This window comes from Bubalus kerabau, chromosome 13 (genome assembly GCF_029407905.1).
Source record: "Bubalus kerabau isolate K-KA32 ecotype Philippines breed swamp buffalo chromosome 13, PCC_UOA_SB_1v2, whole genome shotgun sequence".
NCBI lineage: Eukaryota > Metazoa > Chordata > Mammalia > Artiodactyla > Bovidae > Bubalus > Bubalus kerabau.
The window spans coordinates 27,402,471-27,474,559 of record NC_073636.1 but is presented as its reverse complement, the minus strand read 5'-3'; the positions used below and the strand labels follow the sequence as shown (position 1 = coordinate 27,474,559).

Sequence of the window (72,089 nt, the reverse complement as noted above, 5' to 3'; positions counted from 1 at the left end):
ATCATGTTTACAGACCAATTCTTAAAAAATAAGATTAAGTATTTGATGTTTTGAAGCTCTTTTCAAAGGGAGCCACATTACTTCCATTTAGAAATCATGAACTTTGGAGGACTTCCTAGTTAATGTTGGCAGTATTCAAGTGTATGTTCTACAACCCGTTCTCTTTGAGGGCTTTATGCCTGTTTGTTTTTCATGGTGCCTAGCCACAGTTCAAATAGCCTGGATTTTGACAAATAATACACGTGTCTGGCATAAGAGTTTTAAGGGAGAGTGCTTTATCACCATTGCTCTATGGAGATTAATCTCCCCCATTGAAGTTTTACATCCAAAAAGTATTTACTTCCATCAAAAATGTAAACAGTATTAATAACTAAGTAATATGAGGATGAGATTTTGGTGGAATAGTCCTAGAAGATGATCACATTCTCCAAGCATAAACTCCTTGAAACTAACAAAGCATGATGGATGTAAATTCTCAAAGTGTCAAAGAATTATCCTCAGATAACATAATACTAGGAAGTAGAAAGAGCGAAACGGTGAACAAATTCAATTTTCCCTGGAAAAATCTTAGGAGGTCATTTTCCACAGGCACTTTTCATGAGAAAGATTTGAAATGGTTTACAAACACACACAAAGGCCAAAAACTACATCAAAGCAAGAGGAAGAAGATAGACAGCAAATATGTAATGCACGGCACTCCCGGGAGGGTACCAGTGGTACTCCAGCCCTCCTGCTCCCCTTAGGGGCCTGTGGAAGATACTCGTCTTGTCTCAGCCCCTCGAGGACAGCAGTCCACCGAAATAAGAGGGAGGTGGTCTAAGCCCTTCCCAGTTGAGACAATGAACATCCCACATGAAATTCTCAGGGTCCTCTCCTTCCTGCCAGGTCATACACCAAATAATGGAGAAGTTAATCAATACATCTAATAATGTCATCCATCTAACAATGGAAGAAATATATCTCTAATAATGGAGAAATATCAAGTAATACAGAAATTATTGTTTATATGTGAAATTTGGATAGAAAGAATCAAGTACTAATATGCTAAGGGACAAAACCTTGAAAATTATTTTTTTCTTGAATTTCTTTGCAACAATTAGTGTTTGATTAAATTCGCATGCTAAGCTAGAGAGAAGTAGAAATTTAAGGGTTCACTAGGAGAAATGACATGGCATTTTCCATGGAAGATCAATAATGATGTAATATAATTACAACATTTAGAGAAAGGCTCCACGCTCTATAAGAACTTGCCTCACATCACGATGATGACCGCAAGCTTCAGTCACACTGACATTTGGCTGACTATAACTGTTTTTGCTGGGGGTACAATACAAATATTAATGTAATTTTTTCACCATGTTAGGGTCAGATATCCCCAGCAGGCACTAGAGCATTTGCCCACTGACCTTCACTTTTCTGAGCAATCTGAAGGAGCCGTGATAACTAGACATCCACTGAGCTTTGATCCTGACCCTTCACACTCCCCACACCCCCACTCCCAGCAGTGCATTTAAGTCCCAGCCATTAAAAAAAAACTGAACCTCTACCAGTGGATTGACATCATGAGATTTGTGCCAGCCTGAAGGAAAACTTAATCAATTCTGATGGAGGAAAGATGTGGTAAAAAGCCATGGGTAAGATGGTCAGCAGAGGAAGAACTGACCAAATCCAAATAAATCTTGGATTTATTTTCTCTCCAGCTTTGACTTATGTTTTCTTGACTTTGACTTGACTTATGTTTCTTTGACTTTTTCTTTCTTTCTTTAAATTTTATTACATCTTGCACTCATGTACACTTTCAGTTTATGAACTGCGTTTACACAGATGACCTTGTTTGATACTCCCAACTACTCTGTGAGTTAAAGAGTCAAGGTCAATTTTAACCTTTTTTAAAATGAAATTACAATTTTTGTCCTTAATTATGAGCAGGGAACATCAGGGGTTGTGGCATGATGCATCAGTCCCAGCCCTGTACATAAATAGGGTGAGCTCCCCAGACCATCTATTGCTCTAGTGCCATTTTGACCATTCCCAACCAGTACTTCCAACCGTGGGCAGGGAGCTGAGTGATGTCCTCTAATTTACAATCTGAGCATGAAATATGGACGTTTCCCTTCACACTGCCTCATCTCACACCACAGACAACTTGCCATAGGTCAGGTCTTCTGCTTTCCTTTACGCATCAGCTTCTTTCTAAAGCTTAACATGTGGGGGATGGGGAAAGACCTGTTTTCAACTGATTCCTATGCACAGACCTCACTGCTGTCATTTCCCACAACTCTGAGAAGACACAAAGGATATAATGCAGAAGCAATTACATGTTTATCTCTCTGGGATTTGGCTTTCTTGTCTTTAAAATAAGGAACTAGGGAGACTTCTCTAGCTGTCCAGTGGTTAAGATTTCACTGTCCAATGCAGAGGGTGTGGGTTCGATCCCTGATCAGAGAGCTAAGATTCCACATGCCTTGCAGCCAAAAAAAAAACCCAAAACATAAAACAGAAGCTATATTTTAACTATTCAATAAAGACTTTAAAAATGGTCCAGATTAAAACAAAAATTCTTGAAAAAAATTACAATGAGGAGCTGGACCAAAGAAATCTCCAAGATCTAGGCCAGTTCAAACATGAAAGGTTTGCAGTTTGGTAAAAATATTGGTAAGTCAATAGTCTTATGAAACCTAAGAGAGAGTCTTTAGAGGTTCCATGAATTTGTACTTTCACGGCCAATGAATATCGCCCTCCAAACTCACATCTCAACAATCCCAGAGCTATTATCTCAGATTCATAAAGGGTAACCGATGTGCTAGGAGAGACACCCCCTACCTATAAAAGACTCAGAAATATCAACAGCGTGTGCAAACGCCCCTTCCTCCCTGGTCTCCTCACCTTTGGACCCCCTGGTGTTATTGCCAAAAAAGCCATCCAGGCAGGCAGAAAGCTTTAGAGAAATTGGAGGTTCAGAAGTAAAGAAAGGAATGAGACTGAAAAAAGGAAATTCAGCATGGAGCTGACCAGGGACAGGTGCACAGAACGAGCTGACCTTCACCAGCCCAAAAATATCTTTCCCCCACTGTGCCTGGAGTTTTGACTTCACTTTGGCTGGCTGGCTGAAATCACCTCACTGAGACATGCTTGTGGGATAATAAGCAATTTTTTTTTAAATGCCACTAACTCTAGGAGAGTTCAGAGACTGTCAAGCCCTTCCTGCATTTGTGTGGGTTGATTCAAACAGATTGTTTTTTGTCCTAACAGCCAGCTGAGAGCAACAAGGCTGAGTTAATCAGAGCTTTGAATAGCTGGAAAGGAAAGGCGGGTAATTTTGGTGAAAGATAATTTGAGGGAATGGGCTCCCTTTGGCTGATGGAGATAGAGATGTGGAGATGTCTGTAAATTAGAGCACTGGAAAACGGAGCAACTGCAGAAAGTTCCTGCTCAAGAAAGAGGACTGGACGACACCAGATGCTGTGTGCTTACAAGACTTAGGAAATATTATCTCTTGCACAGTGAGGAAACTGAGACTCAGAGAGACACGGGAACCTGCACAGGATCAGAGTCAGACCACATTACTGCCACTGTTACATGTTTCTGCATTCTCTTTCTTACCTTTCTTTTTGTTTTCTTACCATTTTCCTCTTCATGCCCACCAGGACTTAAATGTCAAGACCGTTGAAGAGAAACATGTCATTCAGCTGCAATTTCTATGATCGAAGAAAATATATTGAGGGTTTCAAACAGCTAATGTGCAATTGAGCTATTAAGATACAATTGTTCGTAAGCTGAGTAATTCATATACTTTAGTTTTTTACATAAATAAACTGATGTAGACTGTAGAAAGAATTCCTTCTTTGTAATCTTTTCAACCATTACCTTACATTGTGGTTGGTATTGACTTGTGGTACTGCTGGGCTACAAACTCTTCAAGCAGAGACTCTCCTGCACTGGCCATACTAAGAATGCAGTAAATATTTGGACAGAATTAACAAACGTGAATGACTAAAGCCTAATCAAAATGGCCTGCTCAATAACATAGTTGTGTGCACTTATTTGTGAGATCAGACAACACAGGAGCCCATGGACTGTCTTTGACTCTGGCTACCAAAAAAAGGTCAGTCAAAAGCAACTATAGGAAGCCTAATCTTTTTTTTTTTTTTTGGTTTAAAATGAACAGTCAGGACTTGAATCTGTTTAATATCTTATGGGATTTGGGTTTCCCCTCCTTTTTATTGGGTTTATGGTTTTTATTTTTCCAAGGGTTTCTTTTGACCATAGAGTTGACAATAAAGGAATAATTATGGGACCAAAACATGAAGAATTAAACTTGACACCTTTTGATAATTTTGGAATCAGGAAAACACACAGAAGGAACATTAAATCATTCATTATGAATTTTAAAATGTCACAATCAGTCAGGTTACTGAGATGTTAATCAAACAATACAATTTTAGATCTTTGGTGGTGAGGCAGACAAAGCTTAAATCTTCTCTTTCCTTGATCAGCCTTGGGTCTGGTCTTTGAATTCAACAAGAGAAGGCTGAGCACTGGGCAATGGTAGATCTTTTGTCAATTGAACTATCTGAAGCAGCAGCTCAGAAACCACGCTTAGGAATTAGGAAGTGTCTGGAGTAAAATCAATATTTCCAGGGCATGATTTACATGTGGGAGAACAAGACAAAGGTGATTAGAATCATGACACTCATGCCTGAAGGAAGGGACAAAGATGCTCCATCAGAATATAGGAACTGGGTGGAGGTGAAAGAATTCCCCAAAACCTAGGAATAGAACTCTGTGTACTTAGGAGCTAGGCAGAAGAATGGCATGGGTTCAAGCCCCAGGCTTACCCCATTCTACCTGTGCCATCCTGGGGCAAATTATTTAAACTACTTCTAAGTGGTAGCTAATATCCTAAGAGAGAAATCTTGAGGCCTAAATTAGTAAATAAGTGGAAAAGTACATAGAAAAGAGTTTGAATAGAGCCAATACCATATCTCTATATGCCTGAGTCAGTCAAAATCTCTGAACTGCATTTGTCCCATAAAGATGATCCAGTGATCTTAGCATAGCCCAAGGGCAAGCTCTCCAAGCAGAATCAGTGACCCTTCCGAGGAGAAGAGGTGAGAAGTAATAGCCTAGCCCACCAGGCTCTTCTGCCCAGGAATTCTCCAGGCAAGAATATTGGAGTGGGTTGCCATTTTCTCCTCCAGGGGATCTTCCCCACTCAGGGATCAAACCCGTATCTCCTGTGTCTCCTGCATTGGCAGGCGGATTCTTTACCACTGAGCCACCCAGGAAGCCCCCTCAGAAGTACAGCAAAGGATTAAAGTGAGGGAGACTATAAAGCTCACAGCAAATATTTCCCTGTTCACCAGGAAGGTTTCTGAGCTGTTGCCTCAAATAGTTCAATTACAAGACATCTACTCACTGGTGGTCAGACTGTTTCTCCCTTAGTTTGGAAATGTGAAGTCTTGGCCAAAGATTGCCCATGGAACTGGAAATTGAAGCTTTTACTTCTAAAATAGTTCTAAGATGGTATCATTTAAATCAACGCCTCGGCTGCTTCACTGCGATGACTGACGTGTGACTGTATTTTTTTAATTCCTTATTTATGATTCAATGCACCCACTGCTAGTTATTCTGATCCTGAAATTTTCTATGCCCTTAAAATCCCAAATTTAACTCTCTCTCTTTGCCTCAGTAATGTCCTTCCCTGAAAGCATTCCTTTACATACCCGTGAATTTCACCTCCAGTCACAATCCGTTGCCCTTACAGTCACTCCAGAGGCTGAGTCTGTCATAACCTCTCTATGTATAACTCTCCCATCATCATTTCAGCTCAGAAAATTCCAGTCACAATTGCCTTCTGGGCCTCTAAATCAGGTTATGGTAATGTGACAGCTCATTCAACATCCCCAAACTCCCTAGCTTCTTGCTATCAACTCCCATTCACAAATTCATATTTCACAGAAAAACTTTAAATGAAAGTTTAAATTAGGCAAAGATTGTAGTTTGGTCCAGATATCTACTGAGATTCAGATTCTCCTTGGAGGAATCTAAGTTCTGTACAGCCATTAAACACATGCACTATTACTTAGAAGTTGGGGTTTCTCTGGAAGGACAGTTTGACTGAATCTGGGCACAGTCAGTCTGGAACTTCTGTTTAGAACACTCCAACTCACAGATTTCAGCTTTCAGATTTACCTTCCAACAATGTGGCTGCACTTTGAGTCCAGGAAGAAAATGTCCATGTCTAGATACTCAGGTGGGTCACACTTTTGAGAATCTTGGGATAGTTGACCAGAGAAGGAGCATCACATGTGGGCAGACTGCTGGGTGGACATCCTGAAGTTTGAATCAATGGGCTATGCCTCTAAACTACTACATGGCTCTGTGACCTCAGCTAGTCACAATCTCTTAGCATCCTCCTCCTCATCAGTGTGAGAAGGATTAGGACAAGATGGGTTCTGGGTCCCACCCCTATATCCTGCATTGAAGGGCTTTCTGCACATATTCAGCGTCCAAGTCCGGTGGGAAAGTCCTAAAAGGCCAGAATGTAAATTTAATTCTCTTATTGAAACTTGGGTCACCCTGAAGGTTGTCTGTTTCTCCACTCTTCTTTGGATGTGTATTTATGAGACACAATCATTGTCTTCCTTACCTTAATACCAAATTGATATAAATCATTACCATGGTTTTCTCTTTTATAGGAGCAACAAGATGGGTTTTCAGTTTTGAAAGAATATATGAACACAGACTTACTGGTTGTATCCAAAAAGCCCATGTCAATGGAGCTTCCTGAAAGAAAGTGAAAGTTGCTCAGTCATGTCCAACTCTTTGTGACCTCATGGACTATACAGTCCATCGAATTCTCTAGGCCAGAATACTGGAGTGGGCAGCCTTTCCCTTCTCCAGAGGATCTTCCCAACCCAGGGACTGAACCCAGGTCTCCTGCATTGCAGGTGATTTCTTTACCAGCTGAGCCACAAGGGAAGCCCAAGAATACTGGAGTGGGTAGCCTATCCCTTCTCCAGAGGATCTTCCTGATCCAGGGATCAAACCAGGGTCTCCTGCATTCCAGGCGGATTCTTTACCAACAGAGCTATCAAGGAAGCCCATACTCATAATATCGCTATTTCACCAGGAAGCTAACAACTAAGGAAGACACTGGTATGGTAGAAGCGACATAGGCTGAACTATAGAAAATCTAATCCCAGTTCTTCATCCTGGATAAGTGGCTTCATAACTGTGTCACTCAGCTTCCCAGTAGAGATGTCAGGATGATCTTTAATGTACCTTCCTGCTCAAAAATTCTCTTAGTCTGGAAATGAAATTCCACTCACTTCAGTCTTTTTTGTTTGTTCGTTTTAATTTATTTTAGTTGTACTGGGTCTTTGTTGCTGCATGAGGGCTTTCTCTAGAGGCAGTGCATGGGTTTCTTATTGTGGTTGTGTCTCTTGCTGTGGGCTCTAGGTGCTCAGGCTCTGTAGTTGTGAAGCACAGGCTCTAGAGCGGGTGCTCAGCAGTTGTGCACAGGCTTAGGTTGTCTTGAGGCATGTGGGATCTTAACCACTAGATGGATTCTAAACCATTGGACCAGGTATCAAATCTGTACCTTCTGCATTGGCAGGCAGATTCTTAACCACTGGACCACCAGGGAAGCGCCCCACTTCATTTCAGTCTTGAGTCTTCGTAATCTCAAGTGGTAAGAAAGAGTGTCAGATACATAGAAAGCTGCCCATAAATACATGTTTGATATAGAACAAGTGGAGAAGAGTTTTCCACATATTTTCCCCTGGCTCAAACTCTTTATAATCACTGAGGAAGAGGTTTCAGAAGAGAAATAGAAAGGTGTACCATTGCTTTTTCTGGTGACTCATTCACTATGCACCTACAAGTTCCTTTTAGGAGTGTTTCTCTCCCACAGTGAACTTAGATGACTTGTATGTTATGTTTGCAGCTAAACTGAATATTTTCTGGAAAATTATGTTGTGTGTTGTGATTTCTGCATTATCAGAAGACGGTTCCCAGAGCTCTGCCCTTTGAAATCTGCACCTCCTGTCATGCATGGCTGCTGAAAGATTCAAGGAAGCTTGTTGTAGTGTCCAGGGTTGTTCAAGAAAAAAACTGACCAAACCAGAACTGAAGCCAAAGAAATCTTAGCTTTCAGAACGGGTCCTTTTCATGGTCTGGTGAAAAGGTCACCTGTAAAATTGCTTGTGTTTTCTGGAGAGAGACGCAAGCAGGCTGTGTGACCTTGGGCAAGTCACTTACCTTCCTGAGCATAAAATCAGGAACTTAAACCAGATACTGTTCCCAGCTTTAAAATTCTGTATATCTTCTTGGAGATGAAGTTTAATCTTTTCATAGATGGGCTTGTTCTTATAATACTGCTCAGATATAACCCAAACAAAATCAGGTCTCCCACAGCACAAAAACAATGTCAGAGCAAGCTTGATTTACATGGGAATTAGACCGAGACTTAGATTTCAGCATTACAATGATGGGTTCCCACCAGAGTGCCCTGGGTTATCCCCCACCCTGTTCAACTGTGCAGTAAATTTTCAGGATGTGAGATCAGGACTTGCTCAGATAAATAAATGAATCAACCTTAAGCAAAAGCTGTAAATCATCAGCTGCCCTGTCCTCCGTCTCCTTTCCCTGCCAAATTCCTATGGAAACAAACAAACAAAAAAATCCAGAAGAGAAAAGAAAGCAGAAAATCTTTTCGGCCCACTGCACAACGTGCTGGACCGAGACTGCCCTACATTTTATCAGCCTGGCCTCTACCTGCCTCCCACCTAGCAGGACTATTTTCAGCACACAGGCCAGGGCTGATTTCTGTGGATGTATTAAACCACATCTTCTGTCAGGCAAGTTTTTGTGAAGGAAGTTATTCTTTAAGCCCATCCAGCTGTTTTCTCAAGTGTACCTTTAGGAATAACGGGACAGGAAGCCCAAGACATAGCTAGCTCTGCACAGCTCCTCACAACTACAACCCAAGAAAAATATCTCCAAGGAACGTACCTTGAGAATTGCAGAACCGCAGCACCTCCTTGTATGAAGGACGGTCATCGCGTTTCTTTCCTTGGCCATTGTAAGTCCCGGATAATTACTTTTCTCATTCTCATTTAATTTGCATTAAGCCTAGTGTGTTTAGTTTTTGAGACCTAACACTCAAATCTGGCCTGTGGTTAGGAATGCAAGACTCCCGGGAAAACATCTGGTCTTATTCGGAATTTACTTTATTCTCCTCAAAAACCCCCTCTGAATGTCCTTCCTAATGAAGTCTATGCTGCACAATACATTATTTAAAAATAAAAATATATTCACAAATGACCATTGAGAGAATGGCAAGAGGAGAATGTTTGCTACTGTATCACGAATCAAAAATTAAAATGATTCCTAACATGATGCTATTTTTTGAAAGAACCACATGCCAACTCAAGATATTCCCATTTGACAAATGAATTTTGAATGAATTACAGCCCTTTTCAACTCTCTCCTTTATTCTCACATTGTCAGCTTTTAACTTGATTGAGCCACTGTTAACAATCGCAGAGGGGAAGGTGTGGATAAACTTTCTATACAGTGCCTTTGGGTCCTGAGGGGTACAAACCATAATGGAAAAAAGTATAGGAATATTTTAGCTGTAAAGTAACTAATAGTCACTTAATATATACTGTTTGCCTTTTGCTAGCAAACATGTACACATATGTATAAGGTATATACGTGTGTGTGTATATATGTATGCATCTGTGTATACATACAAGTAGGTGTGTACATGTACACATTGAACAATAAATTGGGAGTTTTTCTATCTTGATTTGTGGGCTATGTTTGAGAAAAACCACTTTCTCTAAACACACAATGATGCATCTCTAACTATAGCAAGAACACTGTGTATCTACCCCCTCTATTATATAGAGTTAAAACCTCCAAGAAAACACTCACTTAATTCTAAGTATTTACTTTTGCTTAGTGCTGGAAAGCTGAGAGACTCTACATGCTTAAGTGATAAAATGTTGCTGAACATCATCTGACATAAGTAGGCGCAGAGCTTACGGGAATTTATTGAAAGCAGGAATGGTCTAACCCTTGTACTTCTAGATTTATTCAGTAATTCCCAGGAGTTAACATCAGTACTATTTTAATTTGATGTGGGCTTATATTTTATGGACTGATATTTTATTATTTTATTTATTTATTTTTGCAGTAAGTAAATAGAGTAACATTTTTTTACTCCATTCTGTTTTTTCAGGAAGTTTCCACAGCAGGTACTCATGTGGAATACCACCATGGCATATGTTATATTCTTCTTTTCTAGCCTTCCTGGAAATATTTAAAATATGTAAGAAGTTACACAGAAAGACCTTATTAACAGAAATCCTAGTACCACATCTTCTAATATTTAGTGTGGACTGCAAAGAATGACCAAGAATTCCTGAGTGACTTAGCTCATGAAAGTCATCTTATCTCAGCACATCACATCTCATCTCAGTGTGTGATGCTGGAGACACATGCCTGTTTCCTCATTTTCCCCAGACTTCCCTGAAGTTAGTCCTCTTCACGAGGTACACTGACCATCTTATTGGCATGCATTTCTCAGTCCTTCCTCTCCCTCACCTAAGCCACTGAAATCTAGAGGCTGTCAAAAATATCCTGTCTGTGGAACATGCTTGTACTTTTCTGACCTTGTGTTCCTACTGCAGTCATTTCAATATCAGGTTCTTTGACACTGCCATAGGGTATTTTGATTACAGACATTTTGACCCAACTTAAAAATACTAAAATACTGTAAGATAAGCTTTTATGTTAGTTGCAAATATGCAAGCCATCCTATGCTTGAGCGTTCCTTACCCATTTCAGTCTTACAGCCTGTAAGTGAGCATCAGAGGTCTCTGAGATAGCAAGAACATGGAAGCAACCTAAATGTCCATCGACAGAGGAATGGATAAAGAAGATGTGGCACATATATACTATGGAATATTCAGTTCAGTTCAGTTCAGTTCAGTCGCTCAGTTGTGTCCGACTCTTTGCAACCCCATGAATCGCAGCACGCCAGGCCTCCCTGTCCATCACAAACTCCTGGAGTTCACCCAGACTCACGTCCATCAAGTCAGTGATGCCATCCAGCCATCTCATCCTCTGTCATCCCCTTCTCCTCCTGCCCCCAATCCCTCCCAGCATCAGAGTCTTTTCCAATGAGTCAACTCTGCGCATGAGGTGGCCAAAGTACTGGAGTTTCAGCTTTAGCATCATTCCTTCCAAAAAAATCCCAGGGCTGATCTCCTTCAGAATGGACTGGTTGGATCTCCTTGCAGTCCAAGGGACTCTCAAGAGTCTTCTCCAACACCACAGTTCAAAAGCATCAATTCTTCGGCGCTTAGCCTTCTTCACAGTCCAACTCTCACATCTATACATGACCACAGGAAAAACCATAGCCTTGACTAGATGGACCTTTGTTGGCAAAGTAATGTTTCTGCTTTTGAATATGCTATCTAGGTTGGACATAACTTTCCTTCTGAGGAGTAATCATCTTTTAATTTCATGGCTGCAGTCACCATCTGCAGTGATTTTGGAGCCCAGAAAAATCAAGTCTGACACTGTTTCCACTGTTTCCCCATCTATTTCCCATGAAGTGATAGGACCTGATGTCATGATCTTCGTTTTCTGAATGTTGAGCTTTAAGCCAACTTTTCCACTCTCCACTTTCACTTTCATCAAGAGGCTTTTTAGTTCCTTTTCACTTTCTGCCATAAGGGTGGTGTCATCTGCATATCTGAGGCATACTCTGCCATAAAAAAGAACAAAACTGGGTCATCTGCAGAGATGTGGATGGACCTAGTGACTGTCATACAGAGTGAATTAAGTCAGAAAGAGAAAAAAAAATACATATATTAATGCATATATGTGGAATCTGAAAAAATTGATAAAAATGATCTTATTTACAAGGCAGAAATAGAGACATAGACATAGAGAACAAATGCATGGATACCAGGGGGAAAACTGGGGATATGTGATGAATTGGGAGATTGGGGTTGACATATGTACAACTATTGATACTATGTATAAAATACATAACTAATGAGAACCTACTGTATAGCTCAGGATACTCTACTCAGTGCTCTGTAGTGACCTGAATGGGAAGGAAGTCCAAAAAAGAGGGGATGTACGTATACATATAGCTGATTCACTTTGCTATACAGCAGAAACTAACATGACACTGTAAAGCAACTATACTCCAATAAAAAAAAAAATTTAAGTCACTAAAAAATAAAACAAATAATGTGGGTATCAGCCAAGAGGTGTGAGTGAATCAAGGAGTGGGTCAGAGGTTAGACAAACTACAGGTCACTGGGAGTCAAATTCAGCCACAGACTCTCACCCCCAAAAGAGACCACCACCTGCTCTGAACAAACTCTCTGTTTTTTTTTTTTTTTTTTCCTGAAAAATTGCTTATATTTTGAAAGCACCACATCACAACTTCTCAGATTTCTCCCTTATATTCAATAATACATAACTAGAAGGAAGAAGCTAGAGCAATGCCGTTCGGGTTGCACAAGAAATCTGCAATAACTTCTCTCTCAATAACATAGTTCATGTATAAAAAACATCTTTGGTTTTCGAGAATAGGACTTATAACCCATCTGGAGGCAAATCCACTTTGCAAATGAGATTCCACTTCTGGCACAGTGTGAGACCCACTCCCCAGCAAAACTGGTCAAAATTATTAAATATATGGATATATATAAAACAAGACAAATTATTACATTATTTCATGGTTATATGTAAATTATTAATATATTTAAAATTTTATACTTGTATGTATATACACACATGAGTCTTCTTTTAAGATTTTTTTTTATTTTTTGGTGTGGACCATTTTTTTTAAACTTTTTACTTTGTACTGGACTATAACTGATAAACAATGTTGTGATAGTTTCAGGTGGACAGCAAAGGGACTCAGTCATACATATACACGTATCCATCCTCCCCTAAACTCTCCTCCCTTCCAGACTGCCACATAATGTTGAGCAGAGTGATATGGGCCCTTTTTAAAGTCTTTATTGAATTTGTTATGATATTGCTTCTGTTTTTATGTTTTGGTTTTGTGGCCCCAAGGCATGTAGGATCTTAACTCCCTGACCTGGGATCAAACCCATACTCCCTGCATTGGAAGAAAAAGTCTTAACCACTGGCCCATCAGGAAAGTCCCCACACATAAGTCTTAATTGCCCTTGTCTCAGCTGTAAAGATGGAGGTTCCACACTCAGTGAGAAGCCCTCAAGACCTGAGGCTATTACCCTGTGTCCTGCACTGAGTACTAGTTATGGTGTGACACAGGGTGAAGCATGCACTGTCTGGTTCTCAGCCCTGGAGCCATGGCACAGCGATTCTGCCTGGAAGGAGAAGGAGGCCCTGGAACAGCTTATATTCTCTTCTCAAAGAACTGACCTCTTTTGAAACAAACAGCTGAGAAGTTCAAGCCTCAGGACCGTCTCACAAGCAGTAGAGGTTGCAGTGATGGGTGACTGGGAGGAGGTCAGTGCTCCACATCACTAATCATCAAATACAAATCAAAGCAACAATAATATGCTACTTTATCCTCATTGGAGAGCTATAATCAAAATGTCAAATAATAACAAATGTTATAAAGGATGTGGAGAAATCCTTTACACACTCACGGTGGAATTTAAAATGGTGGAGCCACATTGAAAAACAGTCTGGCTGTTCCTCAGGTGGTTAAGCTTAAAGCTAATGTTGCTGCTGCTGCTGCTAAGTCACTTCAGTCGTGTCCGACTCTGTGCGACCCCATAGACGGCAGCCCACCAGGCCCTGCCGTCCCTGGATTTCTCCAGGCAAGAACACTGGAGTGGGTTGCCATTGCCTTCTCCAATGCATGAAAGTGAAAAGTGAAAGTGAAGTTGCTCAGTCGTGTCCGACCCTCAGCGACCCCATGGACTGCAGCCTACCAGGCTCCTCCGTCCAAGGGATTTTCCAGGCAAGAGTACCGGAGTGGGTTGCCAAAGCAATGTCACTCTGAGATGTAGACCCAAGAGAAATAAAAGTATGTCCTTGCAAAAACTGGTGCACCCATCTTCACAGCAGCATTGTTCAAAGCAGCCTGAAGGTTGAGACGATCTGAATGGCCATCAGTGGATGAATGGATAAACACCACGTGTCTAGCCATAAAATGGAATATTGTTTGACTGTGAGAAGTAACAAGGTACTTGTATATACTGTAACATGGATGAATCCTTCTTTTTTTAGAAAGCAGGTTGTTATTTTATTTTATTTTATTTATTTTTGCCTGCACTGAGTCTTTGTTGCTTTGCTCGGGCTTTCTCTAGTTGTGGTAGGGGGTGGGGGCTACTCTTCATTGCAGTGTTATGGGCTTCACAGGCTTTAGGCGTGAGGGCTTCAGTAGTTGTGGCACTTGGGCTTAGCTGCCCCTCCACATATGAGATCATCCCAGGCAAGGGATCGAACCCATGTCACTTAGTTGGCAGGCAGATTCTTTTCCACTGCTTCCACCAGGGAAGTCCAACATGGATGAATCTTCAAAACATTGTTTTAGTGAAAGAAGCCAGTTACAAAACCCCACATATCACATGATTCCATTAAAAAGAAATTTCCAGAATGGGCAAACCTATTGAGAGAAAAATTTGTGGTTGTGGAGAGCTGGGAAGATGAAGCATGGCAAAAGGTAGCTGAAGAATAGGGTTTTCTTTTTGAGATAATGAAAATTTTCTAAAATTGATGGTGATTTCAGTGATAGCAGTTTCAGTATCTGTTAATATACTTAAATCTCTAAACTATACATGTTAAAAAGGTGAATTTTATGGAATATGTACTATATCTCAATAAATATATTAAAATCTATGAACTCCAAAAGATATTTTTTGTTGTTAATGGAAAAGAGAATATTATTTTAGTCATCTTTGTGGATAATTGTGGATATTCCTCTTTATTCTCAGTGTAACCAACAAGTCAGTTCAGTTGCTCAGTCGTATCTGACTCTTTGCAACCCCATGGACTGTAGCATACCAGGCTTCCCTGTCCATCACCAACTCCTGAAGCTTGCTCAAACTCATGTCCATCAAGTCAGTGATGCCATCCAACCATCTCATCCTCTGTCATCCACTTCTTCTCCTGCCTTCAATCTTTCCCAGCATCAGGGTCTTTTCCACTGAGTCAGTTCATTAGAACCAACAAGTGTTAACTTCTTAAAAAGTATTTGAAATGCAGACTCTGAAACCACATCCATGAACTTTTCATCCTCTTTAAAGCTTATTTGCCTATCTTGCATTTTCAGTGGTTCTTTAATCATGAATGATTTTTGTGATCATCAGTCTTTTGGAAAATATTGGTTTAGTCAGTTATGCAAATTTTCCATATCTTGTCACAATTTATTATCTAACAGCAAACATCATATTTAATTTTTTTTTTTTAATCATTGGCCATAGTGGATCTTCATTGAAGGCTTTCTCTAGGCAAGAGCGCTTCTCTTGTTGCAGAGCACAGGCTCTAGAATACAAGGGTGCAGTAGTTGCTGTGCCCAGGCTTTCTAGCTGTGGCACACAGGCTTAGTATCCCTCAGCACAAGGAATCTTAGTTCCCTGTCTAGGGATTGAACCTGTGTCCCCTGCATTGGAAGGTGCATTCTTAACCACTGGACCAGCGGGGAAGTCCCATGGTGGGACATTTCAAACAGCTTATAGCAAGTCAATGTAGTTTTTCACTTTAGACACAGGTTGTTGTAAAATAATCAGTGGTATGTTACTCAATTTGGGTTGTAAAAAATATCTTTATTGTCTTTTCTGATTATAAGTTAAAGTATTATATTATGATTGTGTTATATAATTCAGTACTGGTAATAAAAATAGCTTTAAATATCTTTAACATGAATAAAATGTAGTTAAACTAAAAGAAAGCAATAGTTGCAACAATACAAAAATGAATAAAAAGGTCCATAATCTTGGTGGGTGTGGGTAGGTGAAGTGGCAGGGTTATAACTTTTAAATGTAGCTTTATTCCTTGATGGGGTCATTTTCATACAGTAATGTCAAAACTGATGGTTTAAAACGGCCTTGCAGTATGCCCCACATTGCTATGGAATTGCCCTCTTTGTTGCAATCAATTCATCTCCTGGATTTTTGATCTGCTAACAGCTATTGTCGCCACCTCCCAAGAATCCATGACCTGTTCTTTCATTTCAGGCCATTAAATCAGCTTTTTAAAACCCACGATTCAGCACCATTAAATTTCTACTGATTTTATTGAGGAAAGAGAGTGAGTTGTCTTACCCTAAAACCTAATCATTCTCTCTTCTCTTTGCTTTCCTGGCCAAAGACTCACATTCTGTTTGCTTTGAGTTTTGTTTTTTTTCTTTCTTTCAGTCTATCCTCCAGGACACTCTGCCCATGTTTTTCTAATTCTATTTCTCTTTATTGCAAATATTTACATATGTATTTTAAAATAAAATATTAAATTTTTAACATCTTAATTAAATAATCATAGACATATTTATATAAAATTGTTATATAATTCTATTCAGTAATAACAGTGTACATTTTAGCAATGTGTTCTATTAAAATAGAACCTTAGACTAAAGGGAAAGGCTAGACTAAAGGAGATGAAAAAAAAAAAGAGCATAAATCCAAAAGGTCACACAGTTTGTCTTTTTATAAACCAGGAAAAGAGCTCGTTTGGATTTAGCTTGTGAAACTTCACATGTGGCATAGTTGTTTGCAAGGTACACTTCTCCTATCACTGGACACTTACAAGGACTTTTTCAAGAAACCATGGCTAAGCATGTTCTCAGATACTGAGAGAGTTTCGTTTGGTTTGTTTTTGGCTTTAATTGGCCTTTGGAGTTCTTTCTCCAGTTACAAAAAAATGCATCCGTTGCTTAACTCTTACGTAAAAATGCTACCAAGATTATTTCTGCTCTGATAGCTTTATTTAACATGATTCTGAAAGTGTTGCAACAGTAAAACCAATTGCATATGATTTCAGAGCCAATGCTATGGGAAGGACACAAATTCAAGAAAGATTATAGGCGAATGGGAAGAAACCCAACACAGGTGTTTTAAATAAAAGTACTTTAATGAGGGAGTTACACAGAGAGCTGCGGCCAGGAATACTGAGATATCCAGACTTGAAATTGTTAATACCAGTAGAGCTGAAGGGACAGGAAAATGGGGGTGTGCTACTGAAGCCCTGGCATCAGTCTGTAGTGCAGAGACACCCAGAAGAACTCCGATCACTCAGGGACACAGACAAAGGAGAAATGAAGAGGGACGTCATCCCAGATCGCCTTCTTTCCTTTGGTCTTTGACTTCTGGCAAGTGTCTCCCACTGCTCAAATCTAAGGGGAAAAAAACTGCCAACCAGGGATCCCAGGGAATGAACCCTATAGGTCCATATGAAGAGAGGTCCGGGACAGGAAATTTACCTGTGAAGGTAAATATAGACTCAGATACCCAGGGACTGGGAGAAAGGAGCCCAGGGACCTCAAGAAACATTCTCACGCCAAATATCCAGGACCCAGACGAAACTGCCAATTTTCAGCTCTCCTGCAAAAACAGCATAGCTTTTAAGATGTATTGCCACTGGTGAGTCGAACCTGCATTTCCCTTTGCTATCTCCTCGTGAGTTCATTTCTGGGGAAGATACCTTCTTTCAAGGTGATCTAGTTACCTAGATTTTGCATTAAAATTTCCTTGGGAAGAGATTCAGAAATGGAAACAGGCAAATTAGCATTCTTTTCACAGAGTCTGCATGGAAAACTGGAATGCTCTACTGGGCCAGGGAAGTCAGTTTATTGGTCAAGAGGTCACAGCCTACCCTTTTTCTTGAGGTTGCTGCCTGTACATGGAATAATTATCTCTGGCATCCTTACCTCATTTTCATCTCAAAAGGTAGGGCTACTAGTCAGTTCAGTTCAGTTGCTCAGTCATGTCCGACTCTTTGCAACCCCATGAATCGTAGCACGCCAGGCCTCCCTGTCCATCACCAACCCCCAGAGTTCACTCAGACTCATGTCCATCGAGTCGGTGATGCCATCCAGCCATCTCATCCTCTGTCATCCCCTTCTCCTCCTGCCCCCAGTCCCTCCCAGCATCAGAGTCTTTTCCAATGAGTCAACTCTTCGCATGAGGTGGCCAAAGTATTGGAGTTTCAGCTTCAGCATCAGTCCTTCCAATGAACACCCAGGGCTGATCTCCTTCAGAATGGACTGGTTGGATCTCCTTGCAGTCCAAGGGACTCTCAAGAGTCTTCTCCAACACCACAGTTCAAAAGCATCAATTCTTCAGTGCTCAGCTTTCTTCACAGTCCAACTCTCACATCCATACATGACCACTGGAAAAACCATAGCCTTGACTGGACAGAACTTTGTTGGCAAAATAATGTCTCTGCTTTTCAATATGCTATCTAGGTTGGTCATAACTTTTCTTATGAGGAGTAAGTGTCTTTTAATTTCATGGCTGCAGTCAACATCTGCAGTGATTTTGGAGCCCCCCCAAAATGAAGTCTGACATGTTTCCACTGTTTCCCCATCTATGAAGTGCCATGAAATGATAGGATCAGATGCCATGATCTTAGTTTTCTGAATGTTGAGCTTTAAGCCAACTTTTCACTCTCCTCTTTCACTTTCATCAAGAGGCTTTTCAGTTCCTCTTCACTTTCTCCCATAAGAGTGGTGTCATCTGCATATCTGAGGTTATTGATATTCTCCCGGCAATCTTGATTCCAGCTTGTGCTTTTTCCAGCCCAGCGTTTCTCATGATGTACTTTGCATAGAAGTTAAATAAGAAGGGTGACAATATACAGCCTTGACATACTCCTTTTCCTATTTGGAACCAGTCTGTTGTTCCATGTCCAGTTCTAACTGTTGCTTCCTGACTGCATATAGGTTTCTCAAGAGGCAGGTCAGGTGGTCTGGTATTCCCATCTCTTTCAGAATTTTCCAGTTTGTTGTAATCCACACAGTCAAAGGCTTTGGCATAGTCAGTAAAGCAGAAATAGATGTTTTTTCTGGAACTCTTTTGCTTTTTCCATAATCCAGCAGATGTTCAGTACCTTATAATTATGATAATAACTAAGGCATTATTCGGAGAAGGCAATGGCACCCCACTCCAGTACTCTTGCCTGGAAAATCCCATGGACAGAGGAGCCTGGTAGGCTGCAGTCCGTGGGGTCACAAAGAGTCGGATATGACTGAGTGACTTCCCTTTCACTTTTCACTTTCATGCATTGGAGAAGGAAATGGCAACCTACTCCAGTGTTCTTGCCTGGAGAATCCCAAGGACGGGGGAGCCTGGTGGGCTGCCGTCTCTGGGGTCACACAGAGTCGGACACGACTGAAGAGACTTAGCAGCCCCAGCAAGGCATTATTGTTGAGTGGTACCACTCAAAATCAGCAAACAGATTCAAATCTGTATAGTGCTTACAGCCCTGATTGTAAGGGAAGCACTCATGAAGTGCATTGTACTACCTGGTCTGTCATATGACATCAGCGTCATGTGTCTGTGTCACCCAGGGCCACAGTAAGAAAAGAATCCCACTCTGATGACTCATCAGAAGAGTTTTTAATGAGATAATTTCAAGGGTGTGCCCAGAGTTAAGGGTACCTACAAAGAATGCTGAAGCACCCAGAAGTTTAACCATCAGAAGCCGATGGACTAAGGTAGGTGGTGTGTAATGCAGCCAGATCCTTGTGAGAGTTGCCTGTAGATAAGAAACAAGAGGCACACTAGCTCCTTCTGCTGCCATCTCTGGTTGATCCCACCCCTGGCTGCACCTCACTACTGCCCAGTGGCAAAGGGGCTCAGTCTGTGTGGTCCATCGGGGCAGCCTGCCTTGTAGGAACAAGGCAGAGAACAGCAATTTGGGGGAAGAAGGTGTCAAACTGAAAACAGCTAGCACAGACAGCAACTCTCCATAATAACTCACTAATTTGCTTAGTCGACTGTTTAGTCATGTCTGACTCTTTGAGACTCTTTGGACTGTAGCACACCAGGCTCCTCTGTCCATTGGATTTTTTCCTCTGTCCAGGCAAGAATACTGGAGTGGTTTGCCATTTTCCTCCTCCAAGGGATCTTCCTGACCCAGGGATTGAAACTGTGTCTCCTGCATCACAGGCGGATTCTTGCAATGGATTCATTGCAGCCATTATATAATAGGGAAAATATTGGGAGAAGTCTTAATTTGCATTGTTTTCAGGGGGACTCAACTACTGAAGTGCCAAATGATCTTGCTATTTATATAAGAATACCTAGCCAGACTGGAAAACAACATCAGAGTTTCCGTCTTAGTGCTAACAGTATGGTTCAGGCACAGAAATACTACTACTGATACAATTTGTTTTGTAGAATTTGCTGTATTAAATACATATATATCATATATCTTCCATCTTTGTCTTATCAGCAACCTCTTTCAAAAATGCTCAGCTTTTTCCCATAAACCCCCTAAAGTCTAGTACATGCTTTCAAAAGAGTAGGATTGTTAATTTATGGAAAATCCTTCAAATATAAATTGAGTACTATTATTTAGCATCAAAGCACAGTGGCTAGGGATTTGCTGTGCCACCTTTTTTTCCTAGTTAGTATGCACAAATTTATATCTCCTCCCCATTCTAGTTTCATTGTATTAATATCCGTCACATCACAAATAATATGGTCAATCACAGAATGTCCCTATGGTCAAGTGTATTGTTTTTCTTAATCTGGTATTTTAATTGCTTTTCATTTTAAAACATGAACAGAAAAATTGATTCCAGACCCCCAAAGTAAACCATATTAGTAACTTGTAAGAAGAAACATCACTTTGCAAATGAAAATTTCACCAAGTAAAGTTTCACTGAATCATAGCCTTTATAAGGACAGCATCCTTCCAATTCAATCTTCAGATACAATTGTTGCCATGCCTTCGGCTCTCTTGCTGTTAGAACTGCATCTAATGAGGTTAACTCTCCCTTTGATATCATTTGAAGCAAGCTATTTACACAGTTGTAGCTATAATGACTCCAGAGAATTTCCACTTCTCCATATTTTTATTAACATTGTAACATCTAGGCCTAAAAGTAAAATATATTTTACATTTTAAATATTTACTTGGATCTTTTATGATTGGTAATTTTACAATCTCATGTGCTTTCAGAGGAAAAAAAAAGTAATTTAAATATATCTTTCCTTAGAACACAATGCAACTTTATAAATGGCTTCTCCTTCAAGACGTCCACATTCACCTTTCCACTTTTCCCAAATCCCATTGACTGGTACCTCTCAAGCACACACACACACCCCCATTATAGCACTACAAAAAAATGAGCAGATCAGGCTCATATTAATGATTCCTAAACTGTAATTTCTATAAAATAAAAACAAAGGGATCATATTGCCAGGCATCTAATTATAGATGAATGTCCTAAGACTCAATCCAGGTCAAAGAGGGGAATTCGGGATAAGGCAAATAAATGCATTTTCTGAACTAAACTCCAACAAAGGTTCCACTTTGAGCCTGCCCTGGAACATTCTGCAAGCCTGGGGCTGTGTTCTGCTCTGCTCTGCATGCCCAGGGTGCAGCTGAAGCATGTGTTACATATTGACTGGCTCCTTTCTGTGAAATGAGACCCATCCCAGTGACCCACTGCATGGATGGGTGAGGCTGGAGATGCATGAAGTGGTCATTCATCTAACTTGAGGCTTTTCATACACCCGGCCTCAGTGAGCAGTAACTTGCCAGAGAAGGTAATGAAATCTCTCAAGCTTTCCTCGTGTAGAGGCCCTTCCCCAACTATCAGCATGCTCTCAGCCCTAACCCTAACCCTTTCAACACCTGAAGAGAAACAAGCCAATCAACCAATCGCCAGGACTACAAAGCCACCTGTAGGCTCAGTCCTTACACTTGTTCTCCATCTACATTTTTGTGATTCCATAGCTTTAAACACTATTGTGAGTGTATCACTCACACACTAACATCTCTCTCCTGGTGTCTCCTATCCTCATATGTACATACCCAAATGCCTTTGGTATATATAACTAGATTTTAAAACAAATGAGCATACTACATTTTATTTATGCACTCAGATATTGTAAGATTGATTTATAATTGCTAATTAATCTTGTACATTAATTTGAAACAAGATCTATGTCTTTAGCAAATGGAACCTGTTTTATATTAATGATTGTGTGAGAAAGTGTGAAATAACTGTAACTGAAAGAATAAATTATATATGTATGTGCTATGCTTAGCCACTCAGTCATGTCCAATTCTTTGTGACCGCATGGACTGTAGCCTGCCAGGCTCCTCTGTCCATGGGGATTCTCCAGGCAAGAATACTGGAGTGGGCTGCCATGCCTTCCTCCAGGGGATCTTCCCAACTCAAGGATGGAAGCCAGGTCTCCCACATTGCAGGTGGATTATTTACCATCTGAGCCACCAGGGAAGCCCAAGAATATTCGAGTGGGTACACTATCCCTTCTCCAGGAGAACTTCCTGGCCAAGGAATTGAACCAGGCTCTCCTGCCTTGCAGGTTGATTCTTTACCAGCTGAACTACCTGGGGAGTCCATATATATATATATGTTTATGTATATATATCTTATATAACTTCTTATTACAAAATTCAGACTTAAATTGAAGAAAGTAGGGAAAACCACTAGACCATTCAGGTATGACCTAAATCAAATCCCTTATGATTATACAGTGGAAGTGAGAAATAGATTTAAGGGATTAGATCTGATAGACAGAGTGCCTGATGAACTATGGATGGAGGTTCATGACATTGTACAGGAGACAGGGATCAAGACCATCCTCATGGAAAAGAAATGCAAAAAAAGCAAAATGGCTGTCTGGGGAGGCCTTACAAATAGCTGTGAAAAGAAGAGAAGCAAAAAGCAAAGGAGAAAAAGAAAGATATTCCCATCTGGATGCAGAGTTCCAAAGAATAGCAAGGAGAGATAAGAAAGTCTTCTTCAGCGATCAATGCAAAGAAATAGAGGAAAACAACAGAATGGGAAAGACTAGAGAGCTCTTCAAGAAAATTAGAGATACCAAGGGAAGATTTCCTGCAAAGATGGGCTCAATAAAGCACAGAAATGGTATGGACCTAACAGAAGCAGAAGATATTAAGAAGAGATGGCAAGAATACACAGAAGAACTGTACAAAAAAAGATCTTCATGACCAAGATAATCACGATGGTGTGATCGCTCACCTAGAGCCAAACATCCTGGAATGTGAAGTCAAGTGGGCCTTAGAAAGCATCACTACAAACAAAGCTAGTGGAGGTGATGGAATTCTAGTTGAGCTATTTCAAATCCTGAAAGATGATGCTGTGAAAGTGCTGCACTCAATATGCCAGCAAATTTGGAAGACTCAGCAGTGGCCACAGGACTGGAAAAGGTCAGTTTTCATTCCAATCCCAAAGAAAGGCAATGCCAAAGAATGCTCAAACTACTGCACAATTGCACTCATCTCACATGCTAGTAAAGTAACGCTCAAAATTCTCCAAGCCAGGCTTCAGCAATATGTGAACCGTGAACTTCCTGATGTTCAAGCTGGTTTTAGAAAAGGCAGAAGAACCAGAGATCAAATTGCCAGCATTTGCTGGATCATCAAACAAGCAAGAGAGTTCCAGAAAAACATCTATTTCTGCCTTATTGACTATGCCAAACAAAGCCTTTGACTGTGTGGATCACAATAAACTGTGGAAAATTCCGAAAGAGATGGGAATACCAGACCACCTGACCTGCCTCTTGAGAAATCTATATGCAGGTCAGGAAGCAACAGTTAGAACCGGACATGGAACAACAGACTGGTTCCAAATAGGAAAAGGAGTTCGTCAAGGCTGTATATTGTCACCCTGTTTATTTAACTTCTATGCAGAGTACATCATGAGAAACACTGGGCTGGAAGAAGCACAAGCTGGAATCAAGATTGTCGGGAGAAATATCAATAACCTCAGATATGTAGATGACACTACCCTTATGGGAGAAAGTGAAGAGGAACTGAAAAGCCTCTTGATGAAAGTGAAAGAGGAGAGTGAAAAAGTTGGCTTAAAGCTCAACATTCAGAAAACTAAGATCATGGCGTCTGGTCCCATCACTTCATGGTAAATAGATGGAGAAACAGTGGAAACATGTCAGACTTCATTTTTGGGGGCTCCAAAATCACTGCAGGTGGTGATTGCAGCCATGAAATTAAAAGACACTTACTCCTTGGAAGAAAAGTTATGACCAACCTAGATAGCATACTGAAAAGCAGAGACATTATTTTGCCAACAAAGGTTCGTCTAGTCCAGGCTATGGTTTTTCCAGTGGTCATGTATGGATGTGAGAGTTGGACTGTAAACAAAGCTGAGCGCTGAAGAATTGATGCTTTTTTGTGTGTGTGCAAATACTACTTTTTTTATGATATTATACATGTTTTAATGCCATTCTCCCAAATCATCCCACCCCAGCCCTCTCCCACAGAGTCCAGAAGACTGTTCTATACATCTATGTCTCTTTTGCTGTCTTGCATACAGGGTTATCATTACCATCTTTCTAAATTCCATATATATGTGTTAGTATACTGTATTGGTGTTTTTCTTTCTGGCTTACTTCACTCTGTATAATTGGCTCCAGTTTCATCCACCTCATTAGAACTGATTCAAATGTATTCTTTTTAATGGCTGAGTAATACTCCATTGTGTATATGTGCCACAGCTTTCTTATCCATTCATCTGCTGATGGGCATCTAGGTTGCTTCCATGTCCTGGCTATTATAAACAGTGCTGCGATGCACATTGGGGTACACGTGTCTCTTTCAATTCTGGTTTCCTCGGTGTGTATGCCCAGCAGTGGGACTGCTGGGTCATATGGCAGAATTGATGCTTTTGAACTGTGGCGTTGGAGAAGACTCCTGATGGTCCCTCGGACTGCAAGGAGATCCAACCAGTCCATTCTAAAGATCAGTCCTGGGTGTTTTTTGGAAGGACTGATGCTAAAGCTGAAATTCCAATACTTTGGCCACCTCATGCGAAGAGTTGACTCGTTGGAAAAGACTCTGATGCCAGGAGGGATTGGGGGCAGGAGGAGAATGGGATGACAAAGGATGAGATGGGTGGATGGCATCACCAACTCGATGGACATGAGTCTGAGTGAACTCCGGGAGTTGGTGATGGACAGGGAGGCCTGGCGTGCTGCGATTGATGGGGTCGCAAAGAGTCAGGCACAACTGAGTGACTGAACTGAACTGAACTGATATATATCTTACCAGTTACTTGGAGGTTTCCTTGTAGTTTTCATTCCTCTAAGTATCCCATGGAATTCCACTGTCCTGAGATCCCCTTTTCTTATCTATTGATAACCAACAAAAGACATGGTTAATGGGCAATTATGTTCCCAGGGATTTTTGGTTTTGTAGATATCTATTTCACTCTATCTTATATTCCTCAAATCATAAAAGATTCTCAGGCATATCATTCATCAATTATTTCTACCTATTAGTATATATGGCTTTAGTGAAGTGTTTATTTTTAGGAGAATATATCTTTTCAGAATATTTATTTTATATCATACATATATTGGAATCCCACTAGACATAGTGTAGGTAGAAAAATCGTTTGTAACACTATGTACACCAGTATAAAGCAAATAAGCAGTTACTCTTATAATGAAAATTTTAAATATTCAAATCAAATGACATAAGTTTAACTTATTTAATTGCTTACAATGATGGCTGTCACAGTGAATAAAACATATTTCACATATATGTTCATTAACTTATTTAGTTTTATAACAGACACACCTAATACACATATGTACACATACTACCCTTCCTAGTTTCTAGTTCTTTTTTTGTTTGTTTTGGCTTTATTTTTTTTTTTAATTTCAGTGGACTGTAGTTGATTTAGTGTTGTGTTCGTTTCAGGTGTACAGCAAAGTGATTCAGTTATACATATACATGTATTCATTCTTTTTCTCATATATTCATTCACTCTTTTCTCATATAGATTATCACAGTTCTTAATTCAACTGAATTAAAGTCAGCATTTTAAAAATTTCACAGCTACTCCTTTACACAAAATAGAGATAATTGATTATACACTAGTGTCTCAGTTCCTCAAGGCTTCCCGATACAAGGTGACTGGATGAAAGAATCCATGGTTTTACACTTTAAACATTTAGGTGAAAGATACACTATAAGATCAACGCCAAATTGCTGGGGGAAAATAATGTATCGAATAGTTTTCCATCTATGGATCTCCTGTGATCATTTCAGGTAGGCAATCTCACATCAATCCAGTCTTCCTTTCTCTATATAGTGTTAAGAGTCTCTCGGTGCTGGAACACTTCTTTGAACCAATGCTCAGGTAAGACCCTCATGCTTCTCGATGGTTTTGTCTGATCATTGAACACCCACTGAGTGTAGCCTTTGTTGTCTTTCCATTAGCAAAGTCCGTCTAACATCCATACTCAGTGACAGTCGTCATCCCCATCAGATTCTTTTCACAATCTTCCGAGGTATGGAAGAGGTCACCAGGTGTACATTTCCTATTCTACATTGTTTTAAAGCTCTTTTCACTTGTAATAAATACTTTCATATCTTTCGTCTTCTCTAGTAGAGTGAATCTCTTGAGATTTCTTTGAAAGTGGTATCCTCAGATTAAAATCAGTTCTTTCAGTGATTCACTAACAGAAGTGAAAGGAATTAAGTGGTGAATATCATCTAACTTGGCTGAAAATATTGCCGGTGACTTCTGAAGTGATCCGAGTGTTCTGTGCTCACACCCAGTGCATACCATGTGCTTTTCCCCAAGGTCAGAGCTCAAAGCAGAAGAGCCCATAATCTAAGTTTTGTGTGTGTGTGTGTGTGTGTTTCAATTACAATAAATTCATGGAATGTGTGCAAATTACTAAAGTAATTACAGCTTATACTATCCTTCCTCTGTTATCTTCCTTGAATAAACACTTAGACGGTTGCTTGGAGTGGGGAGAATGGGGGGAAGAGATAGGGAGCTTGGGATGGACATGTACAGACTGCTGTATTTAAAATGGATAACCTACTGTATAGGACCTACTGTACAGCACAGGGAACTCTGCTTAGTGTTATGTGGCAGCCTGGATTGGAGGGGAGTTTGGTGGAGAATGGATACAGGTATATGTATGGCTGAGTCCCTTCGCTGTCCACCTAAAACTATCACAACATAGTCAATTAGCTATACTCTATTGTAAAAACACAAATACATTTTCTGTTTTGAAAACAACTCATTTACTCAAAGAGCAGGTTCCAATTGCTTCCCAAGGATATTTAGAGAGATGGTGAGGCCCACTGACCAACAGGTATGATCTGACACCGAGGGAACAGAACAAACTGTGTTTAGTTGTTGCCACCTATTGCTCACCTAAGGTGGCCGGATAACATACATGTACAAGAGAAAAGCAGAGAAAGGGAGTCTGCAGTGTGGAAAAGAGCCTGCCTTAACAGATAACCCAATATCAATCCTCTCAGCTTTTCCTTGTACATTTTTAAGTTCCCTGGACGTACACTTCTCTCATTCCACAAAGAACCATTGAGCAGCTACTCTGTCAGAGACTGCACCTCCTGAAGATACACAGAGAGCAGACAGGACTAGTCATTTTCACAGGATCACTGGTGCCCAGGTGACAGGGCTATTCCTCTGGTCGCTCCTGTGAGGCCCTGATGGGCATGACCATCACCATGGGCCACACCTGGTGTGCACATTCAAATGTATCTGGCTCAGCAGCCGGGAAACCTGGTATCAAGAGACTTCAGTAAAAAGGTTAAAATATAAATTTAGGATCTTTTTTCTCTCTCTCCAAAAGCTGCCTGTCAGATGATTTCTAAAAGTTCTAGCAAATCCCAGAAACCAGAGATAAACAACTTTCCCATGAGATCCATAAATTTTGAGAAACACTAAACTGGAGAAAACTGCCAAGTTTCCAAAAGTTACACATTTTTCTAAGCTTTATCTGAAATTCTGATCATACCATGAGGCCGGATAGAAAATTAAAAATAATCTATCCATTAGACCTAGAGACTGTTATACCAAGTGAAGTCAGAAAGAAAAAAAAAATTGTATAATATTGCTTATATGTGGAATCTAGAAAAAATGATACAGAAGAACTTATTTACAAAGCAGAAATAGGGACACACACTAGAGAGCCAATTTATGGCTATCAAAGGGGGAAGAAGAGGCTGGGATGACTGGGAGATTGGGATTGACATATACACACTATTGATACTATATATAATACAGGTTGGAGACGAGCATGGCAACCCACTCCAGTATTTTTGCTTGGCGAACCCCCCGGACAGAGGAGCCTGGCAGGCTACCGTCCATGGGGTCACAAAGAGTCGGACACGACTGAGCGACTAACACACACACATGTGGTTTAATTAAGTGTGTGTACATCTGTTATCACTGTTATAATATAGTCAGCTAATGAGAACCTGCATTATACCACAGTGAGCTTGACACAATGCTCTGTGGTGGCCTAAATGGGAAGGAAAATCCAAAAAAGAGGGGATATATGTATACACATAACTGATTCACTTTGCTGAATAGCAGAAACTAGCTACCAACACTGTAAAATGACTATATTGCAATAAAAATTAATTTTAAAAAAAGATTCATTTAAGAAATGCTGGTGTAATATTGATGGGTGTAACTTTACTTAGGGTGGTTTTAAGAATTCCACATCTGGAAATTGTATACACTAAGATGCTAAACATGGCACTGTTTAACATAGCAAAAGCAATTTAAAAGCTAAACATCTACCACTTAGTTATATTAAAAACTGAACAAAGTCATGCTTTGTTCAAGGCTTCAAAATGTTTAATTATTATGATCTTACATATATATTTAGCATTTATAATGAGAAACTATTTACCTTGCCAAGCAGAGACGTATTTTAAAACTATCTCTATAATAAATCAATGTAAGAAAAGTGAAGAGAGAAAGCAAGCAAAATAGCAATGTTTCTGGAAAGATGCTTGCCAAACTATTAACTTACAGGTGTTCATATATTTTAGTTATATAAATATTATGACATTCGAGTGATCACTAACTACATGCATTGCCTTTTCTGATACACAGCCATGTTTGCAAGCCAGTGGTTTACAGAACAAGATCCTCACGTGTGCATATCTATAGACTTAACTGTAGTGCAATGATTATTTGCTGGATAAATACAAACATATATGAGTAAGTGAAGTTTTGAACAATATTATAAAAACATCATACAGTTTATCTGGAGAAAAAGCAGCTAATTGTCAATCATGGTAGATAAGAAAACCTGACACGAGGCAAGATCGCCTTTTGAATTGAGAAGATGAACAGCCAGACTAAGCTATGGGTTGTTTTTTTTAATTTAATCTTTATCTTACATTATAGTTGATTCACAATGTTGTGTTAGTTTTAGGTGTACAGCAAAGTGATTCAGTTATACATATACATCTTGAATAAAGTTTAGAAATAGATGGAGGTGTATTTTGCATCCTGCCTTTTCTCCACTCAGTTTCATATTCAAACACTCAGGGCTCTCCTATTCTCTCCCACTTTTAACAAAACCTGCTTTCAGGAAAGTATTAGGTACCTGTCATGTCCATGTTGACATGAATCCCATTCATTGTTCCCTGTCCCAGGTGTCGTGGTGAGATTTAGTTTGAATAATCTCCTTCTGCTTTGTAGTTAGGCTCTTTGGTCATCAGACTTCCAAAATCATGCCAATGAGCCTAAGATGTAAAGCTGGCTGATGCAACTTGCTTAGAAGACAGCAGCTTAGGCACTAATGCTATGTTTGAAATGAATAGGAATAGATGGTTTTCAGTTGTGTGTTTTAAAAGAATTGATGGGTTTGTTCACATAAGCAGCCTCAAGCTTAGTGCTTAGACCCCAATGATGTGAAAAATGGTTTAGTAACTACCTACATGGTCCCTACAAAAGATGTTGGATGATCTGACCCCTGACACCTGACCACTCTCTCCAGAGGTGAGCCGGTCGGGAGCAAGTCCAGCTGGTTCCATGGGAGAGAAGGGGAAAAGACTGGGTTTCAAAGCCAGTTGAACTCCACAAGACCTACACCAGAGCCCAGCTTGCTATGCTATGCCCTCACTGGAGATTTACCTGAGCATTCTGTATAGAATAACAGTCCCTCAGCCACTAGGATTTTCTATTTTCCTTTTGCTGCCTTAATTTTCTTCATAACACCCCTTAGCATGTGACCTCCTCCATATTTTTAATTCATCTTATTTATTGTCCATTTGCCTTCATGGAAGCATAAGCCCCATGAAGGCAGGAATCTTTGTCATTTAATTTGCCATTGTGATATCTGTGTCTTAAACTGTTTGGTACATAATAGGTGCTCAATATTGAGTTCAGTTCAGTTCAGTCACTCAGTAGTGTCTGACTCTTTGTGACCCCATGGACTGCAGCACGCCAGGCCTCCTTGTCCATCATCAACACCTAGAGTTTACTCAAACCCATGTCCATTGAGTCGGTGATGCCATCCAACCATCTCATCCTCTGTCAACCCCTTCTCCTCCCACCCAGGGTCTTTTCCAATGAGTCAGTTCTTCGCATCAGGTGGCCAAAGTATTGGAGTTTCAGCTTCAGCATCAGCCTTTCCAATGAATATTCAGGACTGATTTCCTTTAGGATGGACTGGTTGAATTTCCATGTGTTCAAGTGACTCTCAAGAGTCTTCTCCAATACCACAGATCAAAAGCATCAATTCTTCTGTGCTCAGCTTTCTTTATAGTCCAACTCTCACATCCATACATGACTACTGGAAAAACCATAGCCTTGACTAGATGGACCTTTGTTGGCAAAGTAATGTCTCTGCTTTTTAATATGCTGTCTAGGTTGGTCATAACTTTTCTTCCAAGGAATAAGCATCATTTAATTTCATGGCTGCAGTCACCATTGGCAGTGATTTTGGAACCCCAAAAAATAAAGTCTGTCACTGTTTCCACTGTTTGTCCATCTATTTACCATGAAGTGATGGGACCAGATGCCATGATCTTCGTTTTCTGAATGTTGAGCTTTAAACCAACTTTTAACTCTCCTCTTTCATCAAGAGACTGTTTAGTTCTTCGCTTTCTGCCATAAGGGTGGTGTCATTACATATCTGAGGTTATCGGTATTTCTCCCAGCAATCTTGATTCCAGTCTGTGCTTCATCCACCCCAGCATTTCTCATGATGTACCCTGCATATAAGTTAAATAAGCAGGGTGACAATATACAGCCTTGATGTACTTCTTTCCTGATTTGGAACCAGTCTGTTGTTCCATGTCCAGTTCTAACTGTTGCTTCTTGACCTGCATCCAGATTTCTCAGGAGGCAGGTCAGGTGGTCTGGTATTCCCATCTCTTGAAGAATTTTCCCAGTTTGTTGTGATCCACACAGTCAAAGGCTTTGGCATAGTCAATAAAGCAGAAGTAGATATTTTCCTGGTACTTAGTAGGTGCTCAAAATAGGTGCATTAAATAAACTGTTGACAAAATAATTCATAATTGCCATAAATAGTCCCTGGTATGAGTATGATGATGGAGAAAGCTAAATCAGTTTGTTGGGAGGGGAAGGGGCACTTGGCAGAGTATGTGATAGTTGAGGATGAGTAATTGACAAGAATTAGCCAGGTGGAAGGGTAGAGGAGGTACATTAGTTAAAGTGCGGCTGTGAGGCTGGGAATCTGTGGCCTGAGACCCAAAAGAAGGTGGCTGCTGTCAGGAAGTGAGCCAAGCAGAAGGCAGCTTGGATCTGGATAGATATGTGGGCGAAAGCCAGACATGAAGGCATGTCAGCCATGTAGGAATTGTGGAGTCTGTCCTACAAGGAAGGAGGGATCAATTCATCATTTTAAGTGGAAAAGTCATGTGATTAGATCAACAATTTCGCTGTTGACTTTGACTCCAATATGGAGAAAGACTGGAGGAGAGCAGGACCAAGTAGGAGATCCTTACTCTCATAGAGCGTATGTTCTCTGCAAAGAGAGAAAATGAATAAAACAAATTTTCTATTTCATCAGTTTAATGCTTGAGCATCCTCACAACATGGCAGCTGACTACAAACATTAATCCTCTTTAGAATATAGTCTTGGAGCTCACACAGCATCCACTTGTTGCATTCTATTCATGAGAAGTGAGTCACTAAGTCCAGCCCACATCCAGGGGGAGGAGAATCAGATTCCACCAGGGAAATTTTGTGGGAAGATTTTAAAACCACTAGAACCACACTGATAATAAAGACCATCTTTCAGGTTCCTAACAGATGTTAAGATCTGTGCTATTTTATATACATTGTCTAATCTTCATCCTCAAACCTGCATCTTGCAGATAGGGTTACTGACATTCAGAAGGTTCACTGACTTGTCAGTGTATCAAGGCTGGAAAGTGACAGAGAGAGTGTTTAAATCCAGGCAGTCTAACTGGGATTCCAAAGTGGCTGTTGTTTTGCCCCGTAACCAGCAGACCTTCACCCTTTCCCCAGACCACACAGAGAACTTTAAGAAAAAAATGTGGCATTTTGATCATGTATAATGCATCAGGTATTTGTTTTAAATTATCTGCTATTCAGAAACAATGACCACTTTGTTGCAAATATGAAATTATATTAATTTGAACTTCACTATTTAGAATTTGCAATAATCATTAAAGCTTGTGACATCACTGAAACCTTTCAAACAAGTTGATGTTATACATAAGATTGCATTTTATTTATTTAATTTAAAATGTTTATTTATTTATTTATGGGTCTTCGATGCTGTGCAGTCTTTTCTCTCGTTATGGAGAGTGAGGGCTACTCTTTAGTTGCAGTATGCTGGCTTCTCATCGTGGTGGCTTTTTTTGTTGTGGAGTACAGGCTCTAGGCAATGGCACCCCACTCCAGTACTCTTGCCTGGAAAATCCCATGGATAGAGGAACCTGGTAGGCTGCAGTCCATGGGGTCGCTAGGAGTCAGACACGACTGAGTGACTTCACTTTCACTTTTCACTTTCATGCACTGGAGAAGGAAATGGCAACCCACTCCAGTGTTCTTGCCTGGAGAATCCCAGGGACAGGGGAGCTTGGTGGGCTGCTGTCTCTGGGGTCGCACAGAGTCAGACACGACTGAAGCGACTTAGCAGCAGCAGCAGCACAGGCTCTAGGGCTCTTGGGTTTCAGAAGTTGCAGCACATGGGCTCAGTAGTTGTGGCTCGCAGGCTCTAGAGCACAGGCTCAGTAGTTATGACACATGAGCTTAGTTGCTCCGCAGTGTGTGGGATCTTCCCGGATCAGGGATTGAACCCATGTCTCCTGCATTAGCAGGCAGATTCTTTTCCATTGAACCATCAGGGAGCCCAAGATTACACTTTAAATGTGATCATTTTCACAGATGTTTATTATGCAAAATTCAAAATCATATTTTTATTAAAGCAGCTTTGGCAAAATTCATATGCTCTAAAGCTTCTTGGATGAGAATTTATGTCTCTTTTCATACCGGAAATGATTAATGTGAATATTTTCCCTAAGATAAGCATTTTGACTGGTTCACTGTTTCCAGCTGATAGTCTTCTTTATTCCCAAAGGGATATGGAGTCTTAGACTTTATGTTTTTCCTATTTTTATTTAAATATGGCACAATTGAGAATATCTCAGTGCCCACCCTGAATCCAAACTACTAAAAATAGGGTGCTAATAAAGAAGTGTCTTTTTAGGGGTACCTTCTACACTTGTAGGGCTTCCCTGGTAGCTCAGATGGTAAAGCATCTGCCTGTAAAGCAGGAGACCTGGGTTCAATCCCTGGGTCAGGAAGATCCCCTGGAGAAGGAAATGGCAACCCACTCCAGTACTGCTGCCTGGAAAATTCCATGGATGGAGGAGACTGGTAGGCTACAGTCCATGGGATCACAAAGAATTGGACATGACTGAGCGACTTCACTGGTTCACTGGTTCGACACTTGTAAATATGCAAGAAACATAAGCTACAGCTGCATACAGAAGCCACGCTGAGAGTCTGTGATGTGCCTGCTATTAAAAAAAAAAAAAAAAAAAGCTTAGTTTGGAGGATCCTGAACATCTGTCCTGAACAAGCTTGACACAAAGGAAAATGCAATGGAATAGAGACTCCTTTGCTCTGAGAAGACCCTGATGATGAGAAAGAATGAAGGCAACAGGAGAAGAGGGCAGCAGAGGATGAGATGGCAAGATAGCATCACCGACTCAATGGACATGAATTTGAGCAAACTCCGGAAGATAGTGAAGGACAGGGAAGCCTGATGTGCTACAGTCCACAGGGTTGCAAAGAGTCAGCCACAACTTAGCGACCAAACAACTACAAGCTCTGAGAAAATGAGTTAGAGGCATGCTCTCCCATTGCTCTCTCCCTCTGCCAATGGCAGGCACCTGCCTTACAAATCAGCTCAGATCTATGTCTGCGTGAGGCCCAGGCTGGCCTGGGAGAGGCCAGAGTCAAGCCCATGAGCTTCTGGGGTTCCTTTCAGGATCAACCACTGGAAGTTTCCTCTCTTGCCCAGAAGGCATTTTATTCTGTTTTCTGCCAAGTCACTACTCTCTCTCCTCCCTGAAGTTTTACCTAATTCATATATAATACATATTTTGTCCTTTATTTTCTGTCTCATACTCTGTCTCTTACCCGTTACTTCAACACAAACACAAACTCACTATTTGGGAAAGATCTGCTTTTGTCTGCCTGCTTTAGTTACAATATCTACCAATTATGTGTTTATTTGGCATTGGGTCTTAGCTGCAGCACACGGGATCTTTCATTGTGGCACATGGGCTCTCTAGTTGCAACTCTCAGGATCCAGAGCTCCTGCGCTCAGTAGTTGCAATGAAAGAATTTAGTTGCCCCAAGGCATGTGGGATCTTAGTTCCTGGACCAGGGCTTGAACCCATGTACCCTGCATTTCAAGATAGAGTTTTAACCACTAGATCACCAGGGAAGTCCCCAGTATCTACTAATTTTGAAAAGAAAATCTATTCTGGAAAATCCTGACTACAACTAGCTAACATCTCACCCACTGTCGTAGAACTCACAGTGGCAGAGCTGAGGTTCAAATCCCCGTTCTTGATATCTCTGCCTGAGCTGCCTCGCCAGCACCCTCTGGCCGGCATGCAGGCAACACAATCTCTGAGTGCTAAAAGGTTTTAAATTTGATCTCCAGGGGACAGATTACTTTTGCTCTTTCAGCTCTACATTTCAGAAAATTTATAATCCTCTTATTGTGTGGCTCATGATTCCATGGATTTGAATAGAACATGGATCAAATCAAATCCCTCAAAACACAGTGACACAAAAGCCAGTTAAAGACTAGAATACATGGTATATGTTAATATCAGCATTGCCTTCAATGCTATAGCATCTGATATGTGTATTTTACATCAGACAGAAAGAAGTAATCTGGCCTGAGCAAACATCCTGTGAAATCTTGGGGAGGAGGTGGACCGATGTGGCCTTGGAAGCAGAGGGCCTGGGTTTGAGTTCCTGTCCTACCATGTACAAGTTGCTTGCTTTCTGTGCCTCAGCTTTCACATCTGTAAAATGGGCATAATAAAAAGACCTATTTTGTAGGCTTGAGGATTGAAGGAGTTCATATATATCAAGCTTCGGGGACAATGCCTAACATGTCATAAGCTCCTAAAAATGTTAGCAACTATTTCACTTGAGCAGGAATTATTCTTACCACATTGTTTAGATAAGAAGACAAGGGGAAAGTAAAGTTGGCTGATTTGCACCAATCCCACAGCAGTCAGTTAAAGCGATGTTTGACTTCAAATATGCTTTTCACGACCCACAGTCTTTGGGAGAGGCTAACAGGAAGCAACCACATTTTACAATTTGCCCTCATAGTCTCACATTTCCCTGGTCCTCCCTCCACTCCATCTCCTCAAACGCCACGTGACGGTGTCATTTCACCCTCAGAATCATCGTAATGAAGGCAGGGAAGTTGCTGATTTACCATGTACACTTTCTGGAAATCCCCAGCAAGGCTAACATTTAACATTTCCCAAGAATATAAGCTCCCCCAGATTGAGATCCACTATCCTAAATTATTAAATAGTCCACAGCGAATTCCTTCCTTTCCAACACCATTTTTAGAAATTCTGCTGAGTGACAGCCTGTCGTCAGAGGCAGCCAGAGGATAAGAGGTGGAGAGAGCAGCCCAGCCTAGGGGATGCTGACCTTTTCCTCTTGCCTGTGGCTGGGTGGTGACTCCATCCGAAGATCCCTGGTAGAGGCAGCCCATGGGGCAGGGGTTCATGCTCCACCAGGGCTGCAAGTACACTCAGGATCAGCTGATAAACCCCTGAAGCAAGTTTACCCTTACTAACATATATCAGGCAACTGTGGGAGACACACTGTCCCCTCTAAGCTGCTTATGCCTTGAGCCTTTTGATTTCACCTGTGCACAGATACACGGGCTGGGGTTGGGGGACAGAACAGGAAAGCCATCAGTTTTCAGTACAGCTCTATATAAATCATAGATCTTTAAAATGTGCCATGTTCAACAAGGATAGAATGTTAAAGAGTGCAAATTCTCCCCTAGAAACTTACAGAAGGCTCGGGGCAATGAGACTAAATTCAATTTTGCAAAAATGGATTCAAACAGAAGCTGAGTTCATGTGTAAACAGGAGAAGTACTTTGTAGAGGGTGGACCTTGAAATTTGACCTTCATATTGAGGGAGGAGTGGGTAGCAAAAGATTGTTCCCAAACGGGAAGAATGAACATTGGGACAGAAGGCTGGACCCAAGAAGTTGAAGTACTTAGGAGCCAAGGCGCTCGTCAGTGGTTTGGATGTCAATGGTGAGGAACTAAAGATGCAAACGGGGACTTTCCTGATGGTCTAGTGACCCCATGCTTCCAACAGAGGGGTCACTGTCCCATCCCTGGTCAGACCACACATGTCACACAGCTTAGCCAAAAAAAAAAAAAAGAAGAAGATGCAGAAGTGCACGGTTGTGGGAAAACAAATGGATGATTTTTCAATGGAAAATCAATTTCACTTGGAAGCCTTTAACACTAAAAAGCCTTCAAAATGCTAAGTCGAGACATTCCAAAGATTCCTCTCTCCTTCAGAAGAGCTTCATGATATGAGTGTTACCCAGGGCAGGCCAACATCCTGTATCTGAGAAAATGATCATTATAAGTTCATATAAATGCTTCCTAATTCCACATTCCATTTTGACTAATTGGGAAAATGATATTTTTGTTAATCCAATAACTTAAAGAGAGGGTAATCAAACATTCACTGACATGGGCTTTGTGATTTAATTAATTCAAAAAGAAGAGATGCAGCCGCTTCCTGTTTTTTAATCTATTTCTGAAAAGCCTTCATTTGATTTGATACCTTTAAATCCATTTGAGGGCATGTTTTACATAGCTTTTCTTAGGGACTGGGTCAGAAGATTACCTCTCAAAATCAACTGAGAGAAGCATTTTCTACCCCTCACAATGTCCTAATATATATAAATATAAAAAACATTTATATAATATATATATATATTATATATGATATATATAATATATATATATATAAATATAAAAAACACAATGTCCTAGTATAAATAATAGTGTACAAAATAGAAATCAGGGTAAAAAAAAAACACAAAACTGAATCTTACCAAGAGAGGGATATTCCACAAATGATAAAATTCATCAAGATGTGATTCAAAAATCTTTGTATTAATAGTTTTCATTTTAATATTGTTTCTTTGATTATTTTATAATAAAAATAGTTTCTATTTTCTCCAAATAAAAGTAGAATGTGATTCATATCTGAGAGTATTTCATATACGCATGGATTTTGATTTAAGGGAAAAATCCCTACTTGGGGGTAAAAGTTGGAAAAGCCATATAAATGCACTAGAGTTAATATTCAATTTATGTATCTGTTAAAAGTATGTGCGTGTGTGTGTGTGTGTGTGTGTGTGTTAGCTGCTCAGTTATGTCCAACTCTTTGCGACCCCATGGACTGTAGCCTGCCAGGCTCCTCGTCCATGGAATTCTCCAGGCAACAATACTGGAGTGGGTTGCCATTTCCTTCTCCAGGGGATCTTGCCCACCCAGTGATTATACCCAGGGTTTCCTGCATTGCAGGCAGATTCTTTTACAGCCGAGCACCCGGGAAGCCCCATTAAAAGAGCAAATTTGTGCATAATGTCCCATGAAGCTAAAAAATCTTACACAAGTACATTCTTTGTACCACTCTATCTAATAACTAAACCTTAAACACACACACTCAGAAAACGAAGATCATGGCATCTGGTCCCATCACTTCATGGGAAATAGATGGGGAAACAGTGGAAACAGTGTCAGACTTTAGTTTTTGGGGCTCCAAAATCACTGCAGCAATGAAATTAAAAGATGCTTACTCCTTGGAAGGAAAGTTATGACCAACCTAGATATCATATTGAAAAGCAGAGACATTACTTTGCCCACAAAGGCCCATGTGGTCAAGGCTATGGTTTTTCCAGTGGTCATGTATGGATGTGAGAGTTGGACTGTGAAGAAAGCTGAGCACTGAAGAATTGATGCTTTTGAACTGTGGTGTTGGAGAAGACTCTTGAGAGTCCCTTGGACTGCAAGGAGATCCAGCCAGTCCATTCTAAAGGGGATCAGCCCTGGGTGTTCTTTGGAAGGAATGATGCTAAAGCTGAAACTCCAGTACTTTGGCCACCTCATGCAAAGAGTTGACTCATTGGAAAAGACTCTGATGCTGGGAGGGATTGGGGGCAGGAGGAGAAGGGGATGACAGAGGATGAGATGGCTGGATGGCATCATTGACTCGATGGACGTGAGTTTGAGTGAACTCCGGGAGTTGGTGATGGACAGGGAGGCCTGGAGTGCTGCGATTCATGGGGTTGCAAAGAGTCAGACATGACTGAGCAACTGAACTAAACTGAACTGAAACACACACACAAGTCCCAAAGTCATATGGATAATTAACCATCCGGTTATATGAGTTCCTCTTCTCAAATCCTGACCCTCTCTTCAGCTCACATTGACTTCATTTTTAGGATATTTTAGGCCAAAAGAAGAATCGTTTTTGGCTAGCTTCTCAAAGATCATAGGCTCGTTTCCCCTCCCTCACATGACACAGCCCCAGGTTGGTTGGGCAGGGCAAGTGACAGGCTCAGTGTCACCTCTCCTTTCCTGATGATAACAACCCTCAGTACCAGCTTAGCTGCCTCCTCCAGAAACCCGCGGTGTTTTGCCTCAGGCTCTCTCTCTTAAAGGAAATTGGACACAGCTTAAAGATTTGATTATTCTGACTTCCACAGCTCATTAAGATAACACCAAAAGCACTGAGTCCTGGAACCTCCACGAGTGTCCTGAGTCCTTACCGGCGTTTAGCTTCAGCTTCCGGTGATGTGCATTTTCCGGGACGGTGGAGCACATTGCCCAGTGGTGGGCATCACACGCAGCAACCCTTCATTTGATAGAACAGAGATGGTCCCGTCGCTGCTCAAATCTGGTAATTATCCCCTCTTCCCACACCGCATGGTCCCTTCTCATGCCATGTCAGATGAATAGTCAAAAGGGAAAAAGAAAGCGACAAAGCGGCATGCACAGGGCTAACAGGTGTTACAAGCAACTTCCTGTTCCCTGTCTGTCGGCAACATCAGAATCTCCTCCAGTGTGATGGGCTGGCAGGTACGATGGACCAGGGGGCCGGAGAGCTTCACCTGCTCGCCAGGGTCTGTCTTCACTGTCCTCTCCTACTAGGATCTGTTGACAGTTCTTCCGAAAAACACTTTTTTGAAGCGAGAAAAGGGGCTTAATACATCATCAGTTCAAAGCTCTAGTCCAAGTACATACACTGACAATTCTTCCAAACCGTCACTTCTCCTCTGTTTATTGCTTTCCACTGATATTTTCATTGCCATCTTTTCTCCAAAATGGCACACTTCAGCTCCCTAAAACTGGATTGTTGCCAGTTCCCTGGTTACCTCCCTTTCCCCCATCAGCTGACCACACAGGAAGTAAGTGCCCTGGTGAGGCATCACTGACCTATGGCAGAGTCAGTTTCCAGTTGCTCTGGAAAAATGAGAGAACTCAATTTATCAGAGTTCCAGCCTGCAGGGAAAACAAATTCAGACCCTGCCAGAAAGATCCAGTCCCCCGACCAGTCGTGTTCTATTAGCTAGTATATTTAGATGATCGCTCAACATCTTGGTGAGAAAAGGGAAAAAGACCCCCTGATTTTTTTTTTTTTTTTTGGCAATTCCACAGTTAAAGAGAATCACAGACCAGGATGCAGGAAGGTCTCCTGGCTGACCTTCTCTCCATTTCCTGCCAAAGGAGGAGTGGGCTCCTGAGACCATCCAGCAGAATGAGGAGGAAGTCAGGGCTGCAGGGCTTCAAACATCTCAAGGCTGAGCAAGCTTTCTCCACCGGGACAAATCTTGGTGCATCTGACCAGGTCATTGTTTTATTAGAAAAGATATCAGTGCTTGAAATTTCACCATGGATTCAGAGTTAAAAGGCAAGAGGACCAAAAAAAAAAAAAAATTCCTTGCAGACAACAAGCTTTAGAAATATAAAGAAGCTCCTATGTAGAGCAGGGATCTTCCAGATGAGTCAGTAGAGAGCGGAACTTGATAATTAGTCAGTGTTGGACGTGAGACAGAACTTTGCTATGTGGCTGCTGTGCAGGATAGTTCCATTGCCTTTCCTATAAAGGGAAAGGAACGGAATGCCTTTCTGGTACTATCATCTCCCACCCTCCCTCTGATGGTGCCTTGGTTTATTAAAAAAAAAAAAAAAAAGCATAAGCATTTATTTATTCAACAGAATTTTAATAGAATCACAAAGCCAGCATTTATATGGTAGATTTGTCCTTATAAACAATATGACCTGTGAACAACTACGATTCTGTTTTAACCATTGAGGAAATTACAAAAGGAGGCTGATTAAAGTCCAATTTCAGGTAAAAGGAATGGATCTGCCCCCCGCCTGGAATTGGAAACGCAGCTGATTCGTCCCTTCTCAAAATCTCTGCTGACCAGTGTCCACTGACTTCCGAGGAATATCCCACTGACCTCTTTAGCAAAGATTATTTTGGTTTCCTAAGTGTTTGCATATCTTCTTCCTCCATGTCTCAGTGTTCTCCCTCCCTAAGCACCAAACTTGAGTCTGGATCACTCTATTTTTAGTGCCTGTATACAACCTAAGTGGGCCTTCCCTGGTGGCTCAGTGGTAAAGAATCTATCTGTGATGCAGGATATGCAGGTTCAATCCCTGGGTTGGGAAGATCCCCTGGAAGAGGGGCACGGCAACCCACTCCAGTATTCTTGCCCGGAGAATCCCCATGGACAGAGGAGCCTGGAGGGCTATAGTCCATGGGGTCACAAAGAGTCAGAAACAACTGAAGCCACTTAGCACACACGGACACAGGTTGCTTGCTATCCTTTGTTGATAATGAGAAACTTTATTGGTAAGGACAAGTTAAATCAACCAGCAGTATTTTGAATTAAAAAAAAAAAAAACTAGTGAAGAATAAAAAAATAGTAAAAGGAATAAAAAAGCAAGTAATAATAAACAAACCTGAACATCTTACTATCACTAAACATGGGTGGAGTTTGTTTTAAAAAATGTTAAATAACCATAGTATCATCCTATTTAACAAGTGGGTATGCAGCTTTGATTATAAAATGTAGTATTTTCAGGAGGTCAACTTAGAATCGCTGACTATACAGTAGATCCTTGTTGATTATCTGTTTTATACACAATAGTATAGTAGTATGTGTCTGTAAATCCCCAGCTCCAAATTTATCCCTCCCCATCCCTCTACTTTGTGCGTTTTTTTTTAAAAACTCAGGCTTGTAGTAGTAGTGCTCACTCAGTTGTGTTTGAGTCTTTGGGAACCCCATAGACTATAGGCTGCCAGGATCCTCTGTCTATGGGATTTCCCAGGCAAGAATACTGGAGTGGGTCGCCATTTCCTTCTCCAAATGCAGGCTATAACCCACCAATTTATTTCAGGACCCACGATTTGATCAACACTGACTTTGAGAGGGAAAAAAAAAAAAAGCCCTAATAATTTAGCATGATTAGGACCACCGAAAATTCTGTGGTTCCTCTCCTATTACTATCTTTCCATCCATCTTACTCTCTAGTCACAGGAAATCATTTGCCAGCCTCCAGTATTTGTCCTTCATGTCTCCACACAGGGTCCAGATCTCCTGAGACTGTTCTTATCTTCTTAGTCTAGGCAAACAGTCATTCTTTAGTATTAACTCAGGGCCTATTTTCTAACACCTCACCCAACCACATCCTCTGACTCTCATAGCAGCTTGCACCCACGTATCAGTTCAGTCACTCAGTCGTATCTGACTCTTTGCAACCCCATGGACCACAGCATGCCAGGCTTCCCTGTCCATCACCAATTCCTGGAGCTTACTCAAACTCATGTCCATCAAGTTGGTGATGCTGTTCAACCATCTCATCCTCTGTCGTCTCCTTCGCCTTCCACCTTCAATCTTTCCCACCATCAGGGTCTTTTCAAATGAGTCAGGTTTTTGCATCAGGTAGCCAAAGTATTGGAGTTTCAGCTTCAGCATCAGTCCTTCCAATGAATATTCAGGACTGATTTCCTTTAGGATGGGCTGGTTAGATCTCCTTGCAGTCTAAGAGACTCTCAAGAGTCTTCTCCAACACCACAGTTCAAAAGCATCAATTCTTCAGCTCAGCTTTATAGTCCAACTCTCACATCCATACATGTCTACTGGTAAAACCATAGTTTTGACCAGATGGACCTTTGTTGGCAAAGTAATGTCTTTGCTTTTGAATATGCTGTCTATTTGATCATAGCTTTTCTTTCAAGGAGCAATCATCTTTTAATTTCATGGCTGCATTCACCATATGCAGTAATTTTGGAGACCAAATAAAAGTCTCTCATTGTTTCCATTGTTTCCCCATCTATTTGCCATGAAGTGATGGGACCGGATGCCATGATCTTAGTTTTCTGAATGTTGAGTTTTAAGCCAACATTTTCACTCTCCTCTTTCACTTTCATCAAGAGGCACTTTAGGTCTTCTTTGTTTTCTACCATAAGGGTGGTGTCATCTGCATATCTTAGGTTATTGATTCTCCCAGAAATCTTGATTCCAGCTTGTGCTTAATCCAGCCCTGCATTTCGCATGATGTACTCTGCATGTAAGTTAAATATGCAGGGTGACAATATACAGCCTTGATGTACTGCTTTCCCGATTTGGAACCAATCTATTGTTCCATGTCCAGTTCTAACTATTGCTTCTTGACCTGCATACAGATTTCTCAGCAGACAGGTCAGGTGGTCTGATATTCCCATCTCTTTTAGAATTGTTCACAGTTTGTTGTGATCCACACAGTCAAAGGCTTTGGCATAGTCAATAAAACACAGGTAGATGTCTTTCTGGAACTCTGTCGCTTTTTCAATGATTCAACGGATGTTGGCAATTTGATCTCTGATCCTCTGCCTATTCTAAATCCAACTTGAACATCTGAAAGTTCAAGGTTCACATACTGTTGAAGCCTGGCTTGGAGGATTTTGAGCATTACTTTGCTAGCATGTGAGATGAGTTCAGTTGTGGGGTAGTTTGAACATTCTTTGGCATTGCCTTTCTTAAGGATTGGAATGAAAACTGATATTTTTCCAGGCCTGTGGCCACTGCTGAGTTTTCCAAATTTGCTGGCATATTGAGGGCAGCACTTTCACAGCATCATCTTTTAGGATTTGAAATAACTCAACTGGAATTCCATCACCTCCACTAGCTTTGTTCGTAGTGATGCTTCCTAAGGCCCACTTGACCTCTCATTCAGGATGTCTGGCTGTAGGTGAGTGATCACACCATTGTGGTTATCTGGGTCATGAAGATCCTTTTTGTATAGTTCTGTGTATTCTTGCCACCTCTTCTTATATCTTCTGCTTCTGTTAGGTCCATACCATTTCTGTCCTTTATTGCATCCATCTTTGCAGGAAATGTTCCTTTGGTATCTCTAATTTTCTTGAAGTGATCCCTAGTCATTCCCATTCTATTGTTTTCCTCTGTTTCTTTGCATTGATCACTGAGGAAGCTTTCTTATCTCTCCTTACTATTCTTTGGAATTCTGCATTCAGATGGGTATACCTTTCCTTTTCTCCTTTGCCTTTAGTTTCTCTTCTTTTCTCAGCTATCTGTAAGGCCTCCTCAGACAATCATTTTGCCTTTTTGCATTTCTTTTTCTTGGGGATGACCTTGATCACTGCCTTCCGTACAATGTCATGAACCTCAGTCCATAGTTCATTAGGCACTGTATCAGATCTAATCCCTTAAATCTATTTGTCATTTCCATGGTAAGGGATTTGATTTATATCTTACATGAATGGTCTAGTGGTTTTCCCTACTTTCTTCAATTTAAGTCTGAATTTGGCAATAAGGAGTTCATGATCTGAGCCACAGTCTACTCCAGGTCTTGTTTTTGCTGAGTATAGAGCTTCTCCATCTTTGGCCGCAAAGGATATAATCAATCTGATCTCGGTGTTGACCATCTGGTGATGTCAATCTGTAGAGTCTTCTCTTGTATTGTTTGAAGAGGGTGTTTGTTATGACCAGTGCGTTCTCTTGGCAGAACTCTGTTAGCCTTTGCCCTGCTTCATCTGTACTCCAAGGCCAAATTTGCCTATTACTCCAGGCGTTTCTTGACTTCCTGCTTTTGCATTCTAGTCCCCTATAATGAAAAGGATATCTTTTTTGGGTGTTAGTTCTAGAAGGTCTTGTAGGTCTTCATAGAACTGTTCAACTTCAGCTTCTTCAGCATTACTGGTCGGGGCATAGAGTTGAATTACCATGATATTGAATGGTTTGCCTTGGAAATGAACAGAGATCATTCTGTCCTTTTTGAGATTGCATCTCAGTACTGCATTTTGGACTCTTTTGTTGACTATTATGGCTATTCCATTTCTTCTAAGGGATTCGTGCCCACAGTAGTAGATATAATGGTCATCTGAGTTAAATTCACCCATTCCAGTCCATCTTATTTCGCTAATTCCTAGAATGTCGATGTTCACTCTTGCCATCTCCTGTTTGACCACTTCCAATTTGCCTTGATTCATGGACCTAACATTCCAGGTTCCTATGTAATATTGTTCTTTACAGCATCGGACTTTACTTCTATCACCAGTCACATCCACAACTGGGTGTTGTTTTTGCTTTGGCTCTGTCTCTTCATTCTTTCTGGAGTTATTTCTCCACTCTTCTCCAGTAGCATATTGGACACCTATCAACCTGGAGAGGTCATCTTTCAGTGTCCTATCTTTTTGCCTTTTCATATTGTTCATGGGGTTCTCAAGGCAAGAATACTGAAGTGGTTTGCCATTCCCTTCTCCAGTGGACCACTTTTTGTCAGAACTCTCCACCATGACCCATCCATCTTGGGTGGCCCTACATGGCATGGCTCATAGTTTCATCGAGTTAGACAAGGCTGTGGTCCATGTGACCAGTTTGTTTAGTTTCCTGTGATTGTGGTTTTCAGTCTGTCTGCCCTCTGATGGAGAAGGATAAGAGGCTTATGGAAGCTTCCTGAGGGGAGAGACTGACTGAGGGGGAAACTGTGTCTTATTCTGATGGGCGGGGCCATGCTCAGTAAATCTTTAATCCAATTTTCTGTTGATGGGCAGGGTGTGTTCCCTCCATGTTGTTTTACCTGAGGCCAAACAAGGGTGGAGGTAATGAAGATAATGGTGACCTCCTTCAAAAGATCCCATGCAAGCACTGCTACACTCAGTGCCCCTGACCCTGCCATAGACCACCATCAGCCATGCCTCTGCCAGAGACTCCCAGACACTCACAGGCAAGTCTGGGTCAGTCTCTTGTGGGGTCACTGCTCCTTTCTCCTGGGTCCTGGTGCACACAAGATTCTATCTGTCCCCTCCAAGAGTCTGTTTCCCCAGTCCTGTGTAAGTTCTGGCAGCTCTGTGGTGGGGTTTATGGCGACCTCCTCCAAGAGGGCTTATGCCTTACCCAGGTCTGCTGCACCCAGAGCCTCTGCCCCTGAGGCAGGCCACTGCTGACCTATACCTTGACAGGAGGCACTCAAACACAATTCTGGCTCCATCTCTGTGGGGTCTCTGGGTCCCGGTGTGCACAAGGTTTGTTTGAGCCCTCTGAATGTCTCTGGTGGATAAGCGGTTTGATTCTAAACCCCTTCCTCATGATTTCGCCCCTCCTACTATCTTGCTGGGGTCTCTACTCCATTTCATCTGTTTCATCTCCAAGTCATGTCTGACCTTGCCCTTCAGAACTCAGCAGTGCTTGCTGGGAGACAAAGGCATGCTCAACCTTGGGTGCCCAGGGCTTGTACATCCTTGGGACAGAGTCTCTCAATACATGCTGAACAAAGGAATGAGTAAGAGATGGAGATGGGAAATATGTCAGCCTTTGCCTACTTTTATCTATCTTCTGACTGAAAACTAGTGGGACAATCTCTATGGAGGTCTTTTGTGTACATTAATCACATTTGAGTTTATTCTGGTACCAAACATGTCTTCAATGTAGAAAATTTAGAAATACAGCCAAGTTAAAAATTAGAAAAGAAAACCACCATTAATCTCACTTCCCAGAGATGATCGCCACTAATATTTTGATGTTTTCTTAAAGTGTTTTTATGTTTTTTTAAATATATATATATGCATATATATATCTGTATATATGTATATGTATCTTTTTTTTCCAAGATACATTTAATAATAAACATCTATTCATGATAAAAGCTTTTTGAAAACTAGGAATAGAAGGAAGTTTCATTACTCTGATAGGAAGAGTATTTTCTGCTTTTCAATTTCTGGTTGGGTAAGGTAGCCTTCCAGTTTCGTATTTCTTTTTCTCTTGCCTTTTTTAAGGCTATTTTTCTCTTTCCGTGTTTTGTTTTGTTTGCTTTTTATTGAAGTGTAGCTGACCTACAATACTATGTTACTTCCAAGTACACAGCATGTGCTGCTAATTCGCTTCAGTCATGTCCAACTCTTTGGAATCGTGTCCGACTCCTGTCAGGCTCCTCTGTCCATGGGATTCTCCAGGCAAGAATACTGGAATGAGTTGCTCTGCCCTCCTTCAGGTGATCTTCCCAGCCCGGGGATTGAACCTGTGTCTCTTAAGTCTCCTGCATTGGCAGGTAGGTTCTTTATCATTAGTACTACCTGGGAAGCCCAACAACACTGTATTACTTCCAAGGATACAACATAGTGATTCACTATTTCTATACATTACAAAATGATCACCACGGTACCTCTAGTTACCATTTGCCCCATACAGAGTTATTACAATGTTATCGACTGTATGTTTTATCTCCATGACTCATTTATTTTGTAGCTGAAGTTTGCATCTTATTCTCAGTCTCCTATTTCACTCAACCCTTCCTCCTCCTCTTCTCTGACAACCACCTGTGTGTTCTCTGTGTCTATGAATCTGTTTCTGTTCTGCTATGTATATTTGTTTTGTTTTAGATTCCACATGTAAGTGAAATCATGATATTTTTACTTCTCTGTTGGACTTATTTGACTTACTCTCTAGGTTCATTTATGTTGTCAAAAATAGCAAGATTTCATTCTTTGTATGGCTGAGTAATATGCTACATTACTTGGATATTCTATATTACTTGAATATTCAATTAATATTGAATATGCTTTGGAAGGACTGATGCTGAAGCTGAAACTCCAATACCTTGGCCACCTGATGGGAAAAACAGACTCATTGGAGAAAACCCTGATGCTGGGAAAGATTGAAGGTGGGAGGAGAAGGGGATGACAGAGGATGAGATGGTTGGATGGCATCACTGACTTGATGGACATGAGTTTGAGTAAGCTCTTGGAGTTGGTGATGGACAGGGAAGTCTGGTGTGCTGCAGTCCATGGGGTTGCAAAGAGTCAGACATGACTGAGCAACTGAACTGAACTGAATATTTTATATATATATATATATATATATATATATATATATATATTCCTCCTCCAGGGGATCTTCCTGACCCATGGATAGAACCCATGCCTCTTGTGTCTCCTGAATTGACAGGTGGATTCTTTACCACTAGTGCCACCTTTAAAGCCATACAAATGTATATGTGTGTGTATATATATATATATATATATGTATATAATATTTTCTCTATTTATCTATCAATGGACACTTATGTTGCTTGCATATCATGGCAATTAAGTAATGCTGCAATGAACATAGGGATGCATGTAGCTCTTCAAATTAGTATTTTCTTTGGAAAACTAGCCAGAAGTGGAACTGCTGAATTATATGATGGTTCTATTTTTAGTTTTTTAAGGAACCTCCATACTGTTTTTCATACTGGCTGTATCGATTTACATTCTCAACAGTGCACAAGGGTTCCATTCTCTCTATATCCTCATCAACATTTGTTATTTGTTGTCTTTTTTATAATAGCCATTTGGCAGGTGTGAGGTGATACAGCATTGTGTTCTTGATTTGCATTTCCCTGATGATTAGGGATGCTGAGCATCCTTTCATTTGTCTATTGGCCATCTATTTATCTTTTTAAAAATGTCTAATCAGGTCTTCTGCCAATTTTTAACTGGATTGTTTTATGTTAAGTTGTATAAGTTCTTTCTATATTTTGGAAAAATGTCTAATCACGGCAGCCACAGGGACCCTTCAGGACTGGTTCAGTATGAAAGAAACACCCCTAGACCCACTTTCCCTGCTAGGCAGGAACCAGATACACTGAGAGCACTTGGGCAGCCTCACAGGTGAGAAGGCCCTGGAATTCCACCTGCTCCCAGGACCCAAAGCAAGTATGTAACCAGCTACCCCTAACCTCTCTCTCTCTTCAGAGGACCTGTTCCTCCTTCCACAGGCAAACATAAACACTACCTCTTTCCCGGTTAAAAAGAGCAGATAAATATCACGTTGGTTTTTAAGAGTATTGAAATAGGTGTTAGGACTGAGTTCCAGCCATAGGGCTACCATTCCTTAATTGTGTGAGGACAGACACAAGACTGGATGTCATTATTTCTTCAAGATTTCTTTTGCCCCCAAAGAATGATATTCTTTGGTTGTAGTTCAGTCACTAAGAATTGTCCAACTCTTTGTGACCCCATGTAGTGCAGCACGCCAGGCTTCCCTGTCCTTCACCATCACCTGGAATTTGCTCAAACTCATGTCCATTGAGTCGGTAATGCCATCCAACCATCTCATCCTTGGTCATCCCCTTCTCCTCCTGCCCTCAATCTTTCCCAGAATAGGGGTCTTTTTCAATGATATTCCTAGTTTTTCAATGATATTCCTAGAACAGAATGAGAATGACATGAGCTCATCATGATAAGCATACCCTGCAAAGAGGTAGCATTGTCGCACATGACAGGCAGACAGTCACAGGTGGAGGGTAGCATTTTCACAGGTCGGGGTTGCGTCGCAGCGGGTATGCAGTAGTGTGTTCCTCCACATCGTGCACACACCCCTTCCCAGCCTGGAACCCCGGCTGGGATGGGAAACACCCCTTGGAGCCACTGCAATGGGTAAAGAATGAACGCCCACGTTCACATCCCTTGTATCTTTGCTGCCCAGCACACTTATTCTCCATGTGGTGCTGACTGTCATTGTGCCCAAAAGTAAAAATAGCTCCACTTCTCAGCTTCACCTCAATAAATTAGGACAAGGGTCAGAGGCCAAGGATCTCACAGAGGGAACCTTGGTAGCGACAATGGGCTAGCCCTTCAGACCAAGGAGAGGTTAGTCCTGGGGCACAACCTTCGCTAATTTGCCTTCACTCACTTCATCTCTCTATGACAGCACCACCCACCTAAAGATCAGATGCACGTTCCTGGATACTGAATGGTCTTTGAAAAAATGAATATGTTCAACAGAATCTATTTATCTTAGGGGGAAATGAATATAACTCCAGTCAGTTTCAAAAGATATTATTTTTTTTAACCTGTACAGTAGCCTATGCTTAAGGTAAGGTAACGTGTCAAGCCAACGTCTTTTGTGAATCCAGGGCAGAGCTCTTTTTTTCCCAATGACATAAGGTAATTATGAATAGAAGGGTGATCCTCCTTCAAGTCCAGCAGGAGCTCAATTCTGACTATTCATATTGGCCATACCCACTTGGAATGACAAAATCATTTGATGGACGGTGGATAGACATGCATTATTCACAGAGGCATCTTCAAAGAATTCCATAAATTATAGGTTTCTGGAAACTGAACGTTCCAGTGAGCTGGCGGTGAATGCCAGGGGTGAAGAGGTGTAATCAGCATGAATATTGTTCCTGGTTAATTTGTCCCTTATAGGTGGCTGCATTTGATGCCCCAGGAAGAAAGACTGTCTTTGTGCTTTCTCAGCACTGCCTTTCCCTCTGGAAAATTCACTGGTCCTTGACCCTGGCTTTGCACTTGGATAGCCCTAGAGCTTTTAAAACCCCAGTCCTGGATCAAACACCAGAGATTCTTCATTTTCTGGTGTGGGGCCTAGGCATCAGAATTTTTAGTCTCCCCAGTTGATTCTAATATGCTGCCATGGGCTTGAAATATTAAACTCATCACTACAATTCCTTAAAAGATGTGCATAATTTTTTAACCTAAAGAGAGTTGTTGTGAGAACCAAATAATAGTTTCCCAGTAAGCTTAGATTCCAGTGTATTTAGGTTAGGGTTCAGAGAAACCAGCAGAACCAATAGAATGTGTCCATGTATATATGTTTATGGAGAGAGAGAGGGAGAGAGAATTATTTTAAGGAATTGACTCATGTGATTGTGGAGAATGTCAATTCTTAAATTTACAGGACAGAAGACTCAGGGAAGAACTGATATTGCAACAGAAGTCCAAAGGCAGACTGAAGGCAGAAATTCTTCCTCCTTGAGAGACCTCAATCTTTTCTCTTAAGGCCTTCAACTGATTGGATGAGATCCACCCACATTATGAAGGCTAATTTATTTTACTTAAAGTCTACTGATTTCAATGTTAATCGCATCTAAAAAGAACCCTCAGGACCCTCACAGCAAAATATATAACTAGTGTTTGACCTAACAACTTTGCACCATAGCCCGGCCAAGTTAATTCAAGATTAACCACCGCAGTGACTTTCAGATGGTGTGTCTAGATAACACAGAGATGTCTCAGCTCTGGGTCCATCCAGAAAAGTGCTTCAATTCTGCTCCTCCCACCTTTCTTCAATTATTTAAACTATTTACTAGCATTGGAAAAGACCCTGATGCTGGGAGGGATTGGGGGCAGGAGGAGAAGGGGATGACAGAGGATGAGGTGGTTGGATGGCATCACCAACTCGATGGACGTGAGTTTGAGTGAACTCCAGGAGTTGGTAATGGACAGAGAGGCCTGGCATGCTGTGATTCATGGGGTCGCAAAGAGTCGGACACCACTGAGTGACTGAACTGAATTGAACTGAACTGAATTAGTCAATATGTTTACCTTCAGAGAGGACAGGTGTTGTTAACCAGTGAGTCATGGGCACCACCAGGAAGGCTGAGGGAACTGGGGAACAAGCAGGAAATATTTGAGACTGAGATCCTGAAATCATCTGGAGAGAGAGACTTATCGAGATCTCAGACAAATGGAGGCATGATGCCAGGATCAGAAAAAAAGTACCAGCCTCCACTGCCATTTAGGAACTTCAGGTGGAGAGTCCCTGACACAGAGTCAGTTGGGGAGAGGGGGAAGGGGTACAGAATGGGCTGGGCTTCCCTGGTGGCTCAGAATTTGGTAAAGAATCTGCCTGCCAATGCAGGGGACCAAGGTTCAATCCCTGGGTTGGGAAGATCCCCTGGAGAAGGAAATGGCAATCCCTTCCAGTATTCGTGCCTGGAGAATCCCATGGACAGTGGAGCCTGACGGGCTAGGGTCCATGGGGTCACAAAGAGTTGGACATGACTGAGCAACTAACACACACATACACACAGAGTGAGCTATGGTTCCCAGGGGCAGGAGGATTGTTCCAAACCCTGTAAAGCAGGAACTAAAGGCAGCCCTGTAGGAGAAGCTCTGTTTGCCTTGACAGGCCCCTGAGAAGCATCATCATGTCTGAAATACGTCCCCAACACTGGTGTGGACAAATAGTATATCTTCCAGCTGTTTGAATAAAGCATATGATGTAAACCAAGTTGAAATACAAAACATGCCGATTGAGGAACTCTTCCCCATTCATCGTGTTGGCCACCTTCCAGACCCACACCCCACTTTCTCCCCATCATGGGCAGCTCCATCAGGGAACACCCTGGCTCTTGGCTTCAAGCAGAAGATGGAGTAGGAAACCAGAGGGATGGAGAATGCTGAGGTTGGGGGACACATATCACAGGCTGGCTGACAGCATTCCCCACTCCAAAGGTCCTCAGGAAGCTTTCTCCACAAGGCCCTTCTCCTTCCCTCCAGGCTGAACCAGGCTTGTAGAAGTGCACATTATCTTGGGACTGCAAATCACCAAGGGTAGGGAAAGGGCAGGTGGATGCTGAAGGCAGTGGAGGTCTCTAGCACAAGGAACTCGTAAGAATCCCCAAAATCCAATGCTTTTGTCTGCGGTTCGTCTTTCCTAGCAGGACACTGGCTGATTATAGATTACTGACTACACTGACTGATCGCACATTTAGTATGAATGTGGACTGGAGCTGCAGCCACCAGCCCTGGGCTCCATGCAAATGACAATAATCCAGCCCATCAGAAGCAAGGCTCAGATACCCCTGGATGGAAGCCAGATGAGGCCTCTGCCACGTCCCACCTGTGCGACCTTGGACAGGTAACCTCTGGACCTCAGTGTCCTCCTGGGTAAAGTGGGAGAGTAATATCACCTCCTAAAGGGAATCATTGTGAGAACTAAATAATTTAATATGTTTAAATCACAGAGAAGTGCCTGGTGCATAAGATACACTTAATAAAGCTAAGTCAGTAGTTCTCAAAGTGTGTTCCACAGAGCCCTGAGGTCTCCAAGACCATTTCAGGGGGGGTGATGAGGCCAAAATGATTTTCATTATAACATGAGGCATTATTTGCCATTTTCATCCTGATATTTGCACTGATAGTGTAACAGCAGAGGTGGGTAGAATTCCTGTATGTGAATCAAGACTCCAGTGGCGCTGGTGATCTTTCCTGGGAGTCTTGACTGTCACTGAAAAAAGTCAGTGCCATGTAAGAACTTAAGAATGTCCTTGATGTGATGAGGTCAATTATTAGTATTATTAAACCTCAATTCTTGAATGAACACCTTTAGTGTATTGAACAATATTTAGCATAAATGAACAATACTTAGCATGACAAGACAAGAAGTATACATATGGCACTTCTGCTGCCTAAGGAAGAAAACCAAAGTGCAGTCATCTCAATTGTGAGCCAAACAAGGCTCTTTGTTCATGGAATAGACTTTTACCTGAAAGGACTGTTGACCAGCAAACAATGGTCCTTCAGACTCAGGTATTTGTGAGGCATTGTCTCTCATGTCAAGAATGACATGACCTTGTCACTTCAAGGAATAATACTTACAGAACTATCTGCCAATGATAAAAATCTCTATCTGCCACCATGAGCTTGAGAACTTCCCAGTATTTAGAGGCCTTGTTAATGAGATGGAGGGACATGTAATCTTTTGATGCTTTTTAAGGGAATATGGCAGCATTTGGAAGATCTGTACAACTCACTGAACCAATATTTTCCAATGACCCATGAATGAAGTTACAAAACCACACACAGGTTAAAGACCCAACCTCAGTGCACAAGAGACCAATGGATTACAACATGGCAAAATTCATTGATAAGGTTTCAAATTCCACAACTGCAACCAACCTTTAAGAAATTACTTCTTGTCAAATTCTAGTGTAGTATCAAAGAATATTCACAAGGATCTGAAAATGCTATTCAAATACTTCTACCCTTTCTAATAAATCTAGGTGAGGCCAGATTTCCTCCAGCTATTTTGACCAAAACAAAAAACTGCAACAGATTGAATGAAGAAGCAGATAAAAGAAGCCAGCTGTCTTCTACTAAGATTTGTAAAAACAATGCCACTCTTCTTACTAAAATGTTTTGTTTTAGAAAACAGAATTATTTTTCCCCAAAATGTTACTTATATTGACTTGTAAGAGTATGCTATTGTTAAGTCAAGAAATAAATAAATCTTTCCAATATCTCATTTTTAATTTCAAATCTAGTAAATGTGGATAGAAATTACTCACATATACAAAAATTCTTTGACATGTTAAGTAATTTTTAAAAGTGTCAAGGGGTCTCAGGACCCTAAAGTATAAGAACCCCTGACTCAAGCCCTGTTGCTCCACAACTGAAGCTGGGCTGGGAGATGCCACCCCTGTGTGTGCTCCATCGTGTCCGACTCTCTGCGACCTCATGGACTGCAGTCCACCAGGCTCCTCTGTTGTGGAATTCTCCAGGCAAGAATACTGGAGTGGGTTGCCATTTCCTTCTCCAGGGGATCTTCCCCACCCAGGGATTAAACCTATGTCTCCTGTGTCTCCTGGACTGGCAGGTGGATTCTTTACCACTGAGCCACGTGGGAAGCCCCAAGCAGCCTTTTATAAGGCAGCACATCTTTGCATCTCTGCTATAATTGGCCCCTCAACTTGCCCTTCCTCTTTCTCTCCATCCTCCCAAATCTTGCCAGTTCTTCCAAGTGTATCTGAAGGGCCTCGTGTCCAAGCAGCCCTTCCTGAGAACTGTAAGTCATAAATCTCACTGGCACCGACTTCCACTGCTCTTACAAATGCCTGTGCACGTATTGTATGTCCTTCAGTTGTCCAAGCTTATGTCTCATCGTGCCACCTTGATTATTATCTTTAAGAGAAGAGACTCTGCTCAGTGACTATTTTTAAATGTTTATATTTATTTGTTTATTTGGCTGTGCCAGGTCCTGGCTGCTCTGCACAGGATTTTGAGTTGCAGCTGTGAACTCTTAGTTATGGCATGTGGGATCTCATTCCCTGACTCTGATCACAGAGTCTTAGCCACTGGACCAACAAGGAAGTTCATTGCTCAAAGATTCTTTATCTTCTATACCCAGCCCGTGGATGCATATCTGCACCATTTAATGTAATTGTGATCATCTGATTTGAATGGACGCATCCGAATAAGTCATGACCAGGCTTTTGTCACACACCTTCTCCCTTAGAAACCAACCTTTTCTTTTAGAAACCCACCTTCCCTAATTTTCATTTTCATCCTTGTGTAGTTGAAGACTTTCTGCACACAACTTTTCCTTTATCTGTGAACAAAACTTTTCTGAAAGCAGGCTGCCAGTTTTCTCAATGAAAGCTAATTGGGCAAGGGAGCAGATCAACCTTGGTCCTTCATTTTCAACATTTTTAAAATAGATCCCCCAGAATCTTGTGAACAACTGTGTTCCCTGGGAGAGCTGTGGTCAAGTAAGCTGGATGAGACATGAGGATAACTAGGAATGTGTATAGTTTTAAAAAGGGAATATAAAAGCCACAAACATAATAATTATATTAGAATGGTAGGTTATAGATCATTCTTTTTTGTTTCACAAATTTTCTGTAATGTATTTTGTATTAATTTAAAAAAAAAATCATTCTATATTGAAAATCCAGTTGTACATTTCTTAAAGGGGATTTGTGCCAGTTGCAACTTGTAATTACATGTATAAAAAGCCAATTGTGAGAATTGTATGGTATATAAATAATATTTCAATAATGCTGATATTAAATAAATGTATCTGTGAAATACTGGGTAGCAGAAAAGAAAATTCTGGGAAGTCTGAAGAATGCACTAAGGATATTGACAGGAAACAGAACAAGCTTGAGAGCCCGGAATCCATCCATATTTGCACCAGAAAATCTGTTTAGGGGTCCAGAACTGATGACCACCCTCCCTACCTCCACCCTCACCCTGGGCACTCATCACTGCTGTAAATTTCTGCAGACAGTTTCACAGTATTGGCCAGGAGCATCTGACTGGCCAAGTTCATGTTGTGGTCAATGTCAAGAAGCAAGGATAGGGGAACTTTGTCCCCTTCTGCAGCTTCTGTTGGGGTTTTTGGCCCTCCCTCCCACCAAGATCTGCACAATGAAGGCCGCTTCACTAAGAAAGAGTTTAAATGTTTGAAGCCAAAAGCTGACACATGATCACCACATACTGTATAAAACTGCAGCACGGGGAAGGGCCACGGACAAAAATGACAGTAAATACATTACAATGGATTAAATGAAAAATGCTTTCCATTCACTTAAGAAGAAAACCATCTTCTGTCTTTTGAAGACGACGTTGAAAAGACCCAGTTTATCCAGACTGTACCACGTGGTAGCAGATAACTCACCATCATCATTCCTTTTATTTATTTATTTAGATTTTTTGTGATGCGGGCCATTTTTAAAGGCTTGATTGAATTTGTTACCATGTTGCTTCAGTTTTACGTTTAGGTTTTTTGGCCATGAGGCATGTGAGAACTTATCTCCCTGACCCAGGATCAAACCTGCACCCCCTTCTTTGGAAGGCAAAGTCTTAACCACTGAACCAATCGGAAAGCCCCTATCACTTCTTTTTAATCATTCTGAATCCTGCCCATTCTTTAAGACCAATCTTAAGTCTCCACCCTTCCTTCCAGGAAGTGACATAGTCCTCTTCTGTTAAACCAATCACCTACCCTTTGACTGAAATGCATGTATTTGCCAATATCCTAGAATTTAAATAAAAGCAAATGTTAAGAGAAGTAGAGTAATCCTCATGCCAGTGACACCTATTGAGAAAACTGTGTCCCAGAAACTGATATTAACCAGTTAGTAGCCAACAGGTGTAAGTTTATACTCTTTGTGACCCCATGGACTGTAGTCCACCAGGCTTCTCTGTCTATGGGATTTTCTGGATAAGAATACTGGAGTATGTTGGCATTTCCTTCTCCAGGGATCTTCCTGACCCAGGGATCAAACTTGGGTCTCCTGCTTGGCAGGCAGATTCTTAAGTTTCAACCTCTCACAATCTATCTGAAAATAGGACAATGCTTGGCTTACTGTACTTATTGGGAGCAAGTGGACAGCAGCTGGAGTACCACCCTCTCTATGTCCTGGCTATGCAACCTTGGGTCCAGTTACTTAAAACTCTAACCCAGAGTTGCCTCAACTGCAAAATAATAATAGTAATAGCACCTACCTCTTAGGGACATTGTTGGAATTGCACAAGATAATGCACATAGAGTAATTACTAAGTACCTAATTCATAATCACTTGATAAATGTGAGCTATGATTATTATACATTGACCTCAACTCTGATCTCAAGCTTAATTTTTCATATAAAGTAATAATCATTACTTTCAATACTTCTGGTTTCAGCATTAGTAGCAGGCAACAGACCCAGCTTGATGTGTAAGTAGTTACTTAATATTAGGAGCTAAGATAACTATTAGATAATTTATCATTTAGAAAAAAGCTAAGTTGAATGTGATTTTCATCATTTTGTCCCAACTTTTTTAAAAATTTATTTTTTAATTGGATAATAATTAATAAATAAATATTTAGTTAAAAATTTAAAATTGGATAAATAATTAATAATTGGTTGCTTTACAATGTATTAATTTCTGCTTACAACAATGTGAATCAGCTATATGTATACATACATCCCCTCCCTCTTAAGCCTCCCTCCTTCTTAAGCCTCCCTCCCACCCACCCCTATTCCATCCCACTAGGTCATCACAGAGAACCAAGCTGGTCTCCTTGGGCTATAGAGAAGCTTCCCTCTAGCTATCTATTTTACACATGGGCAGCGCATGTAAGGCAGTTCTACTCTCTCAATTCATCCTACCTTCTCCTTCTCCCGACTTTTAAATGGTTAAAATTCAGAGTCCTGTTCAATGGTTCCCTCAAGCATTCATAGTGTGGAGCTAAAACACAAGGACAAAGATTTGATCCCTCCCTTAGAGAATGATGCTCGGGCAAGCAGGAAACATACCACGCTGGCTTAGGAAAAGGAAGAGGAAATGAATTCACATGCTGGGGAGGGAAGGAGGGACCTATCACAAATAATGCACTGCATTCGTGAGCACCTCCAAAGGGTTCTGAAATGTTATTCACCGCTGAGAGAGGAAATCTGAGCTGACATGTTATTTTCTGAGCTGTTTATTAATGCATTGACTGTGGAAGAAGCAGGAGCAGCCTTCAATCCCATCCCCCAGTTCAAAACCAATGCCTTGTCACCAGCTCTCCTGGCTGGCTGAGGGGAGAAGGGGAAAAGGATGAAGATTCTGAAAAAGCTGTTAAGACCTGTGCAGAAAAGAAGAAACCTGATCTTTTCCCTCCTTGCATGAGTCTAACAAAGCGGATGCTTCCAGTGGGAGCATCTGCAGTGGAATTCCCATTAATTGGGGGCCAGAAGAAGTGACTTCTGTTCGGCCACCGATCAGTCAGCCTCAATGAAGGAGGAGGGGAACATTTTCAGTCAAGAGAAATGCTTTGTCTCTGACAAATGTGAGAGTAAAGGAAATTAATCAGACATGTACTGATGACCAAGCCTCAAAGTTGAATCTGTGTTGATGGGTCCTAACTCTGCAGTTGACCAGTTCATGGGAAAAAAACCAACAGATGATTCAGCCCAGCCTCACTAAGGGCCAAGAGCTAATCTTGCTACCATGGTAAAAAGCATAAATGATCTTTCCACATAACATAGCAAAGTGACCAAAATCCATCTCTCCTACGAGAAGACATAAAAATAAAGGGGATTAAAACGCATTTTGTGAGACTGGAGTTATCAAGAAGCTTTTACTGTTACCAAGAGGTGTCCAGAAATAGAATCAGTTATCAGGTGATTCCTTCTCTTGGGGCGTTTTCACTATCAAACTGATTTGGGTACCAGCCTCAGCTCCTGACCGAAAGTGCCTTCAAACAACTCAGTCAAATGCAAAATAAGAATCCATAGACTGAAACAAAAGTTCATTTCAAACTCTCTCAGGCCAGTACAAAGCCCACCTCATGTCTTTCCCGCGCTTGTTGCCAACTGAACCATGGAATACATTTACAGGGTACCAGATATTTGAAAATCCAATTCAACCCGCCTTTATTAAGCAACTGTTACTGCAAAGTATTGTGCGAAATGCTAAGGGATTCACTGCTGAATACATGTCTCATTTAAGTCCTGACACAGCTTAAAATCTTACTGGAGAGATAGGCAAACAACTAGAGTAAAAAAAGCAAAATGACGTAAGGAGTAGAACTGGAGAAACAAGGAAAGGCTGTGGAACGTAATTGGGGTGTCCCCTCCCCCGCAGGCCTGTCACCTGCTAATGACAGTTGCCAAAGTAAATGACCCCACGGTTGAATCGCTGCCACCTTCCTATTAGGATTCTGCACATGGCACCTTCCTGCCGAGCCCTTAATCAGCGCTTTCACTTCAGTCACCATGATGGCAAAGACCTGACTGCAGAACAACTGCAGAAAAGTCATTTTTTTTCAGCCTGACCAGTGTGGTTTGAAAAGTTACTATCTTCAGAGAAAGTAGGAACTCATTAAAAGAAAAAAGTGCAATTTTCCTCTTCAAGGTCTTTGCCAAAGTACATGATATCATAGTATTTTGCAAAGCAACATATATGAAAATCTCTAATTAGCATATCATGGGATCATATACCTCATCTCTTTTCTTTCCTCTGATCTCTTCCTAGTTGTAATTAAACCAGCTGTGGCTATTTAGACCTTTTCAATGCTCCAAGAATAACCTTCCCCTTCCTCTATCAGAACCATTAGAAAAAAGTAAAGTCTTAACTTTGCCTTGGATAAACACTCCAGGATCTTATCTGAACCCATAATTAACATTCAGTTTAATCCACAGCAAATAATTAATCTAATCTAGCAGACCCCAGTGAGAGGCTCCCATAGAAATTGCTCTTCATGTACCTGATGGAAATAACTAAAAAGAACTATCCCACCAACCACCTTCCTCAGCTTCCAAAGACCCATGAAACAGACCCATCAAGGATGTTTGAACCCACATATATACATTAATATACAATAAGCATTTTTCTTTTTCTGACTTACTTCACTCTGTTTGACTCTCTAGGTCCAAATGAATCTATCTGCAAAACAGAAATAGAGACTCAGACATAGAGAACAAACATATGGACACCAAGGGTGGGGGAAAGGGAGGGGATAAATTGGGAGATTGGGATTGACACATATACACTACTGTGTAAAAATAGATAACTAACGAGAACCTACTGTATAGCATGGGGGGTGGGGAGAGAAAGCACAATCTGTGGGACATATATTAAGGTAATCTTAAAACTGCATTCCAATATACAATCAGTTCAGTCACTCAGTTGTGTCCGACTCTTTGCGACCCCATGGACTGAAGCAGACCAGGCTTCCTTGCCATCACCAACTCCCAGATCTTGCTCAAACTCATGTCTATTGAGTCGGTGATGCCATCCAACCACCTCGTTCTCTGTCATCCCCTTCTCCTGCCTTCAGTCTTGTAGGTGCAGACAAATACTGTTCGATTCCACTTATATGAGGTACTAGAATAGTCAAATTCATAGAGTCAGAAAGTATATTGGTGGATGCCAGGGGCTGTGGGATGAAGGCATAGGGAGTAGAAAGGGAGATTTAGTGGTTAATGGGGACAGAATTTCAGTTTAGAAAGGTGAAAAATTTGGGAGGTGGATGATGGTGAGAGTTGTACAACCATGTGAATGTACTTAGTGCCACTAAGCTGTACAGTTAAATGTGGTGAAAATGATATTTTATGTGAATTTTACTACATAAAAAAAAGTTAAAAAAAAAGAAAGGATCTTTGAAGCCTCCATTTTATAATTCAAAAGAAGACAGAGTAACTAGGCACTGTGCTAGAAAATGCATCACATTTAACTTACCTGTCCCTAGTGAGGCTTACCTCACTGCCCTTATCTTATAAACATGAAGCGATTCAGAAGGGAGAATCAGGATTTGAACCCAGGTCTTTTGAACCAGTTCTCTCTAACCAGTGATCTGCTCCCCACCCTGTGCTAACTCCCAAAGGTGGACCATGTTCATGAACTGCAGTGAGAGTGGAGCAGCCAGGGACCCCGTGGTCACGCAGGCACGGGAGGGGCACGGGTCTGGCCTCAGCAGCCTTGCTCCCAGTCTGCTGCTGCTGACCAAGGAACTACTGTGATTCCTTCAGGACACATATCCCGTTTTTATTTCTCCGTCCTTCTTATTTCTTACTCTAACATTATCTTTCTTCCCAGGCTGCGGTGGGATTCTCTATCCTGGCTTAAATGTCACTTTTCCAGGACAACCCATAGAGTCATCTCAGGGTCTACTTTCCCCCACCCCCACTCCTCAGTTTATTTCTTATATTCCTTCCTCTAGGAATGCCATGCTCTCTGGAGACTTAATACCATCCTAATCCCTATGTCATAAAAGACAAAACCTGTCAATAAATGCTGCAGCTGTGCTTGTGGAAAGGGAGGAAATTCCCTTTAAATCACCCGTCCCTGAAATGAAAAAAATGCTGATCCAGTGGGACATGATAGACAATCTGGAAAGGTCTTCACCCAAGTCGCACGGGAAGTGGTGGTGCTGCCTGGCTGTATACTGACAACACGGTCAGTATTGTTCATGCTGGGGAAGGGTTTCAGTTCTCACTATTATGAAATTCCACCACATGGATGTCCTGCAAAACAATCGCAAACTCCAAGAACAACACAAGCCAGAGCTTACTGTCAGGCTGTCCAAGGAGGTGTAATCTATCGACCCCTTCATCCCCAAAGCTGTGGGCACTGTGGGATTTATCACCCACACTGGGACAGGTCTGAGAGTCAAAGGAGCTCTGCTAACAACCACACTGGCCACCAGGTGCAAACAAGACTGCTGGGACCAAAGAAAACATCCTACCAGAGAGAAATGCACTTCAGAGCCAAGTCTCAGCATAAATCACTCTTCCTGAATATTTCAGTTCAAAGGACTGATCAATTCCTCTTGCTGTTAGAGAGGAATATTTATTCCCCACTCTTCAGCTTGCACAAGGAGGCCCTTAAGCAGGACTCGCCCTCCCTGTCCTTCTTCCCTGTCCCCCCACCTCACTCAGTATCAGGTGATGATGCTTGTCCTCCGGGGAACCTGCCCGACTGCAAAGGGTGTGATGCTGGCCCTCTCTCTGCTCTGTAATCACACTTGGTTGGTGGTGGCAGCTTGGAGATGTTGGGGCTGACAGGAACCAAGGTCTTCAACCCTCAATCCAAGTGGGATGTGTCCACAAGCCCTTTCCTCTTCAAGTCAAGAGCCACATCACCCAACTGGCTTCATCAGTAATGAGGTGACTTTGTATCTCTGACTCCTAGTTCTTAGTTCTCAGCTGGTTCTGAATTTGGATGGGGAAGCCATCTGAGTTATATTTTGACCCCTAAGATTCTCATCCTTGGGCTTCCCTGGTGGCTCAGATGGTAAAGAATCTGCAGCAATGCAGGAGACCCAGGTTCAATCCCTGGGTCAGGAAGATCTCCAGGAGAAGGGAATGGCTACCTACTCCAGTATTCTTGCCTGGAGAATCCCATGAACAGAGGAGCATGGGGGGCTACAGTCCATGGGGTCGCAAAGAGTCAGACACGTCTGAGCGACAAACAACACTAACATACTTGATTTTCATCCTTGTTGTTTGTGTAGCTGGTGGAAACAGCTGCTGCTAAGTCGCTTCAGTCGAGTCTGACTCTGTGCGACCCCATAGACGTCAGCCCACCAGGCTCCCCCGTCCCTGGGATTCTCCAGGCAAGAACACTGGAGCGGGTTGCCATTTCCTTTGGTGGAAACAGAGGCTGATGAGAATCTCAGGGATGTATAAGAAAGAAGACAAGCAAGAAATTAGAAGGGCAAACATCTCTCATCTTTGATGGCAAAAAGAAATACCCCATGTTTTACTTCAAAAGTAAGTTGGATATGAAGTTTCTTTAAGGAATTAGCATCATATTAATTTTCACACACACAGTCTGGAAAAGATGCAGCCATAGGAACTTTTCTTTTGAACGATACTCCTCTTTAAGGCTAGAAAGCCTGGCAGGAGTGATGGAAAGACTATGTAAATATCTTAAAGTATTTCTGGAAGGTGGAAGATTCCAGAAACCCCAATCCATAGTATACCATAACAGACTCTGAGGATACTTATCTTGTGCACATACTCTCTCTCTCTCTCTCTCTCACACACACACAAACACACACACACACAGGTACTTACACTATTTTGAACATCTCAACAACCAGGGATCAAGCTTCTCTTATTTTTCTTTATTTCTAATGTGAACAATGGCTGAAGTCAGAAATAGACTTGGAAAGGAAACCTCCCTAATCAGCAGTTCCTAAGGAAAGAGCAGACGGACTCGAGTCCAGACTAGTCGTTTTTCCACATCATGTCACAGGGTGCAATAAGTTTCAAAGTCGGATACTTCTAACTAAATGTCAGCTCTCTTGTTGACGGGCCTGAAAAAGAATACCACTTTTAAATTGCTGCAGTACACCAATCACCTTCTAAAACTAGTGATTTTTGCTAGGCAAATAATTCCACCTAACAAACCAGTTCATTTTAGTTGAAGTAACATTACTTCAACACACAAATGAAATATAAACTACTTTTGGGAGATATGCTGCGGATGGTTCTGATGCTTTCATTTGCTGTATGATTTCTTCGAGTTGAGAAAGGCCAACTAGTTAGCAACTGTTTGAATTAAGAAGACTCCTAATTTTTCTTGGTAAGTTTGGGCAGTTGTAGCATTAATATTTTCGCCTGCCCGATGTCCCACCAATTGGGATAGCAGCTGGCTTTAAAAATTTTTTATTTATTTAGTAATTTATTCACTTTTGGCTGTGCTGAGCCTTCATTGCTGCTCAGGCTTTTCTCTAGGTACAGCAAGCAGGGGCCACCCTCTAGTTGCGGTGTGCAGGCTTCTCATTGGGGTGGCTTCCCTCGTCGTGGAGCACAGGCTCTAGGGCACGTGGGCTCAGTAGTTGCGGCTCCCAGGCTCTGGAGCTCAGGCTCAGTAGTTGTGGTGCACGGGCTTAGTTGCTTGGCCTCATGTGGGCTCTTCTGGGAACAAGGATCGAACCCATGTCTCCTGCATTGGCAGGTGGATTCTTTACTGCTGAGTCACCAGGGAAGCCCAGAAACTGGCTTTTAGACAGGATCAGTTGGCATTAGATGTCACCAGACACTTTCAGCCAAGTGCTCAAATTAGCTGTTGTGTTCAGAGAGCAGTAGGTAGGTGTTAGCTTATATAAATCTACCAAAAAGTTCACATTTTAAAAATGTAACAAGGGTTGGGAAGAGGAAGGCAGTGTACTAAGAAATGAGTCCAGATTTAGATTTGTGCAATCCTGCAGTTCTTATCTTCCCAAATCTTTATGTTTCTGCTAAAATATTCACCCCTGTTGGTCTAATTATAGCCCCAGAGGAAAACAGAGCGCACACAGAGAGTGGAGAGTGCAAATACCCAAAAATCACCCATGTGGAGAGGAACGGGAACATTTGACTTTTTGCCAGCTTCGTCACTGAGCGAAAACCACGTACTTTTCACTGAGCCAAGGTTTGCCAATCTTGCCATCAGCAAAACACGTTCTGATTGCATCCTGAGTCATTTCCCATGATAGAAAAATATTTCCACTTCAATTTAGGATTTTTGTCTCACAAAACACTAAAACTTTGTCCAGAGGTAAAATGCTCAACCCCAAATTAATTAGTGAGAAAAACTGCAGGAGAGAGAGAAGAGTTTCTACAGACTTCCACATCATTCTCCTGAAAATGTGAAGGACGCGGCATTTTGGGAACCCTGAGCAGGAGCCAGGTACTGTCTCCTGGAGGTTTAGGGGGGTTCCAAACCACAGCAAAATATAACATCTGAATCAGGAGTGAGGAAACCATATTGCAGTTCTCCTGACTTTAGGTCCAAAATGAGTCACATCTGTGATTCCCTGCACACAGCACTTCAGCTTACTCAGCAGACCTGTCCCCACCCATCAGCAGCCACACACATCATTTACTGGACAAAGATACAGGCCTAAGGGATGTCAGAGCCCCTAAGGGTGTCAGAGTCTCCCTAAGCTGAGCGAGTTTACTAGAAGCACATCAGACCAAGCCTTCTTCCTGCATGGGGGCAAAGAACACAACCCTCATCCATGTCTTTCTCTAGGACTGTTCTGTGAAATTCATGAACACACAGGCCAGGTCTTATTTATACTCATACTTAACATGTGTGCTAAGTCACTTCAGTCATGTCCAACTCTTTGCAACCCCATGGACTATAGCCCTCCAGGCTCCTCTGTCCATGGGATTCCCAAGCAAGAATACTTGAGTGGGTTGCCACCCCCTCCTCTAGGAGAATCTTCTCCCGCCAAGGATCAAAACCACGTCTCCTGTGTCTCCTGTATTGGAAGGCAGGTTCTTTACCACTGAGCCACCAGGGAAGCCCTATTTATATTCACTTGTCCCCAGATGGTGAGGAGGCCTTAGTACTTAACACGCAGTGGCTCCAGTTTCTGCTTTGTCCTTTTTTATGCATGTCTTTTTGAAAAAATTAATCAATCTTTTTTTGAAGTAGTTATGTTTTTTATTGAAGTATAGTTTGTTTACAATGTTGTGTTCGTTTCAGGTATACAACAAAGTGAACCATAAATATATACCTGCTCTTTTTTTTAGATCCTTTTCCCAGTTGGCCCCTTATGGAGTATTGGATAGGGTTCCCTGGGCTAAACGGTAGTTTCTTATTAGTTATCTATTTAATAATAGTGTGTATTTGTCAATCCCAATCTCCCCATTTATCCCCTGGTCTCCATAAGTTTGTTTTCCACATCTGTGGCTCTATTTAGGTTTTGTAACTACGTTCATCTGTATGCTTTAGGCTCCACATGTAAGCCATGTCTCATGGTATTTGTCTTTCTGTGTCTGACTTACTTAATCAATCTTAAAAAAGATCATAGGCTTCCTGAACTTGACTGAGACAACTGACCCCAGGCCTTCTGAGGATTTACCTCTTAGACATTAGTCCTACTGAACAACCCAAGATAATCTTCACAAACACGTTTTCAAACCGCATGTTGCTGTTGTTGTTAAGTCCCTGCATCATGTGAGACTCTTTGTGACCCCATGGATTATAACCACCAGGCTACTCTGTCCATGGGATTCTCCAGGCAAGACGGTTGCCATTTCCTTCTCCAGGGAATCTTCCTGACCTGGGAATCAAATCTGCATCTCCTGCATTGCAAGTTGATTCTTTACCACTGAGCCACCAGGGAAGCCCCCACCTACAGATTATGTCCCTGCTTTGATGGATTGAACTGAGTCCAGGTGCCTCTGCTGGTGGGTGACTTCGCCCACAAGGACAGACCCACTGAAGTCACCGCCTCATGTTTGACTCCCAACCCCAATGCCTTTTTCCCACTTAGTGTTTTCTTCTCATTTTCCCTTATCATTTGCCAAGCCAGCCTTCTATCTAATTCACAAGCCTCGAAAACCCCACATCCATGCAAAAAGCCTACCTGGTTAGATGAGTTGAGAAAAATCACCCTTTTCCTAAAATTCCCAACTATTGACCTGATCTATCCTTTCCCCACCTCCTTCATAGGGGGGATTTCCAAATAAAAGCAGGAAGGGACGGAAAGAGAGAGAAATAGGGAGGGAGGGAAGAAGGAGAGGAGAAAAGAGATAAGAAGTCCAGAAAAAGTGTCAGCTCCATGAGTGCCCAGGCAGAGACGCACTCTAAAGCATCCCATTAGACTCTCTCACCACCAGTCAGTGCATCATTGGGTCTTTTCTGTATTTAGATGCGCTATTCCCCACCCACAACCTTATTACCTAGTTCTCTTCATTGGGGATTATTAGCAAATCAAAAAAAGACAGCTTTACAAAGGAGCAAGGAAGCTGTTAACTAGAGTAAATGTCAGCTAACAAAGTTAGCTGATGAGTCCCTAATGAAGACAGAGCACGTCTACCAAATCAGTTGTTCTACTAGTAGAAATGATGGTGGAGAACAGCCTATCTGGGTGCGCATGCCTCCCCTCTCCCATTGTTTGTTATGTATTCTGGACCCCTGGGTAAGGTATGTGGTTTGTCTCCTTGGGTATAACCATGTCTGGTGGAATCTGAGTCGCCTACTTTTCTGGAAAAGGAGATAGAGTGAAGAGACCCTAGTGAATAGGGCTGGGATTCAGGCTCTAAGGTAAACAGTGGCCTGCTAAATGCAGAATTTACTACTTTTAGATTGCCATGACTTCTTTTTCTTTTGGCCATGCATATAGGATCTTACCTCCTGGATCAAGGATCAAACCCATGCCCCCTGAAATGGAAGAGCAGAGTGCTGACCACTAGACTGCTAGGGAATTTCCTGCCATAATTTCTTAACAACTATGTATATCATGGGAAGGTCCAGTGTACCTATAGATAAATGTATACATTGAGTTCAGCTTTTGAATACATTAATTATTTGTATGGCAAATTGTCCCTGCTGACATATTAGATTAAGTCCTAAGTGATACAGACAGACTAACAATAGGAGCCGTCTGTATGATGTCATGTAATTTGTGAACTCCTTGGTCCTTGTATCAAGGTATCAGACACCAAGTCAAGGATCCTGAACCCAGCGATGCATCCCTCCCTTCTTGGTACCAAACCATTTCATCATGTGTTTACCAAGGCTTCCACCCTGTGCTACACTGGGTCTTACCACAGTCTATAACCCATGCTACCAGAAAGTGTTCGAATGTATCACCACAATACAATAAAATAATAGATAATTAATTAAGTACTACATTTGCAGTCAATACAGCTACTACTACAATTGGGAAGGGAGGTGGAAAAGATGATATTAACTTCTGGTGCTTGATCAAGATCCAAACAGATGGTAATGGGAGTAGCAGGACTCAAGACCAAAGGACCCCCAGTGATGGAATTTCTGCAGAACATCTGTACACCTCCAACCAAATTGGTGGTGGGTTAGGGAAGGATTCACAAACAAGATCATCAGCTGTCCCTTGAAAGGAGATGTAAAAGAGCATGAAGTGCTCAAGAAATGACAAGCAGTCAGCAGGGCTGAGCTTCATGTTGTAGGAAGAAGAATTGGAGCAGTGGGAGATGAGCCTGGAGCAGAGCCTCAAAGCATCAAATCACGAAGGTCCTTGAGTGCCATGCTCAGATATCCAGTGATGTCCAAGCTTCTAAGGAGATAAGTTTTGCTTCAGGGACTGCTAACAGGAAGCAACAGAAGAACAAAATCAGCTTCAGTTCAGTTCAGTTCAGTTCAGTCCCTCAGTCGTGTCTGATTCTTTGCGACCCCATGAATCGCAGCATGCCAGGCCTCCCTATCCATCACCAACCCGCGGAGGTCACTCAGACTCACGTCCATCGAGTCAGTGATGCCATCCAGCCATCTCATCCTCTGTCGTCCCCTTCTCCTCCTGCCCCCAATCCCTCCCAGCATCAGAGTCTTTTCCAATGAGTCAGCTCTTCACATGAGGTGGCCAAAGTACTGGAGTTTCAGCCTTAGCATCATTCCTTCCAAAGAAATCCCAGGGCTGATCCCCTTCAGAATGGACTGGTTGGATCTCCTTGCAGTCCAAGGGACTCTCAAGAGTCTTCTCCAACACCACAGTTCAAAAGCATCAATTCTTCAGTGCTCAGCTTTCTTCACAGTCCAACTCTCACACCCATACACGACCACTGGAAAAACCATAGCCTTGACTAGATGGACCTTTGTTGGCAAAATAATGTCTCTGCTTTTCAATATGCTATCTAGGTTGGTCATAACTTTCCTTCCAAGGTGTAAGCGTCTTTTAATTTCATGGCTGCAGTCACCATCTGCAGTGATTTTGGAGCCCAAAAAAATGAAGTCTGATACTGTTTCCACTGTTTACCCATCTATTTCCATGAAGTGATGGGACCAGATGCCATGATCTTCATTTTCTGAATGAAAATCAGCTTAGATCTCAGAAAAGCCTCCTCCTGTCTTGAGCTCCTATTACACCTCTATCACTCCAGGGAATATACACCAAGAAAACTAGGGTATCAAGGACTTCAGTGGTACAGGCAGTCTGTGGATGGTAGGTGGGGGAGAAGCCACAGTAGGGCAGAAATTGGATCCACAAACTTAGGCTCATCCTGCAAGGACTAAGAGATCCAAGAAAGAACCAGTCCCAGAAGAAGCTAAGGTACTGAGTCAGACCAAGAGAATAAAACAGGAGTCTGGTTTCTGCCCTAGGTTAAAAGCAAGTTTGCAAGCCAGAAGCCCAGATCTTAGACAAGAACAAGGGCTTGAGTGCCATGTCTGAGCAACTGCAGCAACCAAGATGAGCTCTGTGAAATCAATGGGTGAATGAACCTCCAAGAGATGACCCCATGCATCTATGATGAGATTGAATCCACAGTGCCCCTGTGCATATGAGAGCACTGTGCTGACCTGTGCTCCTCAGTAGGGTGCATACTGTTTGGAGCACTAATGGCAAAAAAGCTACCTGATGGGTCTGGGGTGTAAAACATGAAGCACACTGCAGGGATAAGGACCAGCTTGAAGCAGGAGGTTAAAAAAAAAAAAAAAGCCAGACTCATTTTGCAAAATCTATCTACACAACCACTATGGGTCCATATTTTTTTTTTTTCTTTTTAGAGCCTGAGTCCTGCTGTGGAATGTACGTGTTGTGAAATTCCAGCACATCACGAGAACACAAACTTTTTCTCTTACCAGTGGGGTTTATCAGCACAGAATCTTTTACTTGAAGCCAGCAAAATTTTCAGTGTAGGCAGGAGCGGGTGTAATGAATCTCTGTTCATGAATAAAGGCATTTTTTCACCTGCTGAGGCCATTAGTCATTATCTGGGGTCTCACTGTGACATGCACGGTGGAGAAGCAAGGCCACTGAAAAATAAGATAAATTGGTAATTTCAAGTTTGCAGGATGAGTGAGTCTCCCTTTTGACGTTTTTAGGTTAAATGAACAGGTGTTCTCATTGGCATCTATACATTTATGAGCACACCTTTAAAAAAAATATCTATTCATTCCTCTGGGGAACAAGCCAGGACGCAGTGTGAAAGAACCAGCATCTTTGGGCACTTTGTTGGCATCTGAGGTTCGCAGTGCAACTCATGTTTCCTCCTGGTGGGGATCTGAGGAACACAGACACAAACAAAAATAAATCCCAGTTATTATCAGTTCTATAAGAATCTACAACTCCAGCTGCAGGAATGGTGGGTAAACGTTTGGAAAACACAACCTAGGATAAGGAGCTCCTTGAATCTTTGCTTTGGAGTCTACTCGGTCAAGTCTGCAAAGACAGGACAAAGATCTATCAAACTCTGAGACCAGCCTGCTCTCCCCTTCAATGCAGGGGTTGAGCCCAAGGGGAGGAGTGACCCAGTGAATGTCATGTGCTGACCCAAAAACCAATGCCTGAGGGCACGGGTGAGGGGGTGGAGAGAAGAGGCTCCTCCTGCATCCTCTCTCTTACTCCTAAGGGAAGAGGAACAATCATCTCACTCTGTGTAGACCAGAGTAGGAGAGTGAGAAGAGGATGAAAGTGAATTCTCTATGGCAAGTTACTTGTGCTGCCGGATTTAATCTGCACATATAGATGGTGTTATCTGTATTTATACAAATAAAGAGACTGAGATTCAAAGGTTAGGTTACCTGTGTGAGGTTAAACCATAAAGAAGAATGTCCAAATGTCAACCTGTGTTCATGTTCATTTCATTCTACCTTGAAGACTGGAGCAACAAATAACCACAAATTTGGTGGCTAAAACAAGAGAATTTGGGGGAATTCCCTGGCAGTCCTGTAGTTAGGACGCTGCACTTCCACTGCAGGGGGGCCCTATTCAAGTCTTGTGCCCATTTTTTAATGATTAAGATTTTTTTGGTTTTTGTTGTTCAATTTTAAGAGTTTTTATACATTTCTGGGTAAGTCCTTTATCAGATACGTCTTTTGCAAATATTTTCTCCCAGTCTGTAGCTTACCTTATTCTCTTGACAGTGTCTTTCACAGATCAGAAGTGTTTAGATGAAATTTAGCTTATCAAATATTTCTTTCATGGATTGTGCCTCTGGTGGTATATTTTAAAAGTTATGGCTGTACTGAGGTCACCTGGATTTTCTCCTACATTTTCTCCTCAGAGTTTTATAGGTATGATTTACATGTAGATCTATGATCTACTTTGAGTTCATTTTTTCTTAAGGATATAGAGTCTAGATTCATCTTTTTGCATGCAGAAATCTAGTCATTTCAGCAACAGTATCCCCAACAGAGGAGATGTAATTTTATATGCAACATGCACCAATAGAAATTCACATTTTATTTTTTAGATTTTTTTGATGTGGACTATTTTTTAAGGTCTTATTGAATTTGTTATCATATTGCTTCCATTTTACATTACTTTTTTTGGCCTCAAGGCCTGTGAGATCTCAGCTTCCTGACCAGGGGTCGAATCCACACCTCACTGCTACAGATCCTTTCAGCCCCTTCCTCTGATGCAGAAGTATCACACAATTATCTTAATCAAGTATTTGAAGAATACGAGGAATCAGACTCCTTGTGACCCTATGCTTTTCATTCATCCAGGGTTAATATCAAAGGTTAATGGAAAGGCCTCTGCTTCTTGGAAGAACTGAGAGAATTCCCACCATGGTGAAATTTCACCATTAGATATTAATGCACTACAGACCCAGTGTGAATTGACTGATTTTCTAATTTAGCAATTATAATGTGAACACTCAAAACTATATCCCAAGAGTTCTTCTTACTTAGCTGAGCCCACTTAGAACGATGTAGTTGAGTTCTAATTGCAGTAAATTGGAAATAGGGCAGTACATCTATTAGATAGAAAATTTTACTCATGGCAGTTTTCCTTGGTCATAGGGTCCCATCTTCATTCAGAATGCCCCTCCTTTCTTTTCCAGCTTTCACTGACCCTCTGTTAGAGAGGATCCTAATTAGACTGGGAAATCTACTGAAATGAGCAAAAGGGTCAGGGGAAATGAGGGAGAGGTGAGATCAAAAGGGAAGGAGAATAAAAGAGAAGCAGGGGGACAGGAACACTTCCCATACTTCACCCAGGGGGGATCTTTTGCCAGACATTGCATCTCACTCCAAGTAGCTTTAGCAAATGTGGGTCCTTTTCACACGGTACCTCAAGAGATTTC

General features: G+C 41.6%; 1 long non-coding RNA gene and 1 other non-coding gene across 3 annotated transcripts; both read left to right on the top strand.

The window, feature by feature from the left end:
- Positions 1-19,617: 19,617 nt before the first annotated feature.
- On the top strand, positions 19,618-54,118 carry LOC129626231 (uncharacterized). Of its 2 annotated transcripts, none has more exons than XR_008701848.1 (3): positions 19,618-19,687; positions 52,546-52,742; positions 53,887-54,118. It is a non-coding gene; the product is annotated as an uncharacterized LOC129626231 (long non-coding RNA). The 2 variants fall into 2 exon arrangements; XR_008701847.1 differs by lacking the exon at positions 19,618-19,687 and adding an exon at positions 46,971-47,145 and having other exon boundaries at positions 52,543-52,742.
- TRNAY-GUA (transfer RNA tyrosine (anticodon GUA)) lies at positions 33,730-33,802 on the top strand. Its single transcript has one exon. It is a non-coding gene; the product is annotated as a tRNA-Tyr (tRNA).
- Positions 54,119-72,089: the final 17,971 nt, after the last annotated feature.